Source organism: Mobula hypostoma, chromosome 1, assembly GCF_963921235.1.
Source record: "Mobula hypostoma chromosome 1, sMobHyp1.1, whole genome shotgun sequence".
Taxonomy (NCBI): domain Eukaryota; kingdom Metazoa; phylum Chordata; class Chondrichthyes; order Myliobatiformes; family Myliobatidae; genus Mobula; species Mobula hypostoma.
The window spans coordinates 1,674,776-1,746,864 of NC_086097.1; the positions used below are offsets into that span (position 1 = coordinate 1,674,776).

A 72,089-nucleotide genomic window follows, 5' to 3' on the forward strand; every position below is an offset into this window, starting at 1 on the left:
GGGGACCAGTGACACACCTGGGCTGCTCCGCCAGGGGACCAGCATCACACCTGGGCTCCTCCTCCAGGGGACCAGCGACACAACCCAGCTCCTCCACCAGGGGACCAGGTTCACAACCCGGCTCCTCCACCAGGGGACCAACGACACACCTGGGCTCCTCCACCAGAGAACCAGTGACACAACTCGGTTCCTCCACCAGGGGACCAGTGACACAACCCAGCTCCTCCACCAGGGGACCAGTGACACACCTGGGCTCCTCCACCAGGTGACCAGGTTCACAACCTGGCTCCTCCACCAAGGGACCAATGACACAACCCAGCTCCTCCACCAATGGACCAGTGACACACCTGGGCTCCTCCACCAGGGGACCAGTGACACACCTGGGCTGCTCCGCCAGGGGACCAGCGACGCAACCTGGCTCCTCCGCCAGGGGACCAGCATCACACCTGGGCTCCTCCGCCAGGGGACCAGGTTCACAACCCACTCCTCCACCAGGGGACCAACAACACAACCCGGCTCCTCCACCAGGGGACCAGGTTCACAACCCAGTTCCTCCGCCAGGGGACCAGCGACACAACCCGGCTCCTCCGCCAGGGGACCAGGTTCACAACCCGGCTCCTCCACCAGGGGACCAGGTTCACAACCCGACTCCTCCACCAGGGGACCAGTGACACACCTGGTCTCCTCCACCAGGGGACCAGCGACACAACCCAGCTCCTCCACCAGGGGACCAACGACACGACCCGGCTCCTCCACCAGGGAACCAGGTTCACAACCCAGCTCCTCCACCAGGGGACCAGATTCATAACCTGGCTCCTCCATCAGGGGACCAGCGTCACACCTGGGCTCCTCCATCAGGGGACCAACGTCACAACCCGGCTCCTTTTGTCAGGGACCATTGTTCCTCACCGTCCACAAGAGGGTCAGCATCCCTCCCCAAGGGGACTAGTGGCACTGTCTGGCTCTTCGGCCAGGGGGACAAGCACTGGATCCGCCGCCAGGGGTCAGTACCCAGGCCTGCTATCGCTCCGTGGATCTGAGACGCTGTTGTTTAACCCTGAGAGTTCTGCCTATCCTGGCCTCTGCAGTCAGGTCTCAGGGAGCAGGGGTCAGCGTGACCAGCATCTCTCTCGGAGCAGCTGACTGACCCAGCGGCCAGCGCGGGGCAGCAGAACCGAGCCGGTTACAGGTTAGTCACTGTGTGAGGAGCGAGTCGGGGCTGCGGACACTGTCTGTTCTGACGATGCATGTGGGCCGGTGCAGGTTCAGCAGCTGAATCAGTTCTTGTCTCTCCCGTTTCAGCTCCTCGATCTGGGTTTTCAGCTGCCCGTTCATCAGCTCCAGCCGCTCGGACTCCTGCGGACACCAGACAAGGCGGTCAGCGGCAGCTGGGGGAGTGACCGGTGGGGAATGAGGGATCGAGGACCGGTCAACCAGTGACCAGTGAGTGATTGGTAGGGGGCAGAATGCTGAGTGACCGGTGGGGGGAGAGGTGGTGAGTGACCGGTGGGGGAGGGGTGGTGAGTGACCGGTGGGGGGAGAGGTGGTGAGTGACCGGTGGGGGAGGGGTGGTGAGTGACCGGTGGGGGGAGGGGTGGTGAGTGACCGGTGGGGGAGGGGTGGTGAGTGACCGGTGAGGGGAGGGGCGGTGAGTGACCGGCAGGGGGGAGGGGCGGTGAGTGACTGGTGGGGGGAGAGGTGGTGAGTGACTGGTGGGGGGAGGGGTGGTGAGTGACCGGTGGGGGAGGGGCGGTGAGTGACCGGCAGGGGGGAGGGGCGGTGAGTGACTGGTGGGGGGAGAGGTGGTGAGTGACTGGTGGGGGGAGGGGTGGTGAGTGACCGGTGGGGGAGGGGCGGTGAGTGACCGGCAGGGGGGAGGGGCGGTGAGTGACTGGTGGGGGGAGAGGTGGTGAGTGACTGGTGGGGGGAGGGGTGGTGAGTGACCGGTGGGGGAGGGGCGGTGAGTGACCGGTGAGGGGAGGGGCGGTGAGTGACCGGCAGGGGGGAGGGGCGGTGAGTGACTGGTGGGGGGAGGGGTGGTGAGTGACTGGTGGGGGGAGGGGCGGTGAGTGACCGGTGGGGGAGGGGCGGTGAGTGACCAGTGAGGGGAGGGGCAGTATGGCCGGTGGGGGATGGGCAGTATGGCCGGTGGGGGATGGGCAGTGAGTGACCGGTGGGGGGGAGGGGCGGTGAGTGACCGGTGGGGGGAGAGGTGGTGAGTGACCAGTGAGGGGAGGGGCAGTATGGCCGGTGGGGGGAGGGGTGGTGAGTGACCGGTGGGGGAGGGGTGGTAAGTGGCCGGTGGGGCGGTGAGTGACAGGTGGGGGAGGGGCAGTATGGCCGGTGGGGGGGGGGGCGGTGAGTGATAGGTGGGGGAGGGGCAGTATGGCCAGTGGGGGAGGGGCGGTGAGTGGCAGGTGGGGGGAGGGGCAGTATGGCTGGTGGGGGAGGGGCGGTGAGTGACAGGTGGGGGGAGCTCAGCACTGGACAGGGGACAGTGTGGTGAGAGTCAGTCAGGGTAGCCGGTGGTGAGGGTGGGGCAGACCATGGGGAGGGGGGTGCAGGGTACTGGACGGGGTGTCCCAGGAGGGGGCAGTGAAGACTGGAGTCCTGGTGTGAGAGAACGAGTGTCAGTCCGGGAGAGGAGCCCAGAGTCTGTCCAACCCCCTCACCTTCTGCAGGAACTCGGTTCGCTCCCGTTTCTTGTTGCGACACCGCGCTGCTGCCACCTTGTTCTTCTCCCGCCGTCTCCGCCGCCGCTCGTCCTCCTCCCGGTCGTCCTGGGGGTCGGGGGGAGAAAATGCCATTGCTGAGATGGTCAGCCAGGTCAGAGGCCATTCACAGGCAGGCAGGTCCAGCAACGTTGACTCCAGAGCCAGCAACACCACTTCCCTTCGGCCGGGAGCAGAGTCAGTCCGTCAGCTGCGAGGTGACTGCGCGGGGCGACTGCGCGTGGGGGTTCGAGTGTGCGCGGGGACACTGCCCACGAGCGCGACTGTACGTGAACTGCACTCACCTCCGCCTTGAGCAGGTGCGGCTGCCTGTTGTAGTGCAGAGCCAGGCAGTGCAGGGGAGAGATCACCGCCGGGACCTGACACAGGCCCCCCAGCTTCAGCCCCTTACTGCCCGGCGTGTCGATGGGTAAGCCAGTCAACGTGCCCAGCGTGTCGATGGGTAAGCCGGTCAACGTGCTCAGCGTGTCGATCGGAAAGCCAGTTAACGTGCCCAGCGTGGGAAGGGTTCCAGTCACCAGTGAGCGTCCGGACTCCACAGGCAACATCTGCAGTAGGCAACAGGTTTCGGGTAGGGTCGGGGAGGCTGAGGCAGGGGCAGGCAAGAGGAAAGGATAGAGGAGAAACGTCCAGAGAGATAGAGATGGCAGAGAGTGGGGGAAAGAGAGAGGGTGCAAGGGGTGAGGGTGGAGGGGGGGAGACGGAGAGGGTGTGGAGGGGAAGAGGGGGTAGAAGGTGGTGGAGGGGAGTGGAGGGTAGAGGAGGGAGATTGGTGGAAGGAGGGAGAGAGAAGACAGCTTGAGGGGACAGAGGAGGATGGATGGAAGGTTGAGGGAGAGACGAGTGAGTGAGGAGTGAGAGAGGAGAGAGGAGGGAGGTTGCAGGGAGACATTTGGGGGAAAGAGAGAACATTACAGATGCAGGAAGACAGGCCCTGATCCACTCCACTGGCACCGATCAGACCCAAAGGAAAGAGCTCCCTCTCCAGCAGTGACCGAGGGAGCTCCCTCCCCAGCAGTGACCGAGGGAGCTCCCTCCCCAACAGTGACCGAGGGAGCTCCCTCCCCAGCAGTGACCGAGGGAGCTCCCTCCCCAATTCCCCAACAGTGACTGAGGGAGCTCCCTCTCCAACAGTGACCTTGTGACCTCACATAACCAGCATTACCCAACTGAGCTGACTAACGAGCATTAACCAAGAAAACTGCCATTGGGATCCTTTACAATTAACAAGGGAGAAAGACAACACAAACTAGTGCTGTATGAATGATCTGTAAACATTAACTAGTGAGACATCATGTACCACTTGAAAGAGAAGGAGCTGGCTGAGGAGAGTGATGGGACCATACCAGTGAGGTTTACTACACATTCGCCCTTACATCTTGTGCGTTTGGGAAGCTCCCCTCAAACCCAGCATTTAACAATCTTCCTCCCGAATCTCTTGAAGATAGAACTGTGGATGTTGTCGAAATGAATTTTAGGAAGGCCTTTGACAAGGTCCCTCTCTAACTTGATTGAGTTTTTTGATGAGGTGATGAGGGTGATTAATGAAGGTAGACCTGCAGATGTTGTCCACAAGGATTTTCATGAGGAGTTTGACGTTCCCTCTTGGGAGGCTCATCCAGATTAACATGCATGGGAGTTATGGTGAATTCATCGAATCATAGAAATCTACAGCATGTTACAGGCCCTTCGGCCCACAATGTTCTGCCAAGCATGTAACCTACTCTAGAATTGCCCTACTGCACAGCCCTCTATTTTTCTAAGCTCCATGTACCTATCTCAGTCTCTTAAGACACCGTATTGTATCTGCCTCCACCACCGTCGGTGGCAGCCCATTCCACACACCCACCACTCTGCATGAAAAACTTACCTCTGACATCCCTCTTGAACCCACTTCCAAGAACCTTAAAACTGTGCCCTCTCATATTCGCCATTTCAGCCCCGGGAAAAAGCCTCTGGCTATGCACATGAGCAATGCCTCTCATCATCTTATACACCTCTATCAGGTCACCTCTCATCCTCTGTCACTCCAAGGATAAAAAGCTAAGATCACTCAACCCATTCTCATGTGGCATACTCTCCAATCCTTGTAAATCTCTTCTGCACCCTCTCTATAGTATCCACATCCTTCCCATACCATGTTGACTATCCCTAATCAGATTACGTTTCTCCAAATGCCCTTAAATCCTGCCTCTCAGGATCTTCAACAACTTGCCCACCACTGAAGTAAGACTCAATGGTCTATAATTTCCTGGGCTATCTCTACTCCCTTTCTTGAAAAAGGGAACAACATTTGAAACCCTTCCATCATTCGGTACATCTCCCGTCCCTGTTGATGATGCAAAGATCATCACTAAGGGCTCAACAATCTCCTCCCTCACTTCCCACAGCAGCCTGGGGTATATCTCATCTGGTCTCAGAGACTTATCTAACTTAATACCTTCAAAATGCTCCAGCACATCCTTTTTCTTAATGTCTGTACACTCAAGCGTTTCAGTCCACTGTAAGTCGTCCCCACAATTGTCAAAGTCCTTTTCACTGATGAATACTGGAGCAAAATATTCATTAAGTACCTCCACTATCTCCTCCAGCTCCATGCACGTTTCCGCTATCACACCTGATTGGTCCTATTCTCACACAGCTCATCCTCTTGCTCTTCACATACTTGTAGAATGCCTTGGGGTTTTCCTTAATCCTGCTCACCAAGGCCTTCTCATGGCCCCTCTTGGCTCTCCTAATTCCATTCTTAAGAACCTTCCTGGCAACCTTGTGATTTTCTAAAACTCTAACAGTACCTGGTTTTTTGAACCTTTCATAAGCTTTTCTTCTTAACTAGATTTTCTACATTCTTTGTACACCATGGTTCATTTACCTTACCATCCCTCCTCTGCCCCAATTTGAACATACCTATGCAGAACTCCATGCAAATGTGCCCTGAACATTTGCCACACTTCTAACGTGCATTTCCCTGAGAACATCTGCTCCCAATTTATGTTCCTGAGTTCCTGCCCAATAGCATCATATTTCCCCACACTTCAGTTAAATGTTTTCTCAAATTGACCAGTGGTGTTCCACAGGGATCTGTTCTGGGACCCCTCCTCTTCGTGATTTTTATAAATGACCTGGATGAGGAAGTGGAGGGATGGGTTAGTAAATTTGCTGATGACGCAAAGGTTGGGGGTGTTGTGGATTGTGTGGAGGGCTGTCAGAGGTCACAGCGGGACATTGACAGGATGCAAAACTGGGCTGAGAAGTGGCAGATGGAGTTCAACCCAGATAAGTGTGAAGTGACTCATTTCAGTAGGTAAAATATGAAGACAGAATATAATATTAATGGTAAAACTCTTGGCAGTGTGGAGGATCTGAGAGATCTTGGGGTCCGTGTCAATCGGACACTCAAAGCTGCTGAGCAGGTTGACGGTGTTGTTAAGAAGGCATACGGTGTGTCAGCATCTGTCAACTATGGGATTGAGTTCAAGAGCCATGAGGTAATGTTGCAGCTATATCGGACCCTGGTCAGACCCCACTTGGAGTACTGTGCTCAGTTCTGGTCACCTCACTACAGGAAGGATGTGGAAACCATAGAAAGGGTGCAGAGGAGATTTACAAGGATGTTGCCTGGATTGGGGAGCATGCCTTATGAAAGCAGGCTGAGTGAACTCGGCCTTTTTTCCTTGGAGTGACAGAGGATGAGAGGTGACCTGATAGAGGTGTATAAGATGATGAGAGGCATTGATCATGTGGATAGTCAGAGGCTTTTCCCCAGGGCTGAAATGGCTAACACGAGAGAGCACAGTTTTAAGCTGCTTGGAAGTAGGTACAGAGGAGATGTCAGATGTAAGTATTTCACACAGAGAGTAGTGGGTGTGTGGAATGCACTGCCGGTGACAGTGGTGGAGGCAGATACAATTGGGTGCTTTAAGAATCTCTTAGTTAGGTACATGGAGCTTAGAAAATTAGATGGCTATGCACTAGGGAAATTCTAGGCAGTTTCCAGAGTAGGTTACATGGTCGGCACAACATTGTGGGCCAAAGGGCCTGTAATGTGCTGTAGATTTCTATGTTCTATGTTCTAACCGACAGAAGACAACTAAAAATGTCATTAACCAGGTAAGGTCGGAATTCAGAATTAAGCTGGCCAACAATATTCAAGAGGATCCCAAAAGTTTCTTTAGATACATAGAGTGTAAAAGAGAAGCGAGAGTGGATATTGGATCGCTGGAAAACGATGCTGGAGAGGTAGTAATGGGGGACAAGGAAATAGAGGGTGATCAAAATAAGTAGTTTGCATCTGTCTTCACTGTGCAAGACATGAGCAGTCTGGTGGAAGGACAACATGTCAGGGGGCAATGACGTGTGAAGTTACCATAAGTAGAGAGAAGGTTCTTGGGAAACTGAACGATTTGAAGGTAGATATGTCACCTGGACCAGCTGGTGTCCAGCCCAGGGTTCTGAAAGAGGTGGCTGAAGATACTGGGGAGGCATTAGTAATGATAACTCAAGAGTCGCTAGATTCTGGAATGTTTCCGGAACACTGGAAAATTGCAAATTTCACTCCACTCTTCAAGAAAAGTGGAAGGCAGAAGAAACAAAACTATAGACCAGTTAGCCTGACCTCAGTGTTTGGGAAGATGTTGGAGTCGATCATTAAGGATGAGGTCTCAGGGTACTTGGAGACACATGAGAAAATAGGCCGTAGTCAGCATGGTTTCCTCAAGGGAAAATCTTGCCTGACAAATCTCTTGGAATTCTTTGAAGAAGAAAGAAAAAAGGATAGACAAAGGAGAATTGGTTGATGTTGTGTACTTGGATTTTCAGAAGGTCTTTGACGAAGTGCCGCACATGAGGCTGCTTAACAAGCTATGAGCCCATGGTATTACAGGAAAGATTCTAGCATGGATAATGCAATGCCTGATTGGCAGGAGGCAAATAATGGAAATAAAGGGGGTCTTTTCTGGTTGGCTGTCGGTGACTAGTGGTGTTCCACAAGGGTCTGTGTTGGGACCGCTTCTTTTTATGTTATATGTCAATGATTTCGCAGATGAAATTGATGGCTTTGTTGCAAAGTGTGGAGACAATATGAAGATTGTGGAGGGGCAGGTGGTTTTGAAGAAGTAGAGAGGCTGCAGAAGGACTTAGACAGATTAGGAGAATGGGCAAAGAAAAGGCAAATTGAATATAGTGCTGGGAAGCCTATGGTTATGCACTTTGGTTGAAGAAATGAGAGAGCTGACTATTTTCTAAATGGAGAGAAAATACAAAAAACTGAAATGTAAAGGGATTTGAGAGTCCTTGTGTAGGATTCCCTAAAGGTTAATTTGCAGGTTGAGTCTGTGGTTAGCATTCATTTCAAGAGGATTAGAATATAAAAGCAAGGATGTAATGTTGAGACTTTATAAAGCACAGGTGAGGCCTCAGTTGGGGTATCGTGAGCAGGTTTCAGTCTCTTATCTTAGAAAGGATGTGCTGAAACTGGAGAGGGTTCAAAAGAGGGTCACGAAAATAATTCCAGGATTGAATGGCTTGTCATATGAAGTACGTCCGATGGCTCTGGGCCAGTATCTCATTCCACTGAGATGCAACACAGAGCGTCATAGGAAGTCATTCCTGCCTGTGGCCATCAAACTTTACAACTCCTCCCTTGGAGGGTCAGACACCCTGAGCCAATAGGCTGGTCCTGGACTTATTTCCTGGCATAATTTACATATTACTATTTAACTATTTATGGTTTTATTACTATTTATTATTTATGGTGCAACTGTAACGAAAACCAATTTCCCCCGGGATCAATAAAGTATGACTATGACTATTCACTAGAATTCAGAAGAATGAGGGGTGACCTCATTGAAACCTATCGAATGGTGAAAGGCCTTGATAGAGTGGATGTGGAGAGGATGTTTCCCATGGTGGGAGAGTCTAAGACCAGAGACACAGCCTCAGAATAGAGGGGCATTCTTTTAGAATGGAGATGAGAAATTTCTTCAGCCAGAGAGTGGTGAATCTGTGGAATTCATTGCCACAGGCAGCTGTAGAGGCCAAGTCTTAAAGAAGAAGTTGATAGATTCTTGATTGGTCAGGGCATGAAGGGATTTGGGGGAGTACGCAGGAGATTGGGGATGAGAGGAAAATTGGATCAGCCATGATTAAATAGTGGAGCAGACTTGATGAGCCAAATGGCCTAATTCTGCTCCTGTATCTTATGAACTGGAGGTCCATGACTGGTGGTGTTCCGCAGGGATCCATAATGGCTACTACAGAGTGGGATTATAGATCAGTAATAGATAGGTGCAGAGAAATGGCAAGTGGAGTTTAATCTTGTGCTGCTCTTTGGGAGATCAAATGCAAGGGAACATCGGCAGGACCCTCAACAGTTTGGAAGTGCTGAGGGTTTGTGACAAACTCAGGTTGCCTTCTCTGGAGAGGTGGAGGCTGATAGAAAGATGAAAGGGGAAATTTCAACTTTCTACTGATATAAAAGTGCATCATCTCCTGGTATAAAGCCTCTGATGCACAGGATTACGAGAGGGGCCTGTATTCACTAGAATTCAGAGAAACGAGGGGTGACCTCATTGAAACGTATTGAATGGTGAAAGGCCTTGATAGAGTGGATAGTGGATGTGGAGAGGATGTTTCCAATGGTGAAGGGTTGTAGCTTCAGCCAGCTCCTTTCCAGGCTCAACCCTCTGCACCATCGAGGACATCTTCAAGAGGTGATATCTCAAGAAGGCAGCATCCATATTAAAGACCCTCAACATCCAGGACATGCCCTTTCTTATTACTACCATATGGGAGGCGGTACGGGATCCTGAGAACACACACGGAAAGATTCTGGTGCCTACTGAATGGAAGGTGGACCGATGAACGCCACCTCATGACTCGCCTTTTAAACATTTATATATTTTTGTACGTTATGTCTTACACTTATTGCTACTGCAATGCAACAAATTCCTTGAGCTACATATGTCAGTGATAGTACAGCTGATTCGGAGACACACAGGTCGAGTTTACGGTGGGCTGCAATCAGATTGAGTGGTCGCTCAGAGCCGACACAGCACCGGGTTCAAAATGAACTTTTTCAACGGTGTGGGGCCAATGAAAATAGAAAGCAGGTGGAAGCAGAGCGGCCATTTACGGGACTGGGCCAGTGTTAGAGTGGTCTGGCTTTGGTTCAGCAGGCTTGGCTGTGAACAGGCGGAGTGTCTACGTCGGTTTCTAGTACATTTTTTCTCTGTTCGTACGTAGCTAGTGCATGGAGAACGGGTGGTGGTATGTTCCCTGTGTGAGATGTGGAAACTTCCAGCCTCCTGGACAACTACATCGAGCTCCAGTCCCTTCGAGACCGTGTTAAGGAATTGGAGCTGACCTTCAGCTGATAAGGGAAAATGAGGAGCTGATAGATAATGGCTACAGGGAGGTAGTCACCCCCAAGCTGCAGGAGCCAGGTACCCAAGTGCCTGACAGGAGAGGGAAAGGGAATGGGCAGCCAGTGTCAGATACTCCTGTGGCTGCTCCCTTCAATAAGAAATATACCACTTGAGATACCGTTGGGGGTGCAGCCTTTCGGAAGTAATGAAACCAATTTCCCCCGGGATCAATAAAGTCCATATGTAAGCCACAGTGATCAGATCTCTGGCACGTTGTCGAGCTTTGTGGCTCAGAAGGGAAGGTGGTGGGGAAGAGGAGCAGTGACAAGGGATTCCATAATCAGACGAGCAGAAAGCAGATTCTGCAGACGTGAAATGGATATCCGGACAGTATATTACCTCCCAGGTGCCAAGGCTAGGGATGTCATGGATTGGGTCCACACCATTCCTAAGGCTGGGGGAGGAGAGTGAACAGTCAGAAGTTGTGGTACATGTTGGCAACAGGTAGGAAAAGGGAGGAGGTCCTGAAGGGAGAATATAGGGAGTTTTGCAGAGAGCAGCACAGTAGGACCTCAAGAGTAGTAATCTCTGAATTGCTGCCTGTGCCACACACCAGGAGGGTAAGGACAGGATGATTTAGCAGATGAATGTGTGGCTGAGGAACTGGTGCAAAGAGCAGGGTTTCAAATTGCCAGATTAATTTAAACCCTTCCAAAGAGCTCAAGCAAACCTGCACGTAAGGATCTTGATCTTGGTCCCCTTGGGTTCAGGTGTAACCCATCTGTTTGGCACAGGTTTAAATTGAATTGACTTTATTTCTTACATCCTTCACACACGAGGGGTAAAAAACTTTACATTACGTCTCTATCTAAATGTGCGATGTGCAATTTATAGTAATTTGTAATAAATAGTATGCACATAGGGCAATCAATATGACATAGAAATATAATTGTATCAGCATGAATTGATCAGTCTGATGGCCTGGTGGAAGAAGCTGTCCCGGAGCCTGTTGGTCCTGGCTTCAGTGCTGTGGGACCATTTCTGGGATGGTATCAGAGGGAACAGATCATGGTTGGGGTGACTCTGGTCCCCAAAGATCCTCGGGCCCTTTTTACACACCTGTATCTGTAAACGTCATGAATAGTGGGAAGTTCACATCTACAGATGCACTGGGTTTCCGCACCACTCTCTGCAGAGTCCTGCGATTGAGGGAGGTACAGTTCCCATACCAGGCAGTGATGCAACCAGTCAGGATGCTGTCAATTGTGTTCCTGTAGAAAGTTCTTGGAATTTGGGGACTCATGCCAAACTTCTTCAACCATCTGAGGTGAAAGAGGCTCTGTTGTGTCTTTTTCACCACACAGCCGGTATGTACAGACCACGTGAGATCCTCGATGATGTTTGTGCTGAGGAACTTAAAGCTGTTCACCCTCTCAACCCCAGACCCATTGATGTCAATAGGGGTTAGCCCGTCTCCATTCCTCCTGTAATCCACAACCAGCTCCTCTGTTTTTGTGACATTGAGGGAGAGGTTGTTTTTGACACCACTGAAAATGTTCCCAGAAGAGAATCCCACAATCCAGAATTTTGAAACCCTGCCTCTTAAGGTTAATTTGTAGGTTGAGTCTGTGGTGAGGAAGGCAAATGCAATGTTAGCATTCATTTCAAGAGGGCCAGAATATAAAAGCAAGGACGTAATGTTTAGACTTTATAAAGCACTGTGAGCCCTCACTTGGAGTATTTTGAGCAGGTTTGAGTCTGTTATCTTAGAAAGGATGTGCTGAAACTAGAGAGGGTTCAAAGGAGGTTTGTGAAAATGATTCCAGGATTGAGTGGCTTGTCACATGAAGAGCGTCTGATGGCTCTGGGCCTGTATTCACCAGAATTCAGAAGAATGAGGGGTGACTCATGAAACCTATCGAACGGTGAAAGGCCTGGATAGAGTGGAGAGTGGATAGTGGTTAATAAATTAGATTCTTGATTGGTCAGGGCTTGACAAGATACGGCTGGGGGGGAGGTGGGAAAGGCAGGAGATTGGGGCTGAGAGGGAAAATGGATCAGCCATGATGAACTTTCAATCGGGGCGCCTCGAGGTGACTCATGTGGCAGCAGAACTCTCAATCGATACCATTAAATATTCCCATTTCAGCCTGACACAGCTAAAAAGTACAACTGCTCCAAGGTCAGTACAGTTAACAAGAATTCCTTGATGCGATTAAACAAACTAGTGCTGCTTAAACCTGATGAAAACCATTCCGACTGTGGATGGACTCCTTCGATTCCACGCAGGAAACATGGCTGCAGGTCTGCCTGTGGACATGTAAGACATAGTGTCTTTCTGTTTGCCTTTAATTTCTCCCTTTCCTGACTCAAACTTTGAAATTTTAACTTTATTCAGTTGGTTCCTGTAGAGCGACAGTTATAATTATGTCTAACACAAGAAACACCAAAAGAAATCCTGAAGCAGGCAACGGTAAGCAAAAAAGAGCTGTCCAGACTTCATAGGAGCACCCTGGGTAAATAGATTAGAGTCTCAAATCAGCTATATCGTTACTGGATGAACTCAACTCAAAGAAAGATTTCTCCCTTTGGAGGAAAAAATTGACTCTTTGAGCCTTGATCTTAAAGTCGATACTTCTTCTCGTCTGGAAAAGGCTCAACAACGGGTGGATTTGGAGGCTCGCTCTCGTCAGAACAATATTCGAATTGTTGGATTAAAAGAGAATCGGAATGCGCCGACACACTGGACTATTTTGCTAAGGTGTTTCAATATTTATTTCTGGAGGCTTGCGTGCAACCGCCGGGGATTGAAATAGCTCATAGGGTTGGTGCTTTAAAATCCTCGGATCAAAGTAAAAACAGGCATGTTGTTGTGCGTTTTCTTCGTTTTAGAGACAAAGACCGTATCATTAAGCTTACAAGAAAACAAAGGTTGTTCAAATTTCAAAGCTCTGAGATTCATTTCTTCAAAGATTTTCCATGTGAAATTGTTGAGAAATGCTCTGGATTCGTTGCCGTAATGCGTACGGGTTATCAAAGACAGTTGCATCCATCTCTTCAACACCCAGGCTTTTCGTCAAAAATTCTGGGGTCCGTATATTTGAGGACGCAGCTGAAGCATTGCGTTTTATTAATTCTCCCCCTGAAGAGTCTGAAGATTAAATGATTTACAATTATTTGATTGTCTGACGATGCAAGGAGTGATGAGGTCGGAAGATTTGATGGGTATAGAAAGTCTTTGCCTTAAAATGTACTTTTATCTCTGAAATAGATTGGTTTGGATGGTTTTAACTTCAGAAGACATAATGAGGGAACTGTCGAAAGACTGTAGATAACTTTGAACCATCTAGAATTTTTCTGTTTCCAGCATTTAAATGAACTAATTGCTTTTTTGCTTTGCATGCTTTTGCTAAGAACTTTTAAGTAATTATTTGGGTTTCTTTACATTTTAAAGATAGATTTAATAATTTAAAGTTGGCAATTGTTTTTCTCCTAAGCAAGTATTTCAAGAATTTTTTTTGGACGTGTTGTTTTTTTTCCTCTTATCTAATATTATGAAGGTTACTTTCAAAACTGAAGGTCGTTTCTAATAACTGTTTTTCAACTCAATTGTAATGAGTTGTATGTCGACTGTAATGAGTTCTATATCCAGAAGAGGGAGACAGAGATTACGCTTTGCATTTTTACCTTTTATTCAGGCAGGTGGAGTTTATAATTGCTTCATATGCATTCTTTGGGGCTTGCGTCGATTGATATCGACTTATTTCCGGGCTTTGTAGGTTGGGTGGGTTTTTTCCTTTTTTCTTCTCTTTTTTTTTTATCCCCATTATGGAATTCCGGAGCGTACGCAAATCATTATTATTGTTGTTTATCTCTGCCATTCTTGACGACCTTATCCTGACATGCGTCTAACTACTTTCTTCAGATATGAAGTCTCATGATGATATTTAAACAGTTAAATGTTTTAAGTTGGAATGTTCGTGGTTGGAATTATCCTATTAAACATAAGAAAACATTTAAAACTATTAACCAATTCCAACCTGATATAATTTTTGCATAAGAGACGCATATCAGGTTACGTGATAAAAATCGATTTTTTTTAAATTTTGGAAGGATCCTCAGTTTCATGCAAATTCTCAAAGTAAAATTAGAGGTGTTTCCATTTTTATTGATTCCAATATTCCTTTTAACCAGGAGGATATTATATTTGATAGCAGTGGTAGATTTTTGATTGTTAAGGAGCAATTTACAACAGGAAAATGGTTTTGGTTGATATATATGGACCAAATGCTGATGATCCCTCATTCTTTAAAGATGTTTTTGCTCTACTACCTGATCTAAATGAATATATGTTATTAATGGGTGGTGATTTTAGTACTTGTTTAAATCCTTTAATAAGTCATTATCCAACAATCAACTCCCTAATCACTCTGCATCACTTATTCCTTTTTAATTGATTATGGCTTAATTGAAGTTTGCAGACATATGCACCCTAGTGATAGAGAATAATTATTTTTCTCACATGTTCATAATAAATTTTCGAGAATCGACTATTTTATAGTCGACCCTCGACTCCTATCTAATGTTCAGAAATGTGAATATGATGCAATTGTTATTTCTGATTATGCTCCCTTAAACCTAATATTTGATTTGAAAGATGTTGCTTCTACAAGACCACCTTGGCATTTTCCAGAACATTTGTTACAAAGCTCAGAATTTGTTGAGTTTATTGAAACTCAGATAAAAGAGTTTTTTCTCTTTAATAATACAGGAAACGTCTCAAAGTTAGTAATTTGGGATACATTAAAAGCTTATTTATATGGTCAGATTATTTTGTATTTAGCTAAGCTGAAGAAACAGACAAGAATGGAATTAAATAACATTTCTAAACAAATTAAAGATTTAGATAACATCAATGCAACCTCTCCAAATGTTGATTTGTTTAAAAGAGTGGAATTACAATCACAATATAATTTATTATTAACTTATCCTATTGAAGGATATTTGTTTAAATTGAAAAGTCAGTTTTATATTTTTGGGGATAAAAATAATAGGCTCTTAGCTTCCCAATTAAGGGCAGCTTGAGCTAAAAGAAAAATTTTTAATGATTCATAAAGATAATGGAGATATAGTAAGTAATCATGAAGAAATTAATAATATTTTTCAGAATTTTTATTCTGATCTTTATAAATTCCAATTTCCTGCGGATTCCTCCAAAATGAAAGCTTTTTTACATAAGATTAAATTTCCTCAAATTACTGTTGAAGATCATCAGAGCCTTGATGCTCCAATTGTTGAGCATGAAATTCAGAAAGCTATATGGTCAATGCAGTCAGGTAAAGCTCCTGGACTCGATGGTTATTTGGTAGGATTTTACAAAAAATTTGAAAAATTACTTTCTCCATATCTTTTGGAAATATTTCATGAATCCTTTGAGAAGGGTAATTTACCTCCTTTTTATGAAGCTTCTGTTTACTTAATCCTTAAGAAAGATAAAGATCCTACTGAATGTTCATCATATAGACCTATTTCGCTATTAAATGTGGATGCAAAAATTCTTCCTAAGATAATGGCTAACCGTTTGGAAAATATTTTAACTAAAATCATATCTACGGATCAAACAGGCTTTATTAAAGGCCGTTACTCTTTCTCCAATGTTCGGAGATTGACGAACATTATATACTCATCATTATCCAAGATACCCCAATGTGTTATTTCTCTTGTCGCAGAAAAGGCATTTGATAGAGTTGACCGGACATATGTGTTTAATGTATTAAAAAAATTTGGCTTTGGTAATAATTTTAATAAGTGGATTCAAATGATCTCAAAGAATCCTATTGCTACTGTTACTACTAATATTCTCAGGTCCCCTTTTTTTCACTTTCACGAGGTACTAGACAGGGATGTCCATTAAGTCCTTTACTATTTAATCTCACACTGGAGCCTTTGGCTATAATATTCCGTGAAGCTAAAAATATTCACGGTATCTCTACAAATGGGACTATACATAAGATTTCTCTTTACGCAAATGATCTTTTGGTTTACATTTTGAACCCTGAAGAATCTATTCCTAATCTTTTGGAAATATTAAATGATTTTGGAAAATTTTCAGGAATGCTCTGCCTGAGTCAGTGGTGGAGGCAGATACACTAGTGAAGTTTAAGAGACTACTAGACAGGTACATGGAGGAATTTAAGGTGAGGGCTTATATGGAAGGCAGGGTTTGAGGGTCGGCACAACATTGTGGGCCGAAGGGCCTGTACTGTGCTGTACTATTCTATGTCCTATGTTCTATAAACTTCACTTAAATAAAAGTGAATTGCTCCCATTAAATGCTCCTGTTTTTATATATAACGATATTCCATTTAGAATCGTGAATTCTTTTAAATATTTAGGTATTTTCATTACTAAAAAATATAAAGATCTTTATAAAGCTAATGTAGTTCCTTTAATGGACTCTATGAAACAGTTATTTTCTAGATGGAACCCACTTACACTTTCTTTAATAGGTTGTATTCATGCCATGAAAATGATGATTTTACCTAGATTTTTATATATTTTTTCAAAATATACCTATCTTTTTAACTAAAAAATTTTTGATCAAATTGATTATATTATTTCATCCTTTATTTGGAATAATAAAAAACAAGAATTATTAAGTATCATTTACAAAAATCTAAAAAAGATGGTGGACTTGCACTTGCATTAAGATTGTATTATTGGGCTGTTAATATTCGACAATTAAATTTTTGGCTATATTGGCTTGATAAGGGCCATAAACCAGCTTGGACTGATTTGGAATTAAAAGCTATCAAACAATTTCATTTAACTTCATTATTAGGAGCTCCATTACCTTTACAACTTACTAAAATTCCAAATTTAAATCTCTACCCTGTTATTAAACAGTCCTTACAGATTTGGTTTCAGTTTCGCAACTCTTTTAATTTTAAACAATTTAAATTGTCTAGCTCTTTATATCGAAATTTTCTATTTAAACCTTCAATGACTGATCCCATTTTTCTCTTGTGGAGAAATAAGGGGATTTGTTTTTTTTGCAGATTTATTTTGTGATGGTCAATTGATGACTTTTGAAGAGTTAATCAGCAAATATTCTCTCTCTCATACACACTTCCTGCAGTATCTTCAGGTTAGACATTTTTTCCGAAGCTACTTATTTAAGTTTCCATATATGCAAGAATCTGATTGGTTGGATACTATTTTGAATATGAATCCTTTCAGTGAGAGGTTCCATTGGTAGAATTTATAATTTATTTTTACTACAAAAAGATAACCTCTCACTAAAGATTAAACAAGATTGGGAGAGAGAACCTTTGTTAATAAAAGATTGGTTGCGAATTCTGAAGATGGTCAATTCTTCTTCGATATGTGCCAATCACTGTTTAATTCAATTTAAAATTGTTCACCGTTATTATTTAACAAAGGAGAGACTATCCAAACTATTTCCTAACATACACAATTATTGTGATAGGTGTAGAACTGAAGTAGCCATGTTGTCACATATGTTCTGGTCAAGTTCTTCATTAAAATCTTTCTGGCGGGAGGAGAGAAAGCAGCGCACCGCGTGTGCGCAGCCCTCCAGTGAAAAATGATATCGTATCTGTTAAATAGGGGCTGTGGACAATTCTGATTTGATGGAGAATGGACGTGAAAGCACAGAGGAACATCTGGAGAAATTTCTGAAACACTTGTTCGCTGCTGTTGTTACTGTGTGGTCGGGAATCTTTTGGAGGGAAGGCCTCAAAATCCCCGGTTTTGCCTGCTGTTGGTGACCAAGGAGGAGGTCGAACTGTTCGGATAGAGATGGCGCTCAGTACTCGGTGTCGGAGAGCTGATCAAAACTCGAAGTTTTCGGATGACTCAGAGTCAGATTGTGGTCGGCATGGCAGGGAGGGTTTTCCTTCCTTCTCCCGTCTGCGTGAGATGTGGGACATTTGAGAGACTTTGAACTTTACTGTGCTCATGGACTTCTTCATCAAGTTATGGTATCGTTGCACTGTTGTAACCATATGTTATAATTATGTGGTTTTGTCAGTTTTTTCAGTCCTGGTTTGTCCTGTGTTTTGTGATATCACACCGGAGGAAATATTGTATCATTTCTTAATGCATGCATTACTAAATGACAATAAAAGAGGACTACATGTCTCCATAATCTAAATCTAAATCTTTATTTTCTACAATTTCTAAAGCTCCAAAAATTAATTTACAACCTTATACATTGACTGTTCTATTGGAATAGTTCCACATCATATTCAGGGTATTTCATCCTCAGACCAACATGTAATTGCATTTGTTACACTGTTGGCAAGAAGGGCTATTTTATTGAAATGGAAAGATACCTCTGTCCCTATATATATATAGATGATTGTAAAACGTAGTGCTCTGGGAGTTGGTTCCTAATGGGTTTTTTCCTCTTTTTTTTTTCTTTTTCTTTCTCTTGTAGTTAGTGGGGTTTTTTTCTTTTAGTTAGTTGGGGTTCTCTTTTTTCCTTCTTTTCTTTATAAAAAATAATTTTTAAATTATCATATATTATTCTTTTTTGTTAAGTTTTTTTTCAGCTTTATTCACTGTATATATATCAACTTGTTGAAGTCTTGTATCATTTTATAGCTGTAGAAGATTATGTATCAATAAAAAGATTTTTAAAATGAAAATGAAACGTGGCTGCAGGTCAGGGATACAAGTGCGATTAAGGAAACAGGGTTTTAAACTCCCAATACCAACCATCTTGCTGGCAAACGGCAGTCTCTGGTGAATAAAATCGATGATCTCAGAGCCAGGGTGCTGAATCAGAGGGACATTAGGACCACGTGTGTCCTTTGTTTGACGGAATCCTGGTTAACCTCTTCCATACTGGATGCAGCAATTCAGATCGACAGGTTTACTATACACCATCAGGATAGATCTACAGAGTCTCTCAAAAGCAGAGGTGGAGGAGTATGCCTCATGATCAACTCTTCTTGGTGCAGAAATATATCAGTGCTGTCCCAGTTCTGTTCACCAGACCTAGAATATCTAGCAGTAAAGTGCCGTCCTTTTTACCTACTGTGGGAGTTCTGCAAGGTCATTTTGGTAGCAGTATACATTCCACCTCAGGATCAATATCAACCAGACTTTAGATGATCTGAGCAATGGGATCAACATGCACAAAACAGCGCACCCTAACACCTTCACTAGTTTTGGGAGATTTTAACCAGTTCAGTCTGAAAAAATTACTAAGCAACTACCATCAACAGATCACTTGCAATACCAGAGGAAGCAACACACTGGACCATTGCTACACCACCATCAAAAATGCCTACCGTGCTATTCCACACCCTCACTTCGGGAAGTCCGATCACCTGGCTGTAATTCTACTGAGTACAGACAGAGACTGAAGACTGCAGCACCAGTAGTGAGGACCAAGAAGGTATGGACAAGGGAAGCACAGGAGCACCTACAGGACTGCTTTGAATTGGTGGACTGGACTGTATTCAGGGATTCATCTTCGAATCTGGATGAGTATGCTGCAGATGTTACCGACTTCATTAAAACCTGTGTGAATGAGTGTGTGCCTACAAAGACTTACTGTACATTCCCAAACCAAAAGCCATGGATGAACCAGGAGGTATGTCGACTCCTGAAGGCTAGATCTGTGGCATTCAAGTCTGGCGACGCAGGCCTGTACCAGAAAACCAGGTATGATTTGCGGAGGGCTATCTCAAGGGCAAAGAGACAATTTTGAATGAGGTTGGAGGTGACATCGGATGTATGACAACTCTGGCAGGGTTTGCAAGACATTATTTCCAACAAAGTGAAGCCCAATAACATGAATGCTTCACTACCTGATGACCTCTTTGCCTTCTATGCCCGCTTTGAAAAGGAGAACACAACTACAGCTGTGAAGATCCCTGCTGCACCTGATGACCCCGTGATCTCTGTCTCAGAGGCCGATGTTAGACTGTCTTTAAAGAGTGAACCCAGGTTCCAGTGATGTCATCGTCCAGAATGGCAGCTTAAATCAATAGCTCCTCTGGAAAAATGCATAATTTTGCCACATTAATCCATTAAATAGATTAGATTAGATTAGATTATGAAGACATGTAGTCCCCTTTTATTGTCATTTAGTAATGCATGCATAAAGAAATGATACAATGTTTTTCCAGAATGATATCACAGAAACACATGACAAACCGACTGAAAAAGTGACAAAAACCACATAATTATAACATATAGTTACAACAGTGCAAAGCAATACCGTAATTTGATAAGAACAGACCATGGCACAGTAAAAGTCTCAAAGTTTCTCGAAAGTCCCATCATCTCACACAGACGGTAAACCTCCAGCGCTGCAAACTTGCCAATGCAGCATCCCGGAAGCATCCGACCACAGACCGACTCCGACTCCATCCGAAAACTCTGAGCCTCCAACCACCTATTCGACACCGAGCATCGAGCACCATCTCTGCCGAGCGCTTTGACCCCGGCCCCGGCAACAGGCGATACGCAAAGCCGAGGATTTGGGGCCTTTGTCTCCGGAGATTCTGGATCGCACAGTAGCAGCCGCAGCGAAGCAGGCATTTCAGAAGTTTCTCCAGATGTTCCTCCATGCTCCTTCACATCTGTCTCCATCAAATCAGGATTGTGCACGGCGTCCTACTTCACAGATACGATATCATTCGGAACGACCGCGCGCACTGCGTCACGCTGCCATCTTCTCCTCCCTCCTGCAGCCAATTATAAATATAAGATCTTTCGGAAATATCTGAATTGATAAGGGGGGCAAGAATGGGGGAAAAGAATGGAGATTAAAAAAACATCACTGTGGAGCCTATGGAAGGGAGAGGTGCAACACACAGCTCTCCTCGTGCGTGTGGCGGCGAGGCTGACATGGGGCCTCGTTCGGGCAAAGTGGTAAATATGATAAAGATTCTGGAAGAGATAAGGGAAGTCCAAAAAGATATAAAACAGCAACTAAATGATATCAAGTCAGAGCTCGCCAATGTCAATCAGAAAATAGTGGTGGCAGAGACTCGAATTGAGAAGGTGGAAGATCGCGTGCAAAACGTGGAACAGATACTAAGTAAGACGGTAGGAGGGGCTATCCCCCACGGCTAGACGTTTCTTCTAGCCCAACTCAGAGATCCCAGCCTTGGAATCACACCTTCGTTACCTTTTTTTTATTATTCGCTTTTCTTGGTTCTTATTTGTTCAGGGAGTAGATTGATTAAGTTATATTCGGCAAATTTCAATGATATACTAACAGATAAATACACATGGCTAAGGACAAAATAAAATTAATTTCTTTTAATGTCAATGGGCTGTTGAATCCAGTCAAATGCAGTAAAATTCTATCAAAAATGAGAAAAGAATAAACCCATGTAGTATATTTACAGGAAACTCACTTAAGTGACAATGAGCATGGAAAATTAAAGAGAATGGGCTTCACTAATTTGTTTTTCTCCTCATATAAATCAGGACATAGAAGAGGAGTTGCTATTCTCATCTCAAGCCAGCTAAATTGTGAAAAAGTATGCGAAATGGAAGATAAGGAGGGCAGATATATTTTGGTAAGGGGGAATATGGATGGAAATTCAGTTACTCTATTGAATATATACGCACCCCCAGGAAATGATATTGATTTCTTTCAGAAAACTTCTAATATTGTGGTAATGGAAACAGAAGGTCTCTTGATATGTGGGGGAGACTTAAATTTACAATTACAACCAAAGTTAGACTCTTCCAATAGAAAAAATTATGAAACAAAATCCTTACATAAGAATACACTTTTTGAGGATGTTGGTTTAATTGATATATGGAGGGACCTTTTCCCAGACAGAAGGGGTTACACTCATTATTCTGCCCCCCATTCTGTATTTACAAGAATAGACTATTTCATAACAGTTGGAATAAACAAAGACAAAATAAACACCTGTGGAATTGGGACAATAGATGTAAGTGACCATGCACCTATATATTTATCTGTTGATTTTGACCTACAACTAAAAAATATTATTTGGAAACTAAATTCATATCTACTCAATGATCCCTACTTTAAGGAACAAATTAAAAAAGAAATTGGTCTTTACTTAGAATTCAATGATAATGGAGAGGGTTTCACCTCCCATTCTATGGGATACTCTGAAGGCTGTCTTAAGAGGGAAAATTACAGCGATATCTTCATATAAGAAAAAAAATAAGGAATAAAGCATTAGAGGAATTACAAAATAAGCTGAAGGAACTAGAAAAAAACAGAAATTAAGTTTGGCACAGGATACACTGGAGGAAATTTTAAAAATTAGGAATTAAATTAATAGTTTGGATCCACAAGAAATCAGAAAATTTAATGTTTCTGAAACAGAGACACTATGAAAGTGGATCTAAATCTATGAAAATACTGGCTTGGAAACTGAAAAAAAGATAGCAGAAAATACAATTCATAGAATTAGGGATCCAAGAACAAAAGTGATTAAAAAAATAAGCTAAGTGAAATTCAAGAAGCTTTTGAAATGTTTTACAAAACTCTATATTCCAAAGTTCCAGGGGGAAGCATAACCCAAATTGACACCTTCCTGAATTCTTTATAGTTACCCACTCTAAGTAAAGAACAAAATAGAACGATGACTGCTGACATAACTGAAGCTGAACTAAAAACTGCAATTAGTGGGCTTAAGTTAAGCAAGTCACCAGGATCAGATGGATATACAGCAGAGTGGTATGAAGAGTTTAGAAGTGAGTTAATTCCTGTTTTACTCCCCACACTGAACTGGGTCCTAAGAAAGGCTCAAATGCCCCCCAGCTGGAAGGAGGCGATAATCTCAGCTACACTGGGCGAAGGCAAGGATAAAATGGAATGTGGGTCATTTCGACCAATATCTGTTCTTAATGTGGATTATAGAATATTTACTTCCATTATGGCCAAACAATTAGAAGAGTTTCTATCCACACTGATACATAATGATCAGACGGGTTTTATACAACAACGCCAAACACAAGACAATATACGAAGGACACTTCACATTATGGGTCATATTAAAAAAAATGAAATTGAAGCAGTAGTGATAAGCGTGGACGCTGAAAAGGCATTTGATTCAGTTATTTGGAATTTTCTTTACAGAGTTTTACATAGATTTGGTCTACATGACACAATTATTAAAACTATACAGGCACTATACGACAATCCTACTGCCAGGATTAAAATCAATGGATATTTATCTAATAGCTTTACCCTAGAAAGGGGCACGAGACAGGGTTGTGCATGGTCACCGCTACTCTTCACATTATACCTGGAACCATTCGCTCAATACATCAAACAAAATGAAGATATCAGGGGAATTACTATTAAAGGGACAGGGCATAAATTGGCCTGTTACGTGGATGACATTTTGATCTATCCAGGGCAATCAACATACTGTTTATCTAAATTGATGCAATCCTTTGAACAATATGGCCAATTATCAGGATACAAGATCAACATAGATAAAAATCCAACTACTTTCATATAACTATAGCCCACCAAGAGAAATTGAAAGTAGATATCCTTGGGCATGGCAAACAGAGTCCGTCAAATATTTGGGCATCACTATGCCAAAAGATTTGGTAAAATTATCAGAATGCAATTATCAGCCTATATATATAAAAATTAAGGAAGATATAACGAGATGGAGCCTAATTCCTTTTTTTAGTCTCAGTTCAAAGATTGAATCTATTAAAATAAATATACTGCCCAGACTACTATATCTCTTTCAGACCCTACCAATAGAGATTAACCAAAATCAATTCAATGGATGGAACAAGATGCTATCAAGATATATATGGCAAGGTAAAAGGCCTAGAATTTGTCTCAAAACTTTGCAATTAGCCAAGGAAAAGGGGGAGGGGGATGGGGTCTACCTTCTCTTAGAGATTACTATTTTGCAGCACAGTTGAGAGCTGTGATATGCTGGTGCAACCCATCGTATGACGCTCAATGGAAAAACATTGAGGAGAGGATACTTTCCATCCCCATACAGGCAATTTTGGCTGATAACAACGTACAAAGTTACATAAATAATATTGACAACCCATGGGTGCAATGTACTCTTAAAATATGGGAAACTATTATTAAAGAATATAAACTAGAGGGAGACATCGCAATTCTTAAATGGTGTGCATATGACTCAGATTTTACGCCGAATAAACTGGATGCTAGATTTAAGGACTGGACAGCTAAAGGAATAACAGCTATTTGCAATATAATGAAAGGAGGAACACTGTTCAGTTTTGAAATGCTCAAAGAGAAACACTTATTAGAAAAACAAAACTTTTACTGGTATGTTAGTAGGACGGTAAAAAATGTAACCAAGGCAAATACATGTCTGATAGAGTGATTTAGAAAAGTATATAATTCAGACGATGGTAGTAGAATCATTTCAAGCTTGTATAAGGGTTTGTCAAATCTTAAAACACGTTTGACTTCATACATTAAAACAAAATGGGAGAAGGAAGGAGGGATAATAATATCTGAGGAAGAATGGACAATAATATGGAGGTATCAATGGAAGTGTACCAGTTCACAGAAATGGAGGGAATTTGGGTGGAAAAACTTGATAAGGTATTTTATTACACCCTCTCAGAAATCCCATTATGATAGTAACCCCGCCCCGCCCCCGTTTGCTGAAGAAATTGTGGAAATCAAAATGCAAACCATTATCATATTTTCTGGGAAAGCCCCGTTATCAAAGACTATTGGAGTGGGATACATAATGCCCTACAAGACATCTTTAAATGTGAAATACCCTCGGAAAGTAAGACCATACATTTTGGGTACATATCTCAAGAATGGTTGAAAAGAGATAAATATTTAATGAATATACTGCTGGCGGCTGGTAAAAAGACCCTCACCAGGAAATGGTTATCTCCGGAGAGCCCAACTTTAAATGTATGGATGGAAATTACAATGGATATTTACAAAATGGAGAAGATAACAGCATCTGTTAATCATAAGTTGGAACAATTTTATTCATACTGGAAAAAAATGGTTTATCTACATAACACCTCATAGGGCTGATTTTATTCTCACAAGTCAATGAATATGTTGTAAAAAAAAATCACTCCCTACTCTGTACATAGTTTTCTTCTTTCCATTGTTCTTTCTTTCCTCTCCTTTCTATAAGTGTATACCTCAGATGTGGAGATTTGTGACAAATATGATTATATGATATATATGTACAGTATCTGAAATACATCTTATGGAAATGTTTGTTTGATGATGAAATTCAATAAAAAAAAATAAATAAAGAGAGTGAACCCTTGTAAGGCGGAAGGTCCCGATGGAGTACCTGGTAAGGCCCTGAAAACCTGTGCCAACCAACTAGCGGGAGTATTCAAGGACATCTTCAACCTCTCACTGCTACGGGCGGAAGTTCCCACTTGCTTCAACAAGGCATCAATTATACCAGTTCCTCTGTGGGTGGAAGTTAGGAATAGGAAGAGGTCAATAACTCTACTGGATGTTTTTTATAGACCACCCAATAGTTACAGGGACATCGAGGAGCAGACAGGGAGACAGATTCTGGAAAGTAGTAATAATAACAGGGTTGGTGTGGTGGGAGATTTTAATTTCCCAAATATTTATTGGCATCTCCCTAGAGTGAGGGGTTTAGATGGGGCGCAGTTTGTTAGGTGTGTTCAGGAAGGTCTCTTGACACAATATGTAGATAAGCCTACAAGAGGAGAGGTTGTACTTGATCTGGTATTGGGAAATGAACCTGGTCAAATGTCGGGTCTCTCAGGCTACATCCACACTAGACCGGATAAATTTGTAACTGAAGCTTTTTCTCTTCGTTTTGACCCTCTGTCCACACTGAAATGGCGTTTTCCTCCCCTGAAAATGGAGCTTTTCTAAAACGCCCTCCGGAGTGTGTAAATTTGAAAATGCCGATTGTGCAGAGCAGTGTGGACGGGGTAACCAGAGATTTCTAAAAATGCTGTCATGACGTGCTGGAACAGATGGTGGCGGCAGCGCGGCATTTCATAGTTTTCTTAAACGCAAGTCCCCACACAACCTAACGATTTCAGAACAGACGGCAACTATACCGAAGCCAAAAGAGTTAGAAATGTACTTACCAAATACTTTGACCCATAACTTACTGAATAAATAAGTATACTCACTTTGCCCTGTTTTCTGTCCTTGCTTGTATGAAGGTGGTTTACCTATTTATGCAAGTACTTCTCTGACAATAGATGCGTAACAGCCTAATGTAACATTGTATGGAAATACAAGATAACACTGATGCAGACATGTTTTATACATTTAACGAGGTGCTTTATTAATGCAACAGAGTTAATCAGTTTTTCAATGTTCGTTGTCAGCCGGGTCATACTGTCTGTGAACTCCCTGTCGGTTGCCTCCATACTTGTTTGTTTGTTTGCCTCCATATTTGTTGTTTTTAATTTTAAGTCCTCCTGTGCGAGAACCAACAGCTGTCCCTCGTTTGGCAATTTCCTTTTAAGTTTTTCTAGTCTGTAACTGCACAAACGTGCACTTCCACAGCAAGATTCGACACCAAACATGTCGCTTGTTTTCTGTAGATGTGTCCTGCCCATGCCCAGTAGGAGGAGATTCACCCAAGTACCCGTTTTAATGTGGACGGAGGTATTTTCAAAAACGCTTGGTGTGGATGCCTATTGTTTTCACATGAAACCGGCGTTTTCAAAATTATCCGGTCTAGTGTGGACGTAGCCTCAGTGGGAGAGCATTTCGGAGATAGCGATCACAATTCTATCTCCTTTACCATAGCATTGGAGAGGGATAGGAACAGGCAAGTTTGGGAAATGTTTAATTGGAGTAAGGGGAATTATGAGGCTATCAGGCAGGAACTTGGAAGCATAAATTGGAAACAGATGTTCTCAGGGAAATGTACAGCAGAAATGTGGCAAATGTTCAGGGGATATCTGTGTGGGGTTCTGAGTAGGTACATTCCAATCAGACAGGGAAAGGATGGTAGGGTACAAGATCTGTGGTGCACAAAGGCAGTTGTAAATCTTGTCAAGAAGAAAAGAAGAGCTTATGAAAGGTTCAAAAAACTAGGTAATGATAGGAATCTAGAAGACTATAAGGCTAGCAGGAAGGAGCTTGGGAATTAAATTAGGAGAGCCAGAAGGGGCCATGAGAAGGCCTTGGCGAGCAGGATTAAGGAAAACCCCAAGGCATTCTACAAGTATGTGAAGAGCAAGAGGATAAGACGTGAGAGAATAGAACCAATCAAGTGTGACAATGGAAAAGTGTGTATGGAACCAGAGAAAATAATGGAGGTACTTAATGAATACTTTGCTTCAGTATTCACTACAGAAAAGGATCTTGGCGATAGTACAGATGACTTACAGTGGACTGAAAAGCTTGAGAATGTAGATATTAAGAAAGAGGATGTGCTGGAGCTTTTGGAAAGCATCAAGTTGGATAAGTCACCGGGACAGGATGGGAAGTACCCCAAGCTACTGTGGGAAGCGAGGGAGGAGATTGCTGAGCCTCTGGCATTGATTTTTGCATCATCAATGAGGATGGGAGAGGTTCTAGAGGATTGAAGAGTTGTGGATGTTGTTCCCTTACTCAAGAAAGGGAGTAGAGATAGTCCAGGAAATTATAGGCAGTGAGTCTTACTTCAGTGGCTGGTAAGGTGATGGAGAAGATCCTGAGAGGCAGGATTTATGAACATTTGAAGAGGCATAATATGATTAGAAATAGTCAGCATGGCTTTGTCAAAGGCAGGTCGTGCCTTACGAGCCTGATTGAATTTTTTTGAGGATGTGACTAAACGCATTGATGAAGGTAGAGAAGTTGATGTAGTGTATATGGATTTCAGCACGGCATTTGATAAGGTACCCCATGCAAGGCTTATTGAGAAAGTAAGGAGGCATGGGATCCAAGGAGACATTGTTTTGTGGATCCAGAACTGGCTTGCCCACAGAAGGCAAAGAGTGGTTGTACACGGGTCATATTCTGCATGGAGGTGGGTGACCAGTGGTGTGCCTCAGGGATCTGTTCTGGGACCCTTACCCTTTGTGAATTTTATAAATGACCTGAATGAGGAAGTGGAGGGTTGGGTTAGTGAATTTGCTGATGACACAAAGGTTGGTTGTGTTGTGGATAGTGTGGAGAGCTGTCAAAGGTTACAATGGGACATTGATAGGATACAAAACTGGGCTGAGAAGTGGCAGCTGGAGTTCAACCCAGATAAGTGTGAGGTGGTTCATTTTGGTAGGTCAAATATGATGGCAGAATATAGTATTAATGATAAGACTCTTGGCAGTATGGAGGATCAGAGGGATCTTGGGGTCCAAGTCCATTGGACACTCAAAGCTGCTACGCAGGTTGACTGTGTGGTTGAGAAGGCATACAGTACATTGGCCTTCATCAAATGGGGGATTGCGTTTAGGAGCCGAGAGGTAATGTTACAGCTATAGAGGACCCTGGTCAGACCCACTTGGAGCTCTGTGCTCAGTTCTGGTCACCTCACTATAGGAAGGATGTGGAAACCATAGAAAGGATGCAGAGGAGATTTACAAGGATGTTGCCTGGATTGGGGAGCATGCCTTATGGGAATAGTTTGAGTGAACTCGGCCTTTTCTCCTTGGAGCGATGGAGGATGAGAGGTGACCTGATAGAGGTGTATAAGATGATGAGAGGCATTGACCATGTGGATAGTCAGAGGCTTTTTCCCTGGGCTGATTTGGCTAGCACAAGAGGACATAGTTTTAAGATGCTTGGAAGTAGGTACAGAGGAGATGTCAGGAGTAAGTTTTTGTACACAGAGTCATGAGTGAGTGGAATGGGCTGCTGGTGACGGTGGTGGAGGCAGATACGATAGGGTCTTTCAAAAGACTCCTGGATGGCTACATGGAGCTTAGAAAAACAGAGAGCTATGGGTAAAGCCTAGGTAGTTCTAAGGTAGGGACACGTTCGGTACAGCTTTGTGGGCCGAAGGGCCTGTATTGTGCTGTATGTTTTCTATGTTTCTATGTTTCTAAGAATAATGGGAACTGCCTTAACGTCTATCGCCCGGTAGCACTCACATCTATAGTGATAAAATGCTTTGAGAAGTTGGTCATGACGAGACTGAACTCCTACCTCAGCAAGGACCTGGACCCTCTGCAATTTTCCTATCACTACAATAGGTCATCGGCAGATGCAATCTCCTTGGCTGTTCACATGGCCTTAGACCACCTGGACAATTGATGTGGATAGAGAATTGGTTGGCAGACAGGAAGCAAAGAGTGGGAATAAATGGGACCTTTTCAGAATGGCAGGCAGTGACTAGTGGGGTACCGCAAGGCTCAGTGCTGGGACCCCAGTTGTTTACAATATATATTAATGACTTAGACGAGGGAATTAAATGCAGCATCTCCAAGTTTGCGGATGACATGAAGCTGGGCGGCAGTGTTAGCTATGAGGAGGATGCAGGGTGACTTGGATAGGTTAGGTGAGTGGGCAAATTCATGGCAGATGCAATTTAATGTGGATAAATGTGAGGTTATCCACTTTGGTGGCAAGAACAGGAAAACAGATTATTATCTGAATGGTAACATACATCAAAGTTGCTGGTGAACGCAGCAGGCCAGGCAGCATCTCTAGGAAGAGGTACAGTCGACATTTCAGGCCGAGACCCTTCGTCAGGACTAACTGAAGGAAGAGTGAGTAAGGGATTTGAAAGTTGGAGGGGGAGGGGGAGATCCAAAATGATAGGAGAAGACAGGAGGGGGAGGGATAGAGCCGAGAGCTGGACAGGTGATAGGCAAAAGGGGATACGAGAGGATCATGGGACAGGAGGTCCGGGAAGAAAGACAAGGGGGGGGGTGACCCAGAGGATGGGCAAGAGGTATATTCAGAGGGACAGAGGGAGAAAAAGGAGAGTGAGAGAAAGAATGTGTGCATAAAAATGAGTAACAGATGGGGTACGAGGGGGAGGTGGGGCCTTAGCGGAAATTAGAGAAGTCGATGTTCATGCCATCAGGTTGGAGGCTACCCAGACGGAATATAAGGTGTTGTTCCTCCAACCTGAGTGTGGCCTCATCTCCACAGTAGAGGAGGCCGTGGACAGACATGTCAGAATGGGAATGGGATGTGGAATTAAAATGTGTGGCCACTGGGAGATCCTGCTTTCTCTGGCGGACAGAGCATAGATGTTCAGCAAAGCGGTCTCCCAGTCTGCCTCGGGTCTCACCAATATATAAAAGGCCACATCGGGAGCACCGGACGCAGTATATCACCCCAGTCGACTCACAGGCGAAGTGATGCCTCACCTGGAAGGACTGTTTGGGGCCCTGAATGGTGGTAAGGGAGGAAGTGTAAGGGCATGTGTAGCACTTGTTCCGCTTACACGGATAAGTGCCAGGAGGGAGATCAGTGGGGAGGGATGGGGGGGACGAATGGACAAGGGAGTTGTGTAGGGAGCGATCCCTGCGGAATGCAGAGAGCGGGGGGGAGGGAAAGATGTGCTTAGTGGTGGGATCCCGTTGGAGGTGGCGGAAGTTACGGAGAATAATATGTTGGACCCGGAGGCTGGTGGGGTGGTAGGTGAGGACCAGGGGAACCCTATTCCTAGTGGGGTGGTGGGAGGATGGAGTGAGAGCAGATGTATGTGAAATGGGGGAGATACGTTTAAGAGCAGGGTTGATAGTGGAGGAAGGGAAGCCCCTTTCTTTAAAAAAGGAGGACATCTCCCTCGTCCTAGAATGAAAAGCCTCATCCTGAGAGCAGATGCGGCGGAGACCGAGGAATTGTGAGAAGGGGATGGCGTTTTTGCAAGAGACAGGGTGAGAAGAGGAATAGTCCAGATAGCTGTGAGAGTCAGTAGGCTTATAGTAGACATCAGTGGATAAGCTGTCTCCAGAGACAGAGACAGAAAGATCTAGAAAGGGGAGGGAGGTGTCGGAAATGGACCAGGTAAACTTGAGGGCAGGGTGAAAGTTGGAGGCAAAGTTAATAAAGTCAACGAGTTCTGCATGCGTGCAGGAAGCAGCACCAATGCAGTCGTCGATGTAGCGAAGGAAAAGTGGGGGACAGATACCAGAATAGGCACGGAACATAGATTGTTCCACAATTCTCCCACCACCCCACTAGGAATAGGGTTCCCCTGGTCCTCACCTACCACCCCACCAGCCTCCGGGTCCAACATATTATTCTCCGTAACTTCCGCCACCTCCAACGGGATCCCACCACTAAGCACATCTTTCCCTCCTCCACTCTCTCTGCATTCCGCAGGGATCGCTCCCTACACAACTCCCTTGTCCATTCGTCCCCCCCATCCCTCCCCACTGATCTCCCTCCTGGCACTTATCCGTGTAAGCGGAACAAGTGCTACACATGCCCTTACACTTCCTCCCTTACCACCATTCAGGGCCCCAAACAGTCCTTCCAGGTGAGGCATCACTTCACCTGTGAGTCGACTGGGGTGATATACTGCGTCCGGTGCTCCCGATGTGGCCTTTTATATATTGGTGAGACCCGAGGCAGACTGGGAGACTGCTTTGCTGAACATCTACGCTCTGTCCGCCAGAGAAAGCAGGATCTCCCAGTGGCCACACATTTTAATTCCACATCCCATTCCCATTCTGACATGTCTATCCACGGCCTCCTCTACTGTAAAGATGAAGCCACACTCAGGTTGGAGGAACAACACCTTATATTCCGTCTGGGTAGCCTCCAACCTGATGGCATGAACATCGACTTCTCTAATTTCCGCTAAGGCCCCACCTCCCCCTCGTACCCCATCTGTTACTCATTTTTATGCACACATTCTTTCTCTCACTCTCCTTTTTCTCCCTCTGTCCCTCTGAATATACCTCTTGCCCATCCTCTGGGTCACCCCCCCCCACCCCGCCTTTCTTCCCAGACCTCCTGTCCCATGATCCTCTCGTATCCCCTTTTGCCTATCACCTGTCCAGCTCTTGGCTCTATCCCTCCCCCTCCTGTCTTCTCCTATCATTTTGGATCTCCCCCTCCCCCTCCAACTTTCAAATCCCTTACTCACTCTTCCTTCAGTTAGTCCTGACGAAGGGTCTCGGCCTGAAACGTCGACTGTACCTCTTCCTAGAGATGCTGCCTGGCCTGCTGCGTTCACCAGCAACTTTGATGTATGTTGCTTGAATTTCCAGCATCTGCAGAATTCCTGTTGTTTGCGTTAAATTATCTGAATGGTGGCTGATTAGGAAAAGGGGAGGTGCAACGAGACCTGGGTGTCATTGTACACCAGTCATTGAAAGTGGGCATGCAGGTACAACAGGCTGTGAAAAAGGCGAATGGTATGCTGGCATTCATAGCAAGAGAATTCGAGTACAGGAGCAGGGAGGTACTACTGCAGTTGTACAAGGCCTTGGTGAGACCACACCTGGAGTATTGTGTGCAGTTTTGGTCCCCTAATCTGAGGAAAGACATTCTTCCCATAGAGAGAGTACAAAGAAGGTTCACCAGATTGATTTCTGGGATGGCAGGACTTTCATATGAAGAAAGACTGGATTGACTAGGCTTATACTCTCTGGAATTTAGAAGATTGAGGGGGGGGATCTTATTGAAACATATAAAATTCTAAAGGGATTGGACAGGCTAGATGCAGGAAGATTGTTCCCGATGTTGGGGAAGTCCAGAACGAGGGGTCACAGTTTAAGGATAAAGGGGAAGCCTTTTAGGACCGAGATGAGGAAAAACTTCTTCACACAGAGAGTGGTGAATCTGTGGAGTTCTCTGCCACAGGAAACAGTTGAGTCCAGTTCATTGGCTATATTTAAGAGGGAGTTAGATATGGCCCTTGTGGCTAAAGGGATCGGGGGTATGGAGGCAAGGCTGGTACAGGGTTCTGAGTTAGATGATCAGCCATGATTGTACTGAATGGCGGTGCAGGCTTGAAGGGCCAAATGGCCTACTCCTGCACCTATTTTCTATGTTTCTATGACAATATAAACACCTATGTCAGGATGCTGTTCATCGACTATAGCTCAGCCTTTAACACCATCATTCCCACAATCGTGACTGAGAAGTTACGGAACCTAGGCCTCTGTTCCTCCCTCTAGAATTGGATCATTGACTTCCTAACTGGATGACCACAGCCTATGTGGATTGGTGATAATATCTCCTCTTTGCTGACGATCAACACTGCTGCACCTAGGGGTGTGTGCTTAGCACACTGCTCTACTCTCTATATACACATGACTGTGTGGCTAGGCATAGCTCAAATACCATCTATAAATTTGCTGATGATACAACCATTGTTAGTAGAATCTCAGGTGGTGATGAGAGGACGTACAGGAGTGAGATATGCCAACTAGTGGAGTGGTGTCACAGCAACAACCTGGCACTCAACGTCAGTAAGACGAAAGAGCTGATTGTGGGCTTCAGGAAGGGTAAGATGAAGGAACACATACCAATCCTCACAGAGTGATCAGAAGTGGAGAGAGTGAGCAGTTTCAAGTTTCTGGGTGTCAAGATCTCTGAGGATCTAACCTGGTCCCAACATATTGATGTAGTCATAAAGAAGGCAAGACAGTGGCTATACTTCACTTCATTAGGAGTTTGAAGAGATTTAGCATGTCAACAAAAAACACTCAAAAACTTCTATACATGTACTGCGGAGAGCATCCTGACAGGCTGAATCACTGTCTGGTATGGAGGAGCTACTGCACAGAACCGAAAGAAGCTGCAGGAGGTTGTAAATCTAGTCAGCTCCATCTTGGGTACTAGCCCACAAAGTACCCAGGACATCTTCAGGGAGCGGTGTCTCAGAAAGGCAGCGTCCATTATTAAGGACCTCCAGCACCCAGGGCATGCCCTTTTCTCACTGTTAACATAGGTAGGGGGTACAGAAGCCTGAAGGCACACACTCAGCGATTCAGAAACAACTTCTTCCCCTCTGCCATCTGATTCCAAAATGGACATTGAACCCATGAACACTACCTCACTTTTTTAATATATATTATTTCTGTTTTTGCATGATTTTAATCTATTCAGTATACGTATACTGTAATTTATTTATTTATTTATTATTCTTCTTCTTCCTCTGCTATATTATGTATTGCATTGAATTGCTGCTGCTAAGTTAACACATTTCACATCACATGCCGGTGATAATGAACCGGACTCTGATTCTGAAATGGCAGAGCTGTCTCATGGGCCAAATGGCCTATTCCTACTGGTGTATTTTATATTCCTACCGGTGTATTTTATAATCCTACTGGTGTATTTTATAATCCTACTGGTATATTTTATATTCCTACTGGTGTATTTTATAATCCTACTGGTGTATTTTATAATCCTACTGGTATATTTTATATTCCTACCAGTGTATTTTATAATCCTACTGGTGTATTTTATTTTCCTACTGGTGTATATTATATTTCTACCGGTGTATTTTATACTCCTACCGGTATATATTATATTCCTACTGGTATATTTTATATTCCTACTAGTGTATTTTATATTCCTATTAGTATATTTTATGGCCAATTCCTACCAGTATATTTTATATTCCTAATAGTATATTTTACTCCTACATGTATGTTTTATGGTCTTATGGTATCTACCACATTTTGTAGAATTTTCTGGTTTTAAGCATTGGTGTTTCCATCCCAGGCCGTGTTGCAACCAGCCAGTGTACTCTTCACTGTGCTACTATCGAAGTTTGCCAGTGTACTCTTCACTGTGCTATCGAAGTTTGCCAGTGTACTCTCCACTGTGATGCTATCGAAGTTTTCCAGTTTTAGATGGCGTGCAGAATCTGTATGAACTAGGCAGAGGCACTGCTGTGCCTTCTTTGAAATGGCAGTTAGATGCTGTTCCCACAACAGATCGTCTGAAATGAATGCACCAAAATGATAATAAATTTTCTTTGACTTTACAGAAGCTTGCAGATGATAAGTGGTATCATGGACAAGGGAAAAGGTTATCAAATTAAAAAGAGATATTGATTGGTTGGGAAAGTGGGCCAAGGAGTGGCAAATGGATTTTAATCCAGATAAGTATGAGGTGAAGACAGTTGAGGCTGGAACTTTGGCCGTGAATGGCAGGGCCCTGGGAAATCTTATAGAACAGAGAGACCCTGGGGAGCGTACATGGATCCCTGAAAGTGGGTTCAGGGTTTGCAGGTAGACAAGGTAGTGAAGGCGGCTTTGACCAGGCTGAGTGCAAGTGTCAGGAGGTCACGATGTGATTTTCAGAACGCTGCTGACACCACACATGGAATTGAGTAAAGGTTGCAGGCTTTTACTCAGGGCTGGGGAATCAAAACTATTGGGCACTGGTTGAAAAAAGATTCGAAAGATCTGAAGGGCAACAATTTCACACAGAGGGTCCTGAATAGTTGGGAATGAGCTGTCAGAGAGAGTGGCTGAGGTGGGTCCAATAGCAATATGTCTACTTCTCTCACATTTACCAAGGTACAGTGAAAATCTGCGTTCGAACACAGCATGGAGCACCACAGCACATTAAAGGTCCTTCAGCCTACAATGCTGTTTCAACTTTTGAACCTACCCCAAGAATAATCTCATCCTTCCCTCCCACATAACCTTCCACTTTCTATCATCCACGTACCCATCTTACAGGTTTTTGAATGCCTCTACCACCACCCCTGAAAGTGCGTATCACACACCCACTACTCTCCTTGTAATAAACCTACCTCTGACATCCCCCCTATACTTTCCTCTGATCATCTTAAAATTATGCCCCTTTGTATTAGCCATTTCAGCCCTGGGAAGACACCTCTGGCTGTCCCTTTGATCTAGGTACACCTCTGTCGTCACCTCTCATTTTCCTTGCCTCCAAAGAGCCAAGCTCACTTAACCTATCCTCATAAAACATGCTCTCTAATCCAGGCAGATTAGACCATAAAACATAGGAGCAGAATTAGTCCATTTGAGACTGCCTGGTAGCCGCTGTTGGAGTAACAGCTCTCTACTGCTGCTCCTAATTTACTTACTTTTCTCTCCAGCCTTTTGAAATACTATTGCTAGACGGGATTTATTTTAATATGACTACCAAAGCAGCTTTAGAAGCTATTACAAGTTCAATTCAAAAGCATAATGAGGAGTTTCAACAGTTTAGAAAAGAAATCAGCACTGAAATTAAACAAATAGGTACAAAACTAGAAGATATTCAAGCAATTCTAACCGAACATGATAAGAAGATAAAGGAACATGAAGATGTTATTACTTTACTGGACGGGAGAATGGATGATATGCAAAAGCTATATAAAAAACAATTTAAAAGCAACGAAATGATGAGACAGAAGGTTATTGATTTGGAAAACAGAAGTAGGAGGAACAACTTACGAATCTTGGGACTTAAAGAACATACGGAAGGAGATAATCCTAAAGAAGTCTTTGCAAACCTTTTGATGGAATTATTCCCAGATATTATAAAGTCTCTGCCTTTGATTGATCGTGCTCACAGGTCACCTATCCATGGATCGGCTTCAAAATCTAAACCAAGATCAGTCATTATATGTTCCTATGAATTTCAAATAAAGGATCGTCTGATTCGAGCTGCCAGTGGAAAAGGTATGATTGGTTACCAAGATCAAAAGATAGGTATTGTTCAAGACTTTTCATCAGAAGTTATGGCAAAACGTGCTAAATTCGAAAAAGTTATGATGGAGTTATACAGTCAAAATTTAAACCCTCTCTTCGTTCTCCAGCTCAACTAAGGATTACACTGGAAGAGAGATAATTTAATTGATTATATACAAAGGAACAGATGCAAGAATTTTTAGACTTTGAAAAAAATGAATGAATATATATATATAGAATAGACTAAAAATCTTGCAAAAACAGAAATACTACATATTAAAAAATGACTGTTTAATATTTTTTAGTATGAATAATTGTTATTTTTTTTGATAAACCCATCTAAGCTTGTTCCTCACTGTATTATTTAGTCTTGGTTGGAATAGTAAATAACCTTGAATTCTTGGAGCGGTTCCAACAGGCTTTCTAAGAGAATGTGTTTCGGGGAAGTAGATATTGGTTGCTCTATGACCGATTTTCTCTCTTTGGGAGGGGGAGGAGGGATGGGGAGTCTTTTTTTCTTGAAGCTGATTTGGGAATCTAGTCAATTCTGTTGCTAGTCAATGTATCTCAGGGTTTATTATTTGGGTTTGATATATATATTTTTCTGATTGCTATTTTAATCTTTCTTATAGAGAGCCTTAAAATGGATCAAAGTATTAATTTACTTAGTTTAACGTAAAAGGACTAAATCACCCCGTGAAAAGAAATAAGATTTTTGCCTATATTAAAAAACTTAAGGTAACCATTGTTTTTCTTCAAGAAACACATGTACGTAAGTGTAACAATTCACGCTTTTTTTTCAATGGAGAGAGACTCATTTTCATTCTTCATTTCAGCCAAAGCAAGACGAGTTTTGATCCTCATAGAAAATAAAGTTCCCTTTGTTCAACATAAAGTAATTTCTGTTACTAATGGGCGTTCTGTTATAGTGTCAGGGAAATGAAATAACAAGCTAATGGTATTTGCCAATGTGTATGCTCTGAATATGGATGACCCAGGTTTCTTTGAGCAGTTTTTTTCATTTTTGCCAGATCTAAGTCTGTACTCATTGGCGATGGGTGGAGACTTTAATTGTTGCTTAGATCCAGTTTTAGATTGTTCATTTTTTAAACTAATGATCAAATAAATCAGCTGTGTTTATTAAATCTTTTTTAATGAAATGTGGCATTGTTGATGCCTAGCATTTTTTTCATCCGGTAGATAAGGAATATTCGTTTTTTTCTCATGTTCATCATACATATTCCAGGATTGATTTTTTTTATTGATAGCCAAATGATTCCATTAGTTCGATCTTGTGAATATAAAGAAATTGCTGTTTCAGATCACGCTCCTGTGTTTCTATCTTTAAATCTTCCTGGTTTTCTTCAAACAAATAGATTTTGGCGTTTTAATCTAACTTTGTTATTTGATAAAGATTTTTTAAAGTTTATGGAGAGACAAATTACCTTTTTTTTGAAGAGAATACGTTAGAGGAGACTTCTAGTCTTATCAGATGGGATGCCTTTAAGGCGTATATTAGAGGACAAATTATTTCTTATAGTGCAAGTATTAAGAGGAAAGCTAATAAAGAGAGAAGTGATTTAGCTAATCAGCTGAAACAATTAGACCAAGAGTATGCCTTGGCTCCGGAACCTGCCTTATATGAAAGACGTGTTGAAATTAAAACTAAATATGATCTCCTTTTAACTTATTCAATTGAAACCCAACTCCTAAAAGATAAAAGTTAATTTTATATTTATGGAGATAAAACAGGTAAATTATTGGCTGATCAAATTAAAACGTTTATAGCTAAACAGCAGATTAAAGAAATATGCAAAGCTCATGGTGAAAGGACAATTGATTATTTAGAAATAAATGTTACTTTTAGAGAATTTTATTCTAAAACTCTATAGTTCTGAATCTTCTAAGGATAACACTGTAATGAACAATTTTTTAGACCAACTAAACATTCCTACAATTTCTTCCGACAACAGAAAGTTGTCGGAACAACCTATTTCTTTTGAGGAAATTGTTGAGGCTGTATGCTCATTATATTTGAGGAAAGCTCCGGGTCCAGATGGATTTTCTGGAGAGTTTTACAAGATCTTTTCCTCACTGCTTGTATCTCATTTATGTTCAGTTTTTTTGGATTCATTCAAGTTAGGCAGACTCCCTCAGTCTTTTTATGAGGCTTTCATTTCGCTTATCCTTAAAAAGAATAAGGATCCAACGGAATGCCCTTCTTATAGACCAATTTCTTTACTTAATGTTGATACTAAGATCCTATCTAAAGTTTTGGCCCATAGGATTGAAAATATTTTACCATCTGTCATTTCTGATAATCAGACTGGATTTATTAAAAATCGATATTCTTATTTTAATATTCATTGGTTATTAAATGTTATTTATTCTCCTTTTAACATGATATTGGAATGTGTGGTATCCCTAGATGCTGAGAAATCTTTCGACAGAGTTGAATGGAATTATTTATTTAAAACTTTAGAAAAATTCAATTTTGGACCCATTATCATTCAATGGATAAAATTACTTTACTTAGCTCCTTCCGCTAGGGTTATCACTAATTCTCATAACTCCAAACCATTTAAGATTCAATGTGGCACTAGACAAGGCTGTCCATTGAGCCCTTTGCTTTTTGATCTGGCCTTAGAAACTTTAGCCATTGCCTTTCAAGAATCTAATGATTTCACCTCTATTTTAAGGAGGGACACTATTCACAAAGTCTTGCTGTACACTGATGATCTGCTGCTATTTATTTCTAATGCTGAGACTTCGTTACCCCATGTGCTTTCTTACTCTCCTGTTTTAGCCAGTTCTCAGGTTATAAATTAAACCTACATAAAAGTGAACTTTTCCCTCTGAACAGTTTGATACCAATAAATTCTAACTTTCCTTTTAAAATTGTACGAAACCAATTTACCTATTTAGGTGTAACAATCACTAAAAATTGTAAGTGTCTATTTAAAGAAAATTTTCTTACTATATTGAATCATGTAAAAAGAATACTATCAAATTGGTCGCCTCTTTTGTTATCGTTAATTGGTCGAATTAACTCTATCAAAATGAATATATTACCTAAATTTATGTATCTTTTTCAGGCATTGCCAGTTTTCATTCCTAAATCCTTTTTTGTTTCTCTTGACTCTATTATATCTTGTTATTTATGGAAGAATAAGTGTTCTAGATTAAATAAAATTCATCTTCAGAAAGATAAAAAGAATGGAAGATTAGCCTTACCAAACTTTAGATTTTATTATTGGGCAGTTAATATAAGAAATCTTACGTTTTGGTTATATTATATAAATCATGAGGATTGCCCGATGTGGGTTTTTTAGAAGCTAATCCTGTTAATAAATTCTCTATTATTTCTCTTCTTGGATCCTCACTTCTTTTGTCTTTGAGTAAGTTAACTGATAATCTGGTAGTTAAACACACTATAAGGATTTGGATACAATTCTGAAAATATTTTGGCTTATTCAGATTTTCTCTTTCAAGTCCCATTTATCTAATTTTTTTTTAAACCCTCTCCAATTGATGTAGCTTTTAAAGAATGGGATAGATTAGGTATTAAATGCTTTCAGGACTTGTTTGTAGAGGTAAGTCTTTTTTCATTTGAACAACTGTCAATTAGATATAGTTTACCCAAAACGCATTTTTTCCATATCTACAAATAAGAAATTTTTTACGGTCTCAAATAAGTACATTTCCTAAAAGTCCTGATAAGAAACTACTAGATGTAATCTTTAATCTGAAACCTTTTTATAATGGATCTATATCTAATATTTATAATATGCTTTTTGGAATGGGGAGTGTTCCTTTAGATAAAATTAAAAATCTTTGGGAACAAGATTTATAGACTTCAATTTCTAAGGAAACTTGGAATCAAATTTTTAAATTGGTCAACACTTCATCGTTATGTGCCCGTCACTCTCTCCTTCAATTTAAAGTGGTCCATAGGCCCCATATGACCAAGGATTAGTAGTCTCATTTTTATTTAGATATATCTCCATATTGTGATAAATGTAATAATGGAGAAGCTTCACTCATTCATATGTTTTGGACATGTCCGAGTCTTGGAAAATATTGGAAAGAAGTATTTCAAACCTTTTCGATACTATTCAAAGTAAATTTAAGTCTAATCCTTTGACTGGTTTATTTGGTATTGTTGGAGGAAAGGATATCATTTTGGAGCCATTCAATCTGCACATTTTGGCTTTTATGTCTCTCATGGCCAGAAGGACGCTTTTGCTTAAATGGAAAGATGTGGCCCCTCCTATTCACGCTCAATGGTTATGTGATGTGATATCATGTTTAAACTTAGAGAAGATTCGATGTTCAATCTCTGAATCTAGCCAAGACTTTCAAACATTATAGGGACCTTTTTTGAATTATTTTCAAAACCTTTGATTTGCTGTTAAAACACAGATGATGACTAACAATCTTTTTTCTTTTTTTTCTACTAATTAGCTTCGGTCTTGGTAGTGGGTTAGCATTTTTTTAAATATAATAAAATTATTATTTTTCAATGTTATGAACTAATTGACTTGTATGAATATAGGGTAAGGAGTCTCTATATGCGATTTAGTTCAATGTATTGACATACATTTTTTTCCTGTACTGTATTCTTATATATAGAAATTAATAAAAATATTGGAAAGAAAAGAATTAGTCCATTAAGTCTGCTCTGCCATTTCATCATGGCCAGTTTATTCTCACGCTCAATCCCATTCTCTTGCCTATTCCTTGAAATCTTTGACACCCTGACTAATCAAGAACCTATCAACCTCTGCTTTAAATATACTCAATGACCTGGCTTCCACAGATCACCTCTCACTAGCAAAAGAAAATTTTCCTCATCTCTGTTCTAAATGGATATTCTGAATTGTGCCCTCTGGTCCTGGATTCCTCCACTGTAGGAATCATCCTCTCCACACCCACTCTTCCAATACTTGATAGGTTTCAAAGACACCGTGCCCTCCCCCACCCATTCTTCTAAACTCCAGAAAAATATAGGCCCTGATCCATCAACGCTACTCATATGTTAACCCTTTTTTTCCTGGGATAATTCTCGAGAACCTCCTCTGGAGACTCTTGAATACCAACACATCTTTTCTAAGATAAGGAGCCAAGCAACCACAGTAGTTTGGTCCTGACTAACACCTTATGAAGTCTTAACATTGCATCCTTGCTTTTGTATTCTAGTCCTCTAGAAATGTGTGCTAACATTGTATTTACCTTATCTCAAATTCAACCTACAAATTAACCTTTAGAAATCCTGCACAAGGACTCCCAAGTCCCTTGCATCTTGGATTTTTGAATTTTCTGCCCGTTTAGAAAATAGTCCACACCTTTATTCTTTCTGCCAGAGTGTATGATCATACACTTCCCAACATTGTATTCCATCTGCCATGTCTTTGTCCATTCCCCAAATCTGTGTAAGACCTTCTACAGCCTCTTTGCTTCCTCAACACTACCTTCCCCTCCACCTTACTTTGTATCGTCCACAAACTTGGTCCAAAGCCGTCAACTCCATCGTTCAAATCATTGACATATAACATAAAAAGAAGCGGTCCCAACACAGACCCCCTGTGGAACACAATGAGTCATCAGCAGCCAACCAGAAAAGGCTCCCTTCATTCCCACACCTTTTGCCTCTTGCTAGTCAGCCAGTCTTCTACCTATGCGAGTGCAGGCGGGAGGAGAAGATGGCAGCGTGCCGCACGTGCGCATCGAATCTTCTCTAAGTTTAAATGATATCGTATCTGTTAAATAGGGGCTGTGGACAATTCTGATTTGATGGAGATGGACGTGAAAGCTCAGAGGAACATCTGAAGAAATTTCTGAAACGCCCGTCTGCTGCTGTCATTACTGTGTGGTCGGGAATCTTTCAGAGGGTGGGCCTCAAAATCCCCGGCCTTGCCTGCTTTTGGCGACCGAGAAAGAGGTCGAATCGCTCGGACAGAGATGGCGCTCAGTACTCGGTGTCAGAGAGCTGATCAGAGCTCGAAGTTTTCGGATGACTCAGAGACAGATTGCGGTCGGCATGGCAGGGAGGGTTTTCCTTCCTTCTCCCGTCTGAGTGAGATATGGGACATTTGAGAGACTTTGAACTTTTACTGGGCTCACGGACTTCTTCATCAAGTTATGGTATTGTTGCACTGTTGTAACTATATGTTATAATTATGTGGTTTTGTCAGTTTTTTCCGTTTTGGTCTGTCCTGTGTTTTGTGATATCACACCAGAGGAAATAATGTATCATTTCTTAATGCATGCATTACTAAATGACAATAAAAGAGGACTACATGTCTTCATCATCTAAAACTTTCCTGTAATACCTCAGGCTCTTACCTTCTTAAACAGCTTCATGTGTGGCACCTTCTCCACGAGACCGTAAGGCATGGGGGCAGAAAGAGACCATTCAGCCCATCAAGTCTGCTCCACAATTTTCTCATGGCTGATCTATTTTCCCTCTCAGCCTCAATCTCCCACCTCCCCCCACCCACCCTCCTCGTATCCCTCATTCCCTACATGCCCTGATCAATCAAGAATCTATCAACCTCTGCCTTAAATACATCCAATGACTTGGCCTCCACAGCCGCCTGTGGCAATGATTTCCACAGGTTCACCATCCTCTGGCTAAAGAAATCCCTCATCTCCGTTCTAAAATGATGCCCCTCTATTCTAGGCTCTCCCACCACAGGAAATATCCTCTCCACATCCACTCTATCAAGGCCTGTCACCATTCAATAGGTTTCAATGAGGTCACCCCTCATTCTTCAGAATTCCAGTGAATACAGGCCAAGAGCCATCAGACTTACTTCATATGTCAAACTATTCAACCTCGGAATCATTTTTGTGAACCTCCTTTGAATCCTCTCCAGTTCCATCACATCCTTTCTAAGATAAATGCAAGAAGCATCAGGAACAAAGGTGATGAACTGAGAGCTTCGATACATACATGGAATTATGATGTAGTGGCCATTACAGAGACTTGGCTGGCACCAGGGCAGGAATGGATTCTCAATATTCCTGGATTTCAGTGCTTTAAAAGGGATAGAGAGGGCAGAAAAAGGGGAGGAGGGGTGGCATTACTGGTCAGGGATACTATTACAGCTACAGAAAGGGTGGGTAATGTAGCAGGATCCTCTTTTGAGTCAGTATGGGTGGAAGTCAGGAACAGGAAGGGAGCAGTTACTCTATTGGGGGTATTCTATAGGCCCCCTGGTAGCAGCAGAGATACAGAGGAGCAGATTGGGAGGCAGATTTTGGAAAGGTGCAAAAATACAGGGTTGTTATCATGGGTGACTTTAACTTCCCTAATATTGATTGACACCTGATTAGTTCCAAGGGTTTAGATGGGGCAGAGTTCGTTACTTGTGTCCAGGATGGATTCCAGTCACAGTATGTGGACAGGCCGACCAGGGGGAATGCCATACTAGATCTAGTACTAGGTAATGAACCGGGTCAGGTCATAGATCTCTCAGTGGGTGAGTATCTGGGGGACAGTGACCACCGCTCCCTGGCCTTTAACATTATCATGGAAAAGGATAGAATCAGAGAGGACAGGAAAATTTTTAATTGGGGAAGGTATTATGAGGCTATAAGGCTAGAACTTGCGGGTGTGAATTGGGATGATGTTTTTGCAGGGAAATGTACTATGGACATGTGGTCGATGTTTAGGGATCTCTTGCTGGATGTTAGGGATAAATTTGTCCCGGTGAGGAAAATAAAGAATGGTAGGATGAAGGAACCATGGGTGACAAGTGAGGTGGAAAATCTAGTCAGGTGGGAGAAGGCAGCATACATGAGGTTTAGGAAGCAAGGATCAGATGGGTCTATTGAGGAATATAGGGAAGCAAGAAAGGAGGTTAAGGAAGGGCTGAGGAGAGCAAGAAGGGGGCATGAGAAGGCCTTGGTGAGTAGGGTGAAGGAAAACCCCAAGGCATTCTTCAATTATGTGAAGAACAAAAGGATGACAGGAGTGAAGGTAGGACCAATTAGAGATAAAGGTGGGAAGATGAGCCTGGAGGCTGTGGAAGTGAGCGAGGTCCTCAATGAATACTTCTCTTCGGTATTCACCAATGAGAGGGAACTTGATGACGGTGAGGACAATATGAGTGAGGTTGATGTTCTGGAGTATGTTGATATTAAGGGAGAGGAGGTGTTGGAGTTGTTAAAATACATTAGGACGGATAAGTCCCCGGGGCCTGACGGAATATTCCCCAGGCTGTTCCACGAGGCGAGAGAAGAGATTGCTGAGCCTCTGGCTAGGATCTTTATGTCCTCGTTGTCCACAGGAATGGTACCGGAGGATTGGAGGGAGGCGAATGTTGTCCCCTTGTTCAAAAAAGGTAGTAGGGATAGTCCGGGTAATTATAGACCAGTGAGCCTTACGTCTGTGGTGGGAAAGCTGTTGGAAAAGATTCTTAGAGATAGGATCTATGGGTATTTAGAGAATCATGGTCTGATCAGGGACAGTCAGCATGGCTTTGTGAAGGGCAGATCGTGTCTTACAAGCCTGATAAGAGTTCTTTCAGGAGGTGACCAGGCATATAGATGAGCGTAGTGCACTGGATGTGATCTATATGGATTTTAATAAGGCACTTAGAACATAGAACATAGAATAGTACAGCACAGTACAGGCCCTTCAGCCCACAATGTTGTGCCAACCCTCAAACCCTGCCTCCCATATAAGCCCCCACCTTAAATTCCTCCATATACCTGTCCAGTAGTCTCTTAAACTTCACTAGTGTATCTGCCTCCACCACTGACTCAGGCAGTGCATTCCACGCACCAACCACTCTCTGAGTAAAAAACCTTCCTCTGATATCCCCCTTGAACTTCCCACCCCTTACCTTAAAGCCATGTCCTCTTGTATTGAGCAGTGGTGCCCTGGGGAAGAGGCACTGGCTATCCACTCTATCTATTCCTCTTATTATCTTGTACACCTCTATCATGTCTCCTTTCATCCTCCTTCTCTCCAAAGAGTAAAGCCCTAACTCCCTTAATTTCTGATCATAATGCATACTTTCTAAACCAGGCAGCATCCTGGTAAATCTCCCCTGTACCCTTTGCAATGCTTCCACATCCTTCCTATAGTGAGGCGACCAGAACTGGACACAGTACTCCAAGTGTGGCCTAACCAGAGTTTTATAGAGCTGCATCATTACATCGCGACTCTTAAACTCTATCCCTTGACTTATGAAAGCTAACATCCCATAAACTTTCTTAACTACCCTATCTACCTGTGAGGCAACTTTCAGGAATCTGTGGACACGTACCCCCAGATCCCTCTGCTCCTCCACACTACCAAGTATCCTGCCATTTACTTTGTACTCTGCCTTGGAATTTGTCCTTCCAAAGTGTACCACCTCACACTTCTCCGGGTTGAACTCCATCTGCCACTTCTCAACCCACTTCGGCATCCTATCAATGTCTCTCTGCAATCTTTGACAATCCTCTACACTATCTACAACACCACCAACCTTTGTGTCGTCTGCAAACTTGCCAACTCACCCTTCTACCCCCACATCCAGGTCGTTAATAAAAATCACGAAAAGTACAGATCCCAGAACAGAGCCTTGTGGGTCACCACTAGTTACAATCCTCCAATCTGAATGTACTCCCTCCACCACGACCCTCTACCTTCTGCAGCCAAGCCAATTCTGAATCCACCTGGCCAAACTTCCCTGGATCCCATGCCTTCTAACTTTCTGAATAAGCCTACCATGTGGAACCTTATCAAATGCCTTACTAAAATCCATATAGATCACATCCACTGCACTACCCTCATCTATATGCCTGGTCACCTCCTCAAAGAACTCTATCAGGCTTGTTAGACATGAATTGCCTTTCACAAAGCCATGCTGACTGTCCCTGATCAGACCATGTTTCTCTAAATGCCCAGAGATCCTGTCTCTAAGAATCTTTTCCAACAGCTTTCCCACCACAAACATAAGGCTCACTGGTTTTTTATTACCCGGACTATTCCAACTACCTTTTTTGAACAAGGGGACAGTATTCACCTCCCTCCAATCCTACGATACCATTCCTGTGGACAACGAGGAGATAAAGATCCTAGCCAGAGGCTCAGCAATCTCTTCTCTTGCCTCGTGGAGCAGCCTGGGGAATATTCTGTCAGGCCCTGGGGACTTATCTGTCCTAATGTATTTTAACAACTCCAAAACCTCCTCTCCCTTAATATCAACATGCTCCAGAACATCAACCTCACTCATATTGTGCTCACCATCATCAAGTTCCCTCTCATTGGTGAATACCGAAGAGAAGTATTATTGAGGATCTCGCTCACTTGTACAGCCTCCAGGCGCATCTTCCCACCTTTATCTCTCATCGGTCCTACCTTCACTCCTGTCATCCTTTTTTTCTTCACGTAATTGAAGAATGCCTTGGGGTTTTCCTTTACCCTACTCACCAAGGCCTTCTCATGCCCCCTTCTTGCTCTCCTCAGCCCCTTAAGCTCCTTTCTTGCTTCCTTATATTCCTCAATAGACCCATCTGATCCTTGCTTCCTAAACCTCATGTATGCTGCCTTCTTCCACCTGACTAGATTTTCCACCTCACTTGTCACCCATGGTTCCTTCACCCTACCATTCTTTATCTTCCTCACCGGGATTAATTTATCCCTAACATCCCGCAAGAGATCTCTAAGCATCGACCACATGTCCATAGCACATTTCCCTGCAAAAACATCATCTCAATTCACACCCGCAAGTTCTAGCCTTATAGCCTCATAATTTGCCCTTCCCCAATTAAAATTTTTCCTGTCCTCTCTGATTCTATCCTTTTCCATGATAATGTTAAAGGCCAGGGAGCGGTGGTCACTGTCCCCCAGATACTCACCCACTGAGAGATCTATGACCCGACCCGGTTCATTACCTAGTACGAGATTTCGTATGGCATTCCCCCTGGTCGGCCTGTCAACATACTGTGACAGGAATCCGTCCTGGACACACTTAACAAACTCTGCCCCATCTAAACCCTTGGAACTAATCAGGTGTCAATCAATATTAGGGAAGTTAAAGTCACCCATGATAACAACCCTGTATTTTTGCACCTTTCCAAAATCTGCCTCCCAATCTGCTCCTCTGTATCTCTGCTGCTACCAGGGGGCCTATAGAATACCCCCAATAGAGTAACTGCTCCCTTCCTGTTCCTGACTTCCACCCATACTGACTCAAAAGAGGATCCTGCTACATTACCTACCCTTTCTGTAGCTGTAATAGTATCCCTGACCAGTAATGCCACCCCTCCTCCCCTTTTTCCACCCTCTCTATCCCTTTTAAAGCACTGAAGTCCAGGAATATTGAGAATCCATTCCTACCCTGGTGCCAGCCAAGTCTCTGTAATGGCCACTACATCATAATTCCATGTATGTACCCAAGCTCTCAGTTCATCACCTTTGTTCCTGATGCTTCTTGCATTGAGGTACACACACATTTCAGCCCTTCTACCTTACTGTCTTTACACTGTTTATTCTGCTTCTCTTTCCTCAAAGCCTCTCTATATGTTAGATCTGGCTTTACTCCATGCACTTCTTTCACTGCTCTATCGCTCTGGGTCCCAGCCCCCTCGCAAATTAGTTTAAACCCTCCAGAACCATGCTAGCAAACCTACCTGCAAGGATATTTCTCCCCCTCGAGTTCAGGTGCAACCCATCCAATCTGTACAGGTCCCACCTTCCCCAGAAGAGATCCCAATGATCCAAAAATCTAAAACCCTGCTCCCTGCACCAACTCCTCAGCCACGCATTCAACTGCCATCTCCTCCAATTCTTACCATTACTGTCACGTAGCACTGGCAGCAATCCTGAGAATGCCACCCTTGAGGTCCTGTTCTTCAGCCTTCTGCCTAATTCCTGAAACTCACACTTCAGGACCTCATCTCTCTTCCTGCCTATGTCGTTGGTCCCAACATGTATCACAACTTCTGGTTGCTTTCCCTCTTGTACCAGGATGTCATGCACCCGGTCAGAGACATCCCGGACCCTGGCACCCGGGAGGCAACAAACCATGCAGGTGTCCTTCTCACATCCACAACATCTCCTGTCTGCTCCCCTGACTATAGAGTCTCCAATGATGACAGCTCTCGTCTTCTCCGTCCCACCCTTCTGCACCACAGGGTCAGACTCAGTGCCGGAGGCCCTGCCACCGTGGCTCACACCTGATCGGTCATCCCCGCCAACAGTATCCAGGACAGTAAATTTATTATTCAGGGGAATGGCTACAGGGGTGCTCTGCACTACCTGTCTGCTCACCTTCACTTTCTCCCCTCTGACTGTCACCCAACGACCTGCTTCCAACAGCCTAGGTGTGACTACCTCCCTGTAGCTCTCATCTATGACAGCCTCATTCTCCCTTATGAGTCGAAGGTCATCCAGCTGCTGCTCCAGATTCCTTACACGGTCTTCCAGATCGCCCAGCCGAATGCACTTCTGGCAGATGTGACTCTGCGGGAGAGGGGCATTCCCCCAAGACTGTCACATCTCACATGAGAGGCACATCACCATCTCAGGGGACATTGTAAAAACTAACTGCGAGCTAGCTTGTCCTCCGCCTCTCGAGTCAAAGCCTCAAAACTCCACTCCTTCACTGGCCCACTCACTCACAGACGACAAGGTTCCACACGGTAGGCTTATTCAGAAAGTTAGAAGGCATGGGATCCAGGGAAGTTTGGCCAGGTGGATTCAGAATTGGCTTGCCTGCAGAAGACAGAGGGTCGTGGTGGAGGGAGTACATTCAGATTGGAGGGTTGTGACTAGTGGTGTCCCACAAGGATCGGTTCTGGGACCTCTACTTTTCGTGATTTTTATTAACGACCTGGATGTGGGGGTAGAAGGGTGGGTTGGCAAGTTTGCAGACAACACAAAGGTTGGTGGTGGTGTAGATAGTGTAGAGGATTATCAAAGATTGCAGAGAGACATTGATAGGATGCAGAAGTGGGCTGAGAAGTGGCAGATGGAGCTCAACCCGGAGAAGTGTGAGGTGGTGCACTTTGGAAGGACAAACTCCAAGGCAGAGTACAAAGTAAATGGCAGGATACTTGGTAGTGTGGAGGAGCAGAGGGATCTCAGGGTACATGTCCACAGATCCCTGAAAGTTGCCTCACAGGTGGATAGGGTAGTTAAGAAAGCTTATGGGGTGTTAGCTTTCATAAGTCGAGGGATAGAGTTTAAGAGTCGTGATGTAATGATGCAGCTCTATAAAACTCTGGTTAGGCCACACTTGGAATACTGTGTCCAGTTCTGGTCACCTCACTATAGGAAGGATGTGGAAGCATTGGAAAGGGTACAGAGGAGATTTACCAGGATGCTGCCTGGTTTAGAAAGTATGCATTATGATCAGAGATGAAGGGAGCTAGGGCTTTACTCTTTGGAAAGAAGGAGGATGAGAGGAGAGATGATAGAGGTGTACAAGATAATAAGAGGAATAGATAGAGTGGATAGCCAGCACCTCTTCCCCAGGGCACCACTGCTCAATACAGGGGGATATGGCTTTAAAGTAAGGGGTGGGAAGCTCAAGGGGGATATTAGAGGAAGGTTTTTTACTCAGAGAGTCGCTGGTGCATGGAATACCCTGCCTGAGTCAGTGGTGGAGGCAGATACACTAGTGAAATTTAAGAGACTACTAGACAGGTATGTGGAGGAATTTAAGGTGGGGGGTTATATGGGAGGCAGGTTTTGAGGGTCGGTACGACAATGTGGGCCGAAGGGCCTGTACTGTGCTGTACTATTCTATTCTATAAGGGGCCCAAACCTGCTCACAATACTTCAACGAGGCCTCACCAGTGCTTCATAAAGTTTCAACATTACCCTCGTGCTTTTGTATTCTAGCTCTCTTGAAATGAATGCTAACATTGCATTTGCCTTCCTCACCACAGACTCAACCTGCAAATTAACCTTTACAGAATCCTGCACAAAGGCTCCAAGTCCCTTTGCATTTCAGGTTTTTTGTATTTCCTCTCCACTTAGAAAACTGTCAGCCCTTTCATTTCTTCAACCAAAGTGCACGACCATACACTTCCCAACACGACATTCCATCTGCCATGTCTTTGCCCATTCTCCTGTTCTATCTAAGTCCTTCTGCAGCCTCTTTACTTCCTCAAAACAACCTGCCTCTGCACAAATCTTTATCTTGTCTGCAAACTTTGCAACAAAGCCATCGATTTCATCATTCAAATCACTGACCTATAACGTAAAAAAAAGCGATCTCAACACAGACCCCGTGGAACACCGCTAGTCGCCAGGCAACCAGCCAGAAAACATAGAAACATAGAAAATAGGTGCAGGAGTAGGCCATTCAGCCCTTCGAGCCTGCACTGCCATTCAGTATGATCATGGCTGATCATCCAACTCAGAACCCTGTACCAGCCTTCCCTCCATAGCCCCTGATCCTCTTAAATATAGCCAATGAACTGGCCTCAACTGTTTCCTGTGGCAGAGAATTCCACAGATTCACCACTCTCAGTGTGAAGAAGTTTTTCCTCATCTCGGTCCTAAAAGGCTTCCCCTTTATCCTCGAACTGTGACCCCTCGTTCTGGACTTCCCCAAGATCGGGAACAATCTTCCTGCATCTAGCCTGTCCAATCCTTTTAGGATTTTATACGTTTCAATCAGATCCCCCCTCAATCTTCTAAATTCCAACGAGTACAAGCCCAGTTCATCCAGTCTTTCTTCATATGAAAGTCCTGCCATCCTAGGAATCAATCTGGTGAACCTTCTTTGTACTCCCTCTATGACAAGGATGACTTTCCTCAGATTAGGGGATCAAAATTGCACACAATACTCCAGGAGTGGTCTCACCAAGGCCTTGTACAACTGTATAGGAATAGAATGAGGTGGATGACAAACGTGTGGCTGAGGGATTGGAGCAGGGGGCAGGGATTCAGATTTCTGGATCATTGGGACCTCTTTTGGGGCAGGAGTGACCTGTACAAAAAGGACGGGTTGCACTTAAATCCTAAGGGGGACCAATATCCTGGCGGGGAGGTTTAAAGCTACTGGGGAGAGTTTAAACTAGAATTGTTGGGGGATGGGAACCAAACTGAAGAGACTGGGGAAGAGGCGGTCGGTTCACAAATCGAGAAAGTTTAGAGACAGTGAGAGAGGGAGGATAGGCAGGTGATAGAGAAGGGACACATTCAAACTGATAGTTTGAGATGTGTCTATTTTAATGCAAGAAGTATCATGAACAAAGCAGATGAGCTTAATAGAGCATGGATGAGTACTTGGAGCTATGACGTTTTGGCCATTACAGAGACTGGATGACTCAGGGGCAGGAATGGCTACTTAACAGTGCCAGGACAGGGAGGGAGGCAGAAGAGATGGGGACGTGACACTGCTGATCAGAGATAGTGTCACAGCTCCAGAAAAGGAGGAAGACATGGAGGGATTGTCTACGGAGTCTCTGTGGGTGGAAGTTAGAAAGAGGAAGGGGTCAATAACTCTACTGGGTGTCTTTTATAGACCACCCAATAGTAAAGGGACATCGAGGAGCAGATAGGGAGAAAGATTCTGGAAAGATGCAATAATAACAGGGTTGTTGTGATGGAAGATTTTAATTTCCCCAATATGATTGGCATCTCCTTAGAGCAAGGGGTTTAGATGGGGTGGAGTTTGTTCGGTGTGTTCAGGAAGGTTTTCTGACACAATATGTAGATAAGCCAACTAGAAGAGAGCCTGTACTTGATCCGGTATTGGGAAATGAACCTGGTCAGGTGTCAGATCTCTCAGTGGGAGAGAATTTTCGAGATAGTGATCACAATTCTATCTCCTTTACCATAGCATTGGAGAGAGATAGGAACAGACAAGTTAGGAAAGCATTTAATTGGAGTAAGGGGAACTATGAAGTTAATCAGGCAGGAACTTGGAAACATATATTGGGAATACAGCAGAAACATGGCAAATGATCAGAGGATATTTGTGTGGTGTTCTGCATAGGTACGTTCCAATGAGACAGGGAAAAGATGGTAGGGTACAGGAACCATGGTGTACAAAGGCTGTTGAAAATCTGGTCAAGAAGAAAAGAAAAGCTTGTGAAAGGTTCAAAAAGGCGACACGCCCGACATCACCCACCCACCAATAAACCCCTTACTCAACCTTCCGCCCCTCCCCCAAAGAAATTATTTTTTATTTTAAAATAAAATTTTTTAAAAATGAAAGGTTCAAAAAAACTAGGTAATGATAGAGATCTAGAAAATTATAAGGCTAGCAGGAAGGAGTATAAGAATGAAATTCAGAGAGCCAGAAGGGGCCATGAGAAGGCCCTGGTGAGCAGGATTAAGGAAAAGCCTACAACTACGTGAAGAGCAAGAGGGCAAGACATGAGAGAATAGGACCAATCAAGTGTGACAGTGGAAAAGTGTGTATGGAACCGGAGGAGATAGAGGAGGTACTTAATAAATACTTTGCTTCAGTATTCACTATGGAAAAGGATCTTGGTGATTGCAGTGATGACTTGCAGTGGACTGAAAAGCTTGAGAATATAGATATTAAAGAAGAGAATGTGCTGGAGCTTTTGGAAAGCATCAAGTTGGATAAGTCACCGGGACCGGACGGGATGTACCCCAGGCTACTGTGGGAAGTGAGGGAGGAGATTGCTGAGCCTCTGCCAATGATCTTTGCATCATCAATGGGGTCGGGAGAGGTTCCCGATGATTGGAGGGTTGTGGTTTTTATACCCTTATTCAAGAAAGGGAGTAGAGATAGTCCAGGAAATTATAGACCAGTGAGTCTTACTTCAGTGGTTGGTAAGTTGATGGAGAAGATCCTGAGAGGCAGGATTTATGAACATTTGGAGAGGCATAATATGATTAGGAATAGTCACCATGGCTTTGTCAAGGGCAGGTCGTGCCTTATGAGCCTGATTGAATTTTCTAAGGATGTGACTAAACACATTGATGAAGGTAAAGCAGTAGATGTAGTGTATATGGATTTCAGCAAGGCATTTAATAAGGAACCCCATGCAAGGCTGATTGAGAAAGTTAGGAGGCATGGGATCCAAGGTGACATTGCTTTGTGGATCCAGAATTGGCTTGCCCACAGAAGGCAAAGAGTGGTTGTAGATGGGTCATATTCTGCATGGAGGTTGGTCACCAGTGGTGTGCCTCAGGGATCTGTTCTGGGACCCCTTCTCTTCGTGCTTTTTATAAATGACCTGGATGAGGAAGTGGAGGGATGGGTTAGTAAATCTGCTGATGACACAAAGGTTGGTTGTGTTGTGGATAGTGTGGAGGGCTGTCAGAGGTTACAGCGGGACACTGATAGGATGCAAAACTGGGCTAAAAAGTGGCAGATGGAATTCAACCCAAATAAGTGTGAGATAGTTCATTTTGGTAGGTCAAACATGATGATAGAATATAGTATTAATGGTAAGACTCTTGACAGTGTGGACGATCAAAGGGATCTTAGGGTCTGAGTCCATAGGGCGCTCAAAGCACAAGTTGACTGTGGATAAGAAGGCATATGGTGCATTAGCCTTCATCAATCGTGGGATTGAGTTTAAGAGCCGAGAGGTACTATTACAGGTGGAAAGGACCCTGGTCAGACCCCACTTGGAGTACTGTGCTCAGTTCTGGTCGCCTCACTACAGGAAGGACGTGGAAACCATAGAAAGGGTGCAGAAGAGATTTAGAAGGATGTTGCCTGGATTGGGGAGCATGCCTTATGAGAGTAGGTTGAGTGAACGACCTTTTCTCCTTGGAGTTACAGAGAATGAGAGGTGACTTGATAGAGGTGTATAAGATGATGAGAGGCATTGATCATGTGGATAGTCAGAAGCTTTTTCCCAGGACTGAAATGGCCAGCACGAGAGGGCACAGTTTTAAGGTGCTTGGAAGTAGGTACAGAGGGGATGTCAGGGGTAAGTTTTTTACACAGAGAGTGGTGAGTGCGTGGAATGGGCTGCCGGTGACAGTGGTGGAGGCGAATATGATAGGGTCTTTTAAGAGACTCCTGGATAGTACATGGAGCTTAGAAAAATAGAGGGCTATGGGTAACCCTAGTAATTTCTAAAGTAAGTACATGTTCGGCACAGCATTGTGGGCCAAAGGGCCTGTATTGTGCTGTAGGTTTTCTAAGTTTCTCTGTTTCTAAAAGGCTCCCTTTATTCCCATTCTTTGTCTCTTGTTAATCAACCAATGCTTTATCCATGCTAGAATCGCTCCTGTAATACCATGGGCTCATAGCTTGTTAAGTAGCCTCATGTGCAGCACCTTGTCAAAAGCCTTCTGAGCATCCAAGTACACAACATCAACATCTGGTTCAGGTGACTTATCGTCCTTCAGACCTTTCAGTTTCCCCAAGAACCTTCTCTCTAGTAATAGTAACCACATACTTCATCACCCTTGGCATCTGAAACCTTCACCATACTGCAAGTGTCTTCCACCGTGAAGATGATGCAAAATACTTATTTCGTTCACCCGTTATTTCTTTGTCCCCCATTACTACCTCTCCATCATCGTTTTCAGGCGGTCCGATATCCACTCTTGCCTCTTTTGTACACTTTATGTATCGGAAGAAACTTTTGGTATCCTCTTTAATATTATTGGCCAGCTTACTTTCGTTTCCATCTTTACCTTTTTAATGACTTATTTCAGCTGCCTTCTATTGGTTTTTAAAAGCTTCCCAATCCTCTAACTTCTCACTAATTTTTGCTCTATTATATGCCTTTTCTTTGGCTTTAATGTTCACTTTGGTATCTCTTGTTAGCCACGGTTGTGTCATCTTGCCTTTAGAATACTTCTTCCTCTTTGGGATGTATATATCCTGTGCTTTCTGAATTGCTTCCAGAAATCCCAGCCACTGCTGCTCTGCCATCATCCCTGCCAGTGTTCTTTTCCAATCAATTCTGGCCAACTCCTCTCTCAAGCCTCTGTAATTCCCTTTACTCCACTGTAATACTGATACGTCTGACTTTAGCTTCTCCTCAAATTTCAGGGTGAATTCGATCATATTATGATCACTTACCCTTTAAGTTCTCTAATCAATTGTGGTTCATTGCACAACGCCCATTCCAGAATAGCTGATTCCCCTAGTGGGTTCAACCACGAGCTGCTCTAAAACCATCTAGTAGGGATTCTAGAAATTCTCCCTCCTGGAATCCAGCACCAACCTGAGCCACCTCAGTCTATCACAAGAAAAGCCCTTCCCGCCACTGGGCGCATTCGCAAGGAGTGATGCCACAGGAAAGCAGCACCCATCATCACCGACCCCCACCACGTACTTCATGCTTTCTTCTCACTGATGTAATTGGGAAGGAGGCACAGGAGCCTCGGGTCCTACACCACCAGGTGAAGGAATAGTCATTACCCTAAAGACACCAGGCTCCTGAACCTCACCTCACCTGTGAACCTATGATCAATCGACTCACTTTCAAGGACTCTATAACTTATGTTCCCTGTGTTATTTCTTCACTATTTTTAATTTTTCTGTTTTTACACTTTGTCTTATTTTGCACAATGGTTATTTGTCAGTCTCTGTATGTAGTTTTTCATTGTCTCTGTCGTCCTACAGAACAACTATCTCAGGGTGTATATGGTGACACATAAGCACTTTGATAATAAATTTATTTGGAACTTTTATCAAGCACCTACATAGTACCATATACGAATTTCAGATTCACTTTCTTGTAGCCATTTAGAGGGAAATATAGAAATGCATTTGGAATATTGAATTCATTTTGGTCTCTTTGCAACAGGACAGATGTCACTTAGGTACCCTTCAGAATCGTTTATATGGATGACAAACCACAAGGGTCCCAGCACCAAGCCCTGAACGCCGGTAGACACGGCCCCTTTTCGGAGAAACACACTCCGGTTGCAGGCGAGACCTAACACTGGGCATTAGGGGTCGATTTTATATGTCCTGGTCTCAGCACAGGCTTGTTCTCGCCCAGCAAGATTTCTCCAGTAGGTTCTGCAGACGGTGGGTCTCAGGAGAGATGGAAATGGTCAGGGCAACGGTTCACCAGGGTCTAAGGGATCTAGCTACCTGCCCCCCCCCCATCACCGGTTGGGACAGTTTCGCGACCACCACTGGGTCCTGTAACAGAACGAGGGTCACCAACCAGCACCGAGATGGGGCAGAGATCCCCTGTTCCCCAATTCCCTGCAGGGAGGGGATGGGGGAAATGGGGTGGGGGCGCAGGGTCTGGGTCGGGACCGAAACCTGGCTCCCCGGCCCACCCCGCTCCGGCTCGGGGCCCGGACACCTTGATCTGCGGCTCAAGCTTGTGCAGCGGAAAAGTTTGGATCAAGTTTGTTCCATACCTGCCAGACCGCTCCCCACCACCGTCCGCCGCCCACGGACTCCCGGCCGCTCCCGCTCCCGCTCCCGGCTCCCGCTTGGCCGCCGCTCCCGCGGACCCGCTCCCTCCATCGTCCGGCCTGGGCCGACAGCGGGGGGAATGCGGAACCCGTCCTCCCCCAAACACGTCACTCCGTCTCCAGAACTCGGCCCGAGAGGAAACCGCACGTCCGGGCAGCGGGGACAGAGAGGGAGGGGAGGGGAGGGGAGGGGAGGGGAGCGAAGCGAGAGGGGTAAGGGGAGGAAAAATGAGGTTAGAGAGAGGGGAGGGGAGAGGCATGAGGGGAAAGGGAGGGGGAGGGGAGGGAGCGGGTTAGGGGGAGAGGAGGAAAAATGAGGTGAGGGAATAGAGAGAGGAGGGAAGGAAAAATGAGGTGAGGGAATAGAGAGAGGGGAGGGGTGAAGGAGAGCGAGGGGTTGGGGTGGGGGTGGGGGTGGGGGTGAGGGAGGGGGTGGGGGTGGGGGTGGGGGTGAGGGAGGGGGTGGGGGTGAGGGAGGGGGAGGGGTTGGGGGTGGGGGTGAGGGAGGGGGAGGGGTTGGGGGTGGGGGTGAGGGAGGGGGAGGGGTTGGGGGTGGGGGTGAGGGAGGGGGAGGGGTTGAGGGTGGGGGTGAAGGAGGAGAGAGGTTGAGGGGTGGGGTGAAGGAGGGGAGGGGTTGAGGGGTGGGGGTGAAGGAGAGGGAGGGGTTGAGGAGTGGGGTGAAGAAGGGATTAAGGGGTCAGGGGTGAAGGAGGGGAGGGGTTGAGGGGTCAGGGTGAAGGAGGGGGAGGGGTTGAGGGGTGGTGGAAGGGGAGGAGGGGTTGAGGGGAAGGGGAGGGGGAAGAGGTGGAGAGGAGGGGGCATGAGAGGGAGGGGAATAGGGAGGTGGGGGAGGGAGGGAAGGAGATGAGAGGGTACAGAGGGGAGAGGAAGGAGGGATAGGGGAGGAGAGAGGATAGGGGAGGGGAATAGAGGGGTGAGAGCGAGGAGGGAAGGGGTGGGGTAAAGAGGGGTGAGGGGAAGGGGAAAGTGAGGGGGAAGGGAGGTGAGGGGGGTATAGAGGGGAGAGGAAGGAGGGATAGGGGAGGAGAGAGAGAGGATAAGGGAGGGAATAGAGGGGTGAGAGAGAGGGGGAAAAGGGGTGGGGTAAAAAGGGGTGAGGGGAAGGGGAAAGTGAGGGGGCAGAGAGGTGAGAGGGAAGGGTAACGAGAGGGGTGAGAGGGAGGGGAGAGTGATGGAGGGGATGGTAGGAAGGGTACAGAAAGAGAATGGTGAAAGGGAGGGGAAAGAGAGGGAGAGGGGGGCAGAGGGAAGATGACAGAAGCTGTCCTGGAGCCTTTTGGTCCAGGATTTTATGCTGCAGTACCACTTCCCGGATGGTAGTATCTGGAATAGATTGTGGTTGGTCAGTGACAGACAGAATCAGGATGGCGGTCGGTGATGGACAGGGCCAGGATGGCGGTCGGTGACAGACAGGGCCAGGTCATTGGTCAGTGACGGACAGGGCCAGGACGGCGGTCAGAGACGGACAGGGCCAGGTCATTGGTCGGTGACGGACAGGGCCAGGACGGCGGTCGGTGACGGACAGGGCCAGGACGGTGGTCGGTGACGGACAGGGCCAGGACGGTGGTCGGTGATGGACAGGGTCAGGTCATTGGTCGGTGATGGACAGGGCCAGGACGGTGGTCGGTGACGGACAGGGCCAGGTCATTGGTCGGTGACGGACAGGGCCAGGACGGTGGTCGGTGATGGACAGGGCCAGGACGGCGGTCAGTGACGGACAGGGCCAGGTCATTGGTCGGTGACGGACAGGGCCAGGACGGCGGTCGGTGACAGACAGGGCCAGGAAGGTGGTCGGTGACGGACAGGGCCAGGACGGCAGTCAGTGACGGACAGGGCCAGGTCATTGGTCGGTGACGGACAGGGCCAGGTCATTGGTCGGTGACAGACAGGGCCAGGACGGTGGTCGGTGACGGACAGGGCCAGGACGGTGGTCGGTGATGGACAGGGTCAGGTCATTGGTCGGTGATGGACAGGGCCAGGACGGTGGTCGGTGACGGACAGGGCCAGGTCATTGGTCGGTGACGGACAGGGCCAGGACGGTGGTCGGTGATGGACAGGGCCAGGACGGCGGTCAGTGACGGACAGGGCCAGGTCATTGGTCGGTGACGGACAGGGCCAGGACGGCGGTCGGTGACAGACAGGGCCAGGAAGGTGGTCGGTGACGGACAGGGCCAGGACGGCAGTCAGTGACGGACAGGGCCAGGTCATTGGTCGGTGACGGACAGGGCCAGGTCATTGGTCGGTGACAGACAGGGCCAGGACGGTGGTCGGTGACGGACAGGGGCAGGTCATTGATCGGTGACAGACAGGGCCAGGATGGTGGTCGGTGACGGGCAGGGCCAGGACGGCGGTCAGTGACGGACAGGGCCAGGATGGCGGTCGGTGACGCACAGGGCCAGGACTCTCATCTTGCTGTGCTCTAGTGGGTCAGTCTCCAACTCGGGTACATTTTTAAAACTATTTCATAGCCAGTGATATGTTTTGTAACTTCAAAGCATTAAGCTAATTCAAAGGACAATATGGGAGGCCAGGATTGTGGATCTAACTTCAAGTTTACTTTAATTGATACATGTATCAGTTTTTGGGAGGGAGGAGAAGATGGCGGCGCGACACAGAGCGCGCGGCTGTTCTGAATGAATATCGATTATGTGTAACTAGGGGGTTGTACACAATCCGGATTTGATGGAGACAGCCATGAGAAGCGCAGAGGAAAACACCTGGAGAAACTTCTGAAATGCCCGTTTCACTGCCGCTGCTACTGTGCGATCGAGACTGTCTGGAGACGAAGGCCCCAAATCCTCGGCTTTGCCTATCGCCTGTTGCCGGGGCCGGGGTCGAAACGCTCGGCAGAGATGGTGCTCGGTGCTCGGTGTCGGAGAGCTGGTCGGAGGCTTGGAGTTTTCGGACGGACTCTGAGTCGGACTGTGGTCGGATGCTTCCGGGATGCTGCATCAGCAAGTTGGCAGCGCTGGAGGTTCACCGTCTGTGTGAGATGATGGGACTTTTGAGAGACTTTGAGACTTTTACTGTGCCATGGTCTGTTCTTATCAAATTACGGTACTGCTTTGCACTGTTGTAACTATGTGTTATAATTATGTGGTTTTTGTCACTTTTTAAGTCGGGTTGTCATGTGCTTTCGTGATATCATTCTGGGAAAACATTGTATCATTTCTTAATGCATGCATTATTAAATGACAATAAAAGAGGTCTGTGTGTCCTCATAATCTAATAATAATCATAATAATGTATATATCGTGGTAGTGTTATAACATGTAATTCATGTATTTTTACGTATAACCTGTCATTAATTATTTAAATAAACATGAATGTTTCATTAAACTATACATACACAGTATATTACTGAATTAGGGTACAGAATGGCGATGACCAGGAATGCCCACCTGTGCCTTTATTTTTTCAAGTCCCTGTTGACCTTTACTGACTTTTATCATTGCCCTCTGGAAAGCAGAAGAACTGAATTGATAGAGGTGTACAAGATGATTATTACAGGCATCCATTAGTCTTGTGAGACCATGGATTTGCGCCTTGGAAGGTTTCCAGGGCACAGGCCTGGGCAAGGTTGTATGAAGACCGGCAGTTGCCCATGCTGCAAGTCTCCCCTCTCCACGCCAGCGATGTTGTCCAAGGGAAGGGCATTAGGACCCATACAGCTTGGCACTGGTGTCGTCGCAGAGCAATGTGTGGTTAAGTGCCTTGCTCAAGGACACAACACGCTGCCTAGGCGAAGGCTCGAACTAACGACCTTCTGATCAGTAGACGAACACCTTAACCACTTGGCCACGAGATAAGAGCCATAGATTGAGTAGATCAGAGGACACTTTTTTCCCCAGGGCAGAAATGGCTAATAGGAGGGTATGTATCTTTAAGGTGTTGTGAGGAAAGGACAGGGGTGGATGTCAGAGGTAGTTTTTTTACACAGAGTAAGGTAGATGCATGGAACATCCTCCCAGGGGTGGTGCTGGAGGCAGATACATTCGGGATATTTCAGAGACTTTCAGATTGGCACATGGATGAAAGCAAAATGGAGGGCAATGTAGGAACAAAGGGCTAGATTAAATTTAGAGTAGGTTCATGTACCTATCCAGGAGTCTTAAAAGACCCTGTCATATCCACCTCCACCACCGTTGCCGGCAGCCCATTCCACACACTCACCACTCTCTGCGTAAAAAAACTTACCCCTGACATTCCCTCTGTATCTGCTTCCAAGCACCTTAAACCTGTGTCCTCTCATGTTAGCCATTTCAGCCCTGGGAAAAGCCTCTACCTATCCACACAATCAATGCCTCTCATCATCTTATACACCTCTATCAGGTCACCTCTCATCCTCCGTCACTCCAAGGAGAAAAGACTGAATTCACTCAACCTATTCTCAAAAGGCATACTCCCCAATCCGGGCAACATCCTTGTAAATCTCCTCTGCATCCTTTCTATGGTTTCCACATCCTTCCTGTAGTGAGGTGACCAGAACTGAGCACAGTACTCCAACTGGGGTCTGACCAGGGTCCTATATAGCTGCAACATTACCTCTCGGCTCCTAAATTCAATTCCACGATTGATGAAGGCCAATGCACCATATGCCTTCTTAACCACAGAGTCAACCTGCGCAGCTGCTTTGAGTGTATGGACTCGGACCCCAAGATCCCTCTGATCCTCCACACTGCCAAGAGTCTTACCATTAATACTATATTCTGTCATCATATTTGACCTACCAAAATGAACCACTTCACACTTATCTGGGTTGAACTCCATCTGCCACTTCTCAGCCCAGTTTTGCATCCTATCAATGTCCCGCTGTAATCTCTGACAGCCCTCCACACTATCCACAACACCTCCAACCTTTGTGTCATCAGCAAATTTACTAACCCATCCCTCCACTTCTTCATCCAGGCCATTTATAAAAATCACAAAGAGTAAGGGTCCCAGAACAGATCTCTGAGGCACACCACTGGTCACCGACCTCCATGCAGAATATGACCCGTCTACAACCATTCTTTGCCTAATGTGAGCAAGCCAGTTCTGGATCCACAAAGCAATGTCCCCTTGGATCCCACGCCTCCTTACTTTCTCAATAAGCCTTGCATTGGGTACCTTATCAAATGCCTTGCTAAAATCCATATACAGTACATCTACTGCTCTTCCTCCTTCAATAAGATAGAAGTCGAAAAATTGTTTCCATTGTTCGGTGAGACTAGAACTAGGGGACATTGCCTCAAGATTCAGGGGAGAAGATTTAGGACGGAGATGAGGAGAAATTGTTTTTCTCAGGGAATGGTGAATCTGTGGAATTCTCTGCCCAGGGAAGCAGCTGAGGCTTCTTCACTAAATATATTTAAGATACAGTTGGATAGATTTTTACATAGTAAGGGAATTAAGGGTTATGGGGAAAAGGCAGTTAGGTGGAGCTGAGTTTACAGACAGATCAGCCATGATTTTATTGAATGGCGGGGCAGGCTCGAAGGGCCGGATGGCCTACTCCCGCTCCTATTTCTTATGTTCTTAAGTTCTTATCTCATACGGTCCCGGAGACTAATCCAACTTGATGCTTTCCAAAAGTTCCAGCACATCCTCTTTCTTAATGTCTATATGCTCAATCTTTTCAATCCACTGTAAGTCATCCCTACAATCGCCAAGATCCTTTTCTGTAGTGAATACTGAAGCAAAGTATTCATTAAGTACCTCTGCTATCTCCTCCGGTTCCATACACACTTTCCCACTGTCACACTTGATAGGTCCTATTCTCTCACGTCTTATCCTCTTGCTCTTCACATACTTGTAGAAAATCTCCTATCCTCCCTACCAGAGGCTTCTTTGAGATGTATTCCAAACCTACACGACCACGCAGAGATGCATCAGCTCCACTCCACTACAATTCCACAATTGCAATTTCCAACAAGAGTCAAATTTTAGTTATTTGAAGTATTCATACAAAAATACATAAAATATGTTACCTACCTCTGCCAAAGCATTGGTCACAATGAATATACAAAGGAAAAGGTTTTGAAATAGTCGAAAGCTTTTACTAATTAGCACCTTTTCTAGCAATAAATATAAAGCAGTCTGGTTAGGGCCAGAAATGCACTTCTACAACAAAACTTGCCTATTCATTTACTTCCTACAAGCACTGACTACAAGAGGTGGAGAGTCCTATTACAGTTGGACAAGATATTGGTAGAACTGCACCTGTAGCACTGTGCACGATTATGGTCACAATGACTATCAGATATATGAACAGAATTAGGCCATTTGGCCCATCGAGTCTGCTCTGCCATTTCATCTTCCACCAAGGTCAAGGACAGTTTCTACCCTGCTGTTATAAGACTATTAAATAGATCCATAGCACTATATGATTGACTCTTGGACTCATAATCTATTTCATGTAATTTCACACCTTATTGACTACCCACACAGCACTTTCTCTGCAACTGCTACTCATTGTCATTGTTTGACCTTGCTCTATCTCAATGCACTGTGTAAGCTTTTCACTCCTTAGTGATAATAAACCAATTACTTTTCATTGTAACCTGTTTCACAATCAACAGCAAATCACAAACATGAGAAAATCTGCAGATGCTGGATGTGTGTGTTGTCACAATCAACAAGAGCATTTACTTTAGTATCATCAGCAAACTTACCCATTATGCCTTGTGCTTTCGCATCCAAATCACTTACATGACAGAGGTTCCAATGTACCTCACCAGTCACGAACCTCCAGTTGGAGAATCAACCTTCAATCATCACCTTGTTAGCTTCTCCTAAATCCCATCAGTCTAATCTTCTGGATCAGCAGGCCATCCTGCCATGTTGGACCTTGTGAAACACCCTTCCAAAGTCCCAATAAATTACACCCACTCATCTATCCCCCTACTTACCTCTTCAAAAAACTCCAAAAGATTTGTCAAACATAACTTCCTACACACAAAACCATGCTGACTATTCCTAATCAGGTGATGGTAGATCTCGTCCCTCAGAATTCCCTCCAGTAATGTCCCTGCAACAGAATTCAGCTCACTTGCCCTGTCCATGCTACCTTTCTTGAGCAACGGAACAACATTAGCCACTCTCCAGTCTTCTGAATCTTCGCTAATATTGAAACAAGTATCTCTGCAGGGGCCTCTGTGGCCTCCCATAAGGTCCAGGAGCAGGGGTGCACTTGATCAGGCCCAGGGGATTTGCCAACCTTAATGCGCTTCAAGGCCATAAATACAGTGCCTATAAAAAGTATTCACCCTCCCCCCTTGGAAGTTTTCATGTTTTACTCTTTTACAACATTGAATCACAGTGGATTTAATTTGACACAGATCAATGGAAAAAGACTCTTTTGTGTCAAAGTGAAAACAGATCTCTGCAAAGAGATCTAAATTAATTACAAGTATAAACCACAAAGTAATTGATTGCGTAAGTATTTACCCCTTTCAAGTCAGTGTTCAGTAGATGCACCTTTGGCAGCAATTACAGCCACAAATTTTCAATTGGATCGAGGTCTGGACTCTGACTTGGCCACTCAAGATATTAACTTTGTTGTTTTTAAGCAACTCCAGTGCAGCTTTAGCTTTATTCTTTGGGAAGACAAATCTTCTCCTGAGTCACAGATCTCTCGCAGACTACTTAAGGAATAAAATGGATGATCTTGAAATTCAGCTACAGTTTGGCAAATATGATGTTGTGTCCATCTCTGAGACTTGGCTAAAGGATGGCTGCCATTGGGAGCTGAACGTCCAAGGATATACGGTGTATCAGAAAGATAGGTTAGTAGGCAAAGGGAGTGGTGTGGCTCTGTGTATAAGAAACAATATTAAATCATTAGAAAGAAATGACATAGGATCGGAAGGTGTAGGGTCTCTGTGGGTTGAGCTAAGAAATGTAGAGAAGATGTTGAAGCTGGAAGGTGTCTTTTCCACTGACAAGTTTGATGTGGGTTGTTCCAAGAGCACGCGTCACACTATCTGGTGACCGAGGATAGCCTGTTCAGAGAAAGGTTGTGGCGAATGGCCCCTGGAGAAGTGAAGGACGTTTGGCAGCATTTGTGTAAGTTGAAGGAAGCTGGGATCATCGCTGAGTCCCGAAGCCCCTATGCGTCCCCAATAGTAGTGGCGCGAAAGAAGAATGGGAAGGTACGGATGTGTGTGGTCTATAAGACTCTGAACAGGCGCACCATCCCTGACCAGTATACTGTCCCGAGGATTGAAGATGCGCTGGCCTGCCTGAGTGGTGCAAAGTGGTTCAGTGTGCTGGACTTGAGGAGTGGATATTATCAGATCCCCATGAGTGAGGTTGACAAAGAGAAAATGGCAGTTATATGTCCACTGGGATTTTTCCAGTTCAAAAGGATGCCCAGGGCATCTCGGGAGCTCCTGCCGCCTTCCAGCAGGTCATGGAGAAGATGGTGGGGGATATGAACTTGCTTGAGGTGTTCATATATATGGATGATCTCATAGTATTTGGATCTACCTTAGAAGAACATGAAGCGAGGCTGCTGAAAGTGCTGGGCCACCTGAAAGGTGGACAAGTGCCAGTTCTGCCAAACATCTGTTAGCTACATTGGGCACATAGTCTCATCATTGGGGTAGCTACAGACTCAGCTAAGATCAAGGTGGTTACCACTGGGCCAAGACCCCAGACAGTGAGCACTCTGCGCTTGTTCCTCAGGTTCTGTGGTTACTATTGGAGGTTTGTAAAAGGCTACACGAAAGTGAGTCACCTGTTGAATCAGCTTCTGTGCGGTTACCCTCCCTTGGGGAAGAAAGGGAGGGGAAAAAAAGGACAGGAAGGTGGAGAGTATCTTAGCCCATCAGAGCCCTTTGGACTGAGGTGGGATGCAAAATGCTAGGAGGCTTTTCAGTCGCTGAAGGAGCTGCTGACCCAGGCACCGGTGCTGGCTTTTGCGGACCCCCGGTTGCCGTATGTACTGCACACGGATGCCAGCCGAGAGAGTTTAGGGGGCATCATGTACAGGTGTCCCTTGCTTTACGAAACTTCACTGTTACGAAAGACCTACATTAGTTCCCTGTTTTCGCTTTCAGAAGATGTTTTCACTGTTACGAAAAAAATCAGCGCGCGAAAAAAATCAGTGCAGGATAAAAGGCAGTGCATGCCCTGAGCAGCCACTCTCCCCCGGATTCGGAGCGGCATTCTCGCCAGCATTGCTTAAACACGTGCCTGTGAGCAGCCATTTGCAAGATGAGTTCTATGGTATCGGAAAAGCCTAAAAGAGCTCGTAAGGGTGTTACACTTAGCGTAAAACTAGACATAATTAAGCGTTTCGATCGTGGTGAACGAAATAAGGACAAAGTGAGTTTGGCTTGTGAAAGCTGACGAACATGATGTTGAAGAGGTTTTGGCATCCCGTGACCAAGATCTGACAAATAAAGAGCTGATGCAATTGGAAGAAAAAAGGATAACAAGCGAAACCGAATGCAGTAGCCAACTGAACGTGAAGCAACTGCGTGAGATTTTCGCTGCAATGATGAAGTACATCTTTAACTTTGAAAGGGTACGTAGGTTTAGGGGATATTTACAAGATGGTTTGAGTCCTTACAAAGAACTGTATGATCTAAAAATGCACGAGGCTCAGCAGTCAAGCAAGACTTCCACATCAGCCACAGCAGATGACGAACCTCAATCTTTGACATTGAGGCGGGCAGAGATAGAAGATGAGCTGCCTGCCCTAACGGAAACAGACAATGATGAGATGACACCCCAGTGTCCCACCACCCCAAAGCCCAGGCTACGGACAGATACTGATTCGCGGAGAATGCAGCGGTAGCCGGGAGGCACACAACACATCTTTAAGAAAAAATCCAAAATAAACATGCTAATTAATTAGGTGCCGCCCGACACGTAATTGTCGGCCCAGATCAAAGACGACGCAATCAGCAATCGCCTCTGATCTGCGCCGACAATTACCTGCCAGGTGACACCTAATTAATTAGTATGTTTGTTTCTGCTTTTTTCTTAAAGATGTGCTGTGTGCCTCCTGGCTACCGCTGCACCCCTGCATGCTTCGTGACAATGTACCAGTCGGCGGCCTGGAGGGTGGGGGCCACTGCACCACCCAACCTGCGACGACTCAGTCTAACACGTCATCATCAGTGTGCTCGGCGCTGAACCAATTCTGGTAAGTGATACTACACTGTACATACATTATTTCTACTTTATATAGGCTGTGTATTTTTACGTGTTATTTGGTATGATTTGGCAGATTCATAGCTTAAAGGTTACTGGAGAGCGCTTGCGCCATGTTTTTGCCAACAGCGCTTGCGTGAGATTTTCTGCCGACGGCGCTTGCGTGAGATTTTCGCTACGGAGAACAGTTCAGTAATGACTGTGGAAAAGTATTTCTACTTTATATAGGCTTTATATCATTTCTGTTTTTACTATATGTTACTGTTATTTTAGGTTTTATGTGTTATTTGGCATGATTTGGTAGGTTATTTTTGGGTCTGCGAAGGCTCACAATATTTTCCCATATAAATAAATGGTAATTGCTTCTTCGCTTTATGATATTTCAGCTTACGGACCGTTTCATAGGAACACTCTACCTTCGGATGGCAGGTTGAGGCCCATTTCATTTGTCAGCCGGAGTCTGTCACCCTCTGAGAAAAACTATCCCAAGTACAAGTTGGAATTTCTGGCATTGAAATGGGCGGTGGTGGATAAGCTGAGTGACTACCTCTATGGGGCCAAGTTTGAGGTGAGGATGGACATCAGCCTCCTAACTTATATCCTGACCTCGGCGAAACTGGATGCCACAGGCTATCGGTGGTTGGTGGCGTTGTCTGCCTATGATTTCAGCCTGAAGTACCGGCTGGGAAGCAGGAACGTTGATCTGATGCTTTGTCCTGGCGGGTGCATGAGGGACTGGACAGAGACGAGGAGTGGGAGAGCGATCCTGCCTCTGGGGTGAAGGCCATGTGTCAGTTTGCCATCACCGTAAGGGCAGAGGAAAAGGAGGGGCAGGATTGAGTGATGGATCAACATGGCTCAGGTGGAGAGGACGAAACACGTGTCAGTGCCTCCATTACTAGGAGAATGGCCTCGGTTGGAGTTGAAGAACCAGATCTCATACCGGATCACGTCACTCCAGACCGATCCCAGCATTGCCAGCTGGTTCTAGCTGAGAAACAGAGAAACATAGAAAACATACAGCACAATACAGGCCCTTCGGCCCACAAAGCTGTGCCGAACATGTCCCTACCTTAGAACTACCTAGGCTTTACCCATAGCCCTCTATTTTTCTAAGCTCCATGTACCTATCCTGGAGTCTCTTAAAAGACCCTATTGTATCCATCTCCACCACCATCGCCAGCAGCCCATTCCACACACTCACCACTCTCTGCGTAAAAAACTTACCCCTGATATCTCCTCTGTACCTTCTTCCAAGCACCTTAAAACAATGCCCTCTTGTGGCAGCCATTTCAGCCCTGGGAAAAAGCCTCTGACTATCCACACGATCAATGCCTCTCATCATCTTATACGCCTCTATCAGGTCACCTCTCATCCTCCGTCACTCCAAGGAGAAAAGGCCGAGTTCACTCAACCTATTCTCACAAGGCATGCTCCCCAATCCAGGCAACATCCTTGTAAATCTAAATGAGAAGTATCGGAGGATGGCGTTGACATCACTTCATGATGATTCTGGACATTTGGGGGTGGAAAAGACCTATGGACTGCTCAGAGACCGGTTCTACTGGCCCTGAATGAAGTCGGAGGTCAAAGAAGACTGCAAGTCGTGCATTCGATGCATACGGTGGAAGACACTGCCTACGCAGGCAGCTCCTTTGTCCCACTTGCAGAGTGCAGGGCCCCTGGACCTGGTGTGTATGGATTTCCTATCCATAGAACTCTATGCCCGCAACACAGCAAATGTCTTAGTCATCACGAACCACTACACCAGATATGCTCAGGCTTTTCCTGCCAAGGACCAGAGGGCGTCCACGGTGGCCGAAGTGTTATGGGAGAAGTATTTCATTTATTATGGCCTTCCCAGTGAATACATATTGATCAGGGACGGGATTTTGAGAGCAGACTCATCCATGAGTTACTGGGCATGCTTGGAGTGGAGAAGTCGAGGACAGGGTGATCCCCAGCCAGAGAGGTTTAACTGGACCTTGCTAGACATTCTCAGGACCCTGGAGATCCGCAGGAAGAGCAGGTGAATTCAACATATTGGACATCTGGTTCACAGTTACAACTGTACCCAAAATAAGCCTACTGGGTACTCACTGTACTATCTGATGTCTGCGCGCTAGGCAAGGTTACCCATTGACCTTTGTTTTGGGACTGACGAGGGCGACTTACCACCGAAGACTTATGTGAAGTATGTGTCTTATATGAGAAGAGAGCTGAAAAGGGCTTATGAATTAGCTGGGGTCGTGGCTGCCAAACAGAATCAAGGGAGTGAGAGGAGGTACGATCAAAAGGTGAGGTTCTCCCAACTTCTGCCGGGAGACAGAATCCTCATAAGGAAATTGGGGCTACCTGGGAAACATAAGTCAGCTGACGGCTATGTTTCACACACCCGATATGGTGGAGAGTCAGATGCCAAACCTACCAGTTTTCTGGGTGAAACCAGAGGATGGGAATGGGCCTGTCAAGATCCTCCATCAGAACCACTTGCTGCCCCTGGGACATGAGGTGCAGGTAGACCCAGAGCCTACACCTAGTAAGAGGACTCAGTGGAAACGCCGGGCAACTGCAGGGCCAACAGCAGGAGAGGTTAAGCCGGCCCCCACCCCTGAGAGGGATACTGATTCGGAGCATGAGCACCTGGATGTGTGGTATATGCTGCCTTTTGCTCACTCCCCAGTGATTGAGGAAGAGACTCCTGGCCCTTCTCCCGCTGAGTCCGGTGGAGTTCGGCAGGGTGGGGGGGGGGGGAACAGCCTGGGTTGCAGCAGGACTCTGCGGAGAGGAAGTGGGGCTTGACCGTGGAACAGAGGGTTCTGAGTTGCAGGTGGGCACGAGGGATAGATCAGGGGAGGCCTCACCAGGTAGACCAGAAGTATCCCCAGTAGTGTCGGAACCTGAAGAGTTAGATGACGGGGTGCAGAGGTTTCAGAGAATTAGGAGACCACGGGATAGGCTGGCCTACATAGCACCAGGGGAACAGAGTGTGACCCCTACTGTGTTGGGGAGCGATGTCACTGCCTTTTATACCTGGACTGGACGTTGTGATTTGCAGGAATGACTGGCGAATTACCTCAATGTCATGAGGACATGACTAAATTTGGTGGGGGTAGAGTGTAACATGCTGTAAGGTTTCACTGCTAATGTAATGGTTTCTCTGTAGCAGCAATGTTTGGGTTATGACTAGAGATAACGGGGTTTTGGAATGCAGGGCCTATCCAATGCAAGAAATGTTGTTCTTTCTTGTGAGTCTGGAAGAGAGATATTCGCAGTCTTTTGCTGGGGAGAGATGGGGAGAGAAGACACGAAAAGAGAGAGTTGGTAGACCGCTGGACGTAGTGGACTTGGAGCGAGGGTGCAAAGGTTAATGACAATCGGAGGAGGTTGATGGCGAAGAATAGAATCAGAGAAGACAGGAAATTTTTTTCATTGAGGAAGGGCAAATTATGAGGCTATAAGGCTGGAACTTGCTGGTGTGAATTGGGATGATGGTTTTGCAGGGAAATGTACTATGGACATGTGGTCGATGTTTAGGGATCTCTTACTGGATGTCAGGGATAAATTTGTCATGGTGAGGAAGATAAAGAATGGTAAGGGTGAAGGAACCATGGGTGACAAGTGAGGTGGAAAATCTAGTCAGGTGGAAGAAGGCAGCATACATGAGGTTTAGGAAGCAAGGATCAGATGGGTCTATTGAGGAATATAGGGAAGCGAGAAAGGAGCTTAAGAAGGGGCTGAGAAGAGCAAGAAGGGGGCATGAGAAGGCCTTGATGAGTAGGGCAAAGAAAAACCGCGAGGCATTCTTCAATTATGTGAAGAACAAAAGGACGACAGGAGTGAAGGTAGGACCGATTAGAGATAAAGGTGGGAAGATGTGCCTGGAGGCTGTGGAAGTGAGCGAGGTCCTCAATGAATACTTCTCTTCAGTATTCACCAATGAGAGGGAACTTGATGACAGTGAGGACAATATGAGTGAGGTTGATGTTCTGGAGCATGTTGATATTAAGGGAGAGGAGGTGTTGGAGTTGTTAAAATACATTAGGACGGATAAGTCCCCGGGGCCTGACAGAATATTCCCCAGGCTGTTCCACGAGGCAAGAGAAGAGATTGCTGAGCCTCTGGCTAGGATCTTTATGTCCTCATTGTCCACGGGAATGGTACTGAAGGATTGGAGGGAGGCGAATGTTGTCACCTTGTTCAATAAAGGTAGTAGGGATAGTCTGGGTAATTATAGACGAGTGAGCCTTACGTCTGTGGTAGGAAAGCTGTCAGAAAAGATTCTTAGAGACAGGATCTATGGGCATTTAGAGAATCATGGTCTGATCAGGGACAGTCAGCATGGCTTTGTGAAGGGCAGATCGTGTCTAACAAGCCTGATAGAGTTCTTTGAGGAGGTGACCAGGCATATAGATGAGGGCAGTGCAGTGGATGTGATCTATATGGATTTTAGTAAGGCATTTGACAAGGTTCCACACGGTAGGCTTATTCAGAAAGTTAGAAGGCAAGGGATCCAGGGAAGTTTGGCCAGGTGGATTCAGAATTGGCTTGCCTGCAGGAGGCAGAGGGTCATGGTGGAGGGAGTACATTTGGATTGGAGGGTTGTGACTAGTGGTGTCCCACAAATCGGTTCTGGGACCTCTACTTTTTGTGAATTTTATTAATAACCTGAATGTGGGGGTAGAAGGGTTGCTTGGCAAGTTTGCAGATGACACAAAGGTTGGTGGTGTTTTTGATAGTGTAGAGGATTGTCAAAGATTGCAGAGAGACATTGATAGGATGCCGAAGTGGGCTGAGAAGTGGCAGATGGAGTTCAACCCGGAGAAGTGTGAGGTGGTACACTTTGGAAGGACAAACTCCAAGGCAGAGTACAAAGTAAATGGCAGGATACTTGGTAGTGTGGAGGAGCAGGGGGATCTCGGGGTACATGTCCACAGATCCCTGAAAGTTGCCTCACAGGTA

The 72,089-nt window shown here is 44.8% G+C and overlaps 1 protein-coding gene across 1 annotated transcript; it reads right to left on the reverse strand.

The window, feature by feature from the left end:
- Positions 1–1,176: 1,176 nt before the first annotated feature.
- Positions 1,177–57,179, reverse strand: jdp2b (Jun dimerization protein 2b). The gene is made up of 4 exons (XM_063043047.1): positions 56,907–57,179; positions 3,017–3,318; positions 2,673–2,780; positions 1,177–1,356 (listed from the first exon to the last, which is right to left on the reverse strand). Exons 1-4 carry the CDS (start codon positions 57,013–57,015, stop codon positions 1,195–1,197), a joined length of 681 nt encoding a protein of 226 aa, XP_062899117.1. The 5' UTR covers positions 57,016–57,179; the 3' UTR covers positions 1,177–1,194.
- Between the last annotated feature and the right edge of the window lie 14,910 nt (positions 57,180–72,089).

What these genes read in the sequence shown, in the direction of transcription:
- jdp2b (XM_063043047.1), bottom strand. Translation starts at nt 57,015, where the DNA reads ATGGAGGGAGCGGGTCCGCGGGAGCGGCGGCCAAGCGGGAGCCGGGAG. An exon ending in GGTGGGGAGCGGTCTGGCAG is followed by an intron (nt 3,319 to 56,906) that starts GTATGGAACAAA and finishes CCCCTGCCTCAG; the next exon opens with CCTCCCCGACCCTACCCGAA. An exon ending in GAACCGAGTTCCTGCAGAAG is followed by an intron (nt 1,357 to 2,672) that starts GTGAGGGGGTTG and finishes TGGTGTCCGCAG; the next exon opens with GAGTCCGAGCGGCTGGAGCT.